Source organism: Xyrauchen texanus, chromosome 10 (genome assembly GCF_025860055.1).
Source record: "Xyrauchen texanus isolate HMW12.3.18 chromosome 10, RBS_HiC_50CHRs, whole genome shotgun sequence".
In the NCBI taxonomy this organism is placed as follows: domain Eukaryota; kingdom Metazoa; phylum Chordata; class Actinopteri; order Cypriniformes; family Catostomidae; genus Xyrauchen; species Xyrauchen texanus.
The window spans coordinates 26,100,073-26,172,161 of record NC_068285.1 but is presented as its reverse complement, the minus strand read 5'-3'; the positions used below and the strand labels follow the sequence as shown (position 1 = coordinate 26,172,161).

At 37.4% G+C, this 72,089-nt stretch overlaps 1 protein-coding gene across 29 annotated transcripts; it reads left to right on the top strand.

Annotated features, from left to right (window-relative positions):
- Positions 1-33,171: 33,171 nt before the first annotated feature.
- LOC127650212 (splicing factor, proline- and glutamine-rich-like) lies at positions 33,172-71,594 on the top strand. Of its 29 annotated transcripts, none has more exons than XM_052135509.1 (12): positions 33,172-33,656; positions 33,765-33,800; positions 33,909-34,321; positions 35,241-35,429; positions 35,505-35,806; positions 35,891-35,986; positions 36,463-36,659; positions 36,764-36,848; positions 41,559-41,673; positions 41,775-41,823; positions 42,005-42,114; positions 50,852-51,367. In XM_052135509.1, the coding sequence occupies exons 1-12, from the start codon at positions 33,317-33,319 to the stop codon at positions 50,960-50,962; spliced, it is 2,043 nt and encodes a 680-aa protein (XP_051991469.1). In that variant the 5' UTR covers positions 33,172-33,316; the 3' UTR covers positions 50,963-51,367. The 29 variants fall into 29 exon arrangements, with proteins under 29 accessions (XP_051991469.1, XP_051991466.1, XP_051991462.1 ...); XM_052135506.1 differs by having other exon boundaries at positions 33,172-33,692; XM_052135502.1 differs by lacking the exon at positions 33,765-33,800 and adding an exon at positions 33,801-33,836 and having other exon boundaries at positions 33,172-33,728.
- The last annotated feature ends 495 nt before the right edge of the window (positions 71,595-72,089 follow it).

Sequence of the window (72,089 nt, the reverse complement as noted above, 5' to 3'; positions counted from 1 at the left end):
CTAAATGTTTGTCTTTCTTCCATGTGCACAACAGTAATTATCCAGTTAAGATCATTGTTAGGGGTTAAACTTAGGAAAATTCGTAATACCATTGTTTGTTGGTTTATTTATTTCTCTCAATAAGAGTAAAAGTTGTTTGCTTTTGTAAGACCCAACTCATACAATTTCCGAGGATTTCGCAGTCTCATAATATTATTAAGAAAGTCAGTTGCAAACATTTTTATGTTTACAATAGCTACCAAGTTGTTGAAGGGTGTTTTTTATTTGGTCACGTATTCTCTTTCCAAGGGCACAAAGTAATCCATAAAAAAAAATATATGAAAAAAATAGTGCATGTTGCCCATGAATGAAGGTATAGACAGAATTAAAAAGACATGTGTGGACAGATATCCACACATGTTCGCTGACAAGCTCTATAAAAATGCAAACATTTTTATATTTACAAAGGTTTTAACTTTTACACCAGCACATTGGTTAAAGATTCACTATGCTTCCTTAAGCTTGAAAATCTAGTTCCATTTTTGTTCATTTACAAATGGCATCAGTGACATTTCATGGATTTCACCAGAAAATCAAAGCGTGAAATGGCAGTTAATTACTCGTGTGTGATGGCTGCCTGTAAATTGCCTCACTAAGCCATTGTTGTTTTCACCCATTTTACTTTCCTTGATGTACATTTCTTTAGAATTTGAAGTATACATCCTGGTCTTTTGTTCTGTTTGCCCAACGACAGCGCAAAACTTTCGAAAAATAGGAACCATGCAGATAATTACACACAAAAAATACTGTACAAATGAAAAGACAACAACACCTTATCCTTAAACATTCCTAGGGAATTTTCAGTCTCGTAATGAAGTTGCAAACAAAAACATTCAGTATATTCTAGCAAAGCCCTTTTAACTTTTTGTCAACATAACTGTTCCTCGTCCCCAATGGGCACTCAAATCTTTATCTCTGCTTCAAAGGCAGAAATTTGCAAATGTAAAGAGTACCTCTCCCTAGGGCACCAATTAAATCTTCCTTTGGCTGAATGACAGCATGAATTCTTTGGTTGTTTTTTTTTTGGGGGGGTTCTCCACAACTTGTATCAATCTCTTGAAATCTTCACAATAGCAGGCAATTAAAACGAGAGCCCTGGTGATAGAGATGGAGGAACATGCCATTAGTCATGCATTATGCTTAAATTATGGAATCATTTTGGAATGTATAATCAAATATCTGGTGCTTGGAAATCATTATCATTTGCTTTGCATGAACTTAGAATTGTAGTGTATCTAATGGACTGAGGCACAGGAATGTAAACTAGATTTCACCCAGTGTAATTTAAATTCCAGAGAACAGTAGCTGTGTCCAGCTGTGCACCGAAAATCAGTTTACAACAGTGGGCCACGTGTATAAATAGAATAAATATGCAGTATTTGCATTCACACTGGACAGGGCGGACCAAGATGTCTCGAGCACAACAAGAGGCTGATGTATGACTCCATTCAAGCTGTTTTGTTTGATTCCATTGCTTGAAATCTGAGGAAACCAAATATTAGATGGCCGCAGGTGGCTCTTGCAACCTTATTTTAGCATTCATTTGAGAGACTAATTCCTGATTTTCTGTCATTCAGAAAAAGATTACTTGTGGCACTGATGATCCTTTAGCATAGCTCTTTCACAGTATCAGTCTGCCCTCTGGATGTCAATCTGTATGTGGCTACAAGAAGTTTGGATTATCAAATGATGAAGTGCTTGAGGGTCAATGCTGCATTCAACATATAACTGCAGACGCAGTGTGTGTAGTGAAATAAAATAATTATACTGTAATCGGTACAGAACTTTTCACTTGCTAACACAGTATTTTTCTTTATAACAGCAATAATTTATATAATTAAATCCTTCAGTTCTAGGCTTGCCAAAGACATGCAAGTCTTGAAATGATGTTGACCACTGGCTGGTAACAATGACAATCTATATATTAGTTACTATCATGGTCTATTTGGCCAGAATATCCTTAAGTTATAAAAACTTTACAACATTTTACCTTATCAGACTAGCAATCATTGTGTCTAATGTTAACAAACTTTTGTAATGTCATTTATTCAAAATCAATGTTTCCAATAAGTCAAAACAACAGCATAATATATGGCACTTACCTGCTCAGATGACATGTTTTCAGATATCTGTCTTTTCCTTTCTTTCATTATTTGTCCATTTGCTCTGATAAGATGTCCTGTATCCATGTGTACACCGATGCCTCGAACCATATTCATCCGCACAGAGGAGCAGAGCCGAAGTACAAAAAAAAAATTTCTACCGCAAGACACATGCAGTTTTATTTTTTCACCACTGAAGGCCAAAAGTTACATAGTGTAGCTTTAAATAATTCCAAGCAGCACACGGAAAATAAAGCATTAGATATATTAATCAAGAACCACTAAAAAATAAGGTGCACATTTAACAACAACAAAACACCATTGTGTTAAATATTCAGAGAACAAAGAAAGATGATTCAGGGACAAAATGTATCACATGCATAAACGTGCATGCTCAAAAATGTACATAAACTATGATGAAACATATTTACAGAATAAACTCCTATTGAATTTGTTAGGAATAAAAGTTTCACAGCAAAAAGGTCATGTGACTGATATGCTGCTTCATTCATGTACTGTTTGCAGTCAAAAGCCATTCACACTTCTGCCCAATGTGAGCCTCAAATCTCCTCACAAAATTATTTTGTCTGTGTTCTGTTGATTGACACCTATCTGGCAGCCTTTTATACACCCATCTTTGCAGTAGTAATAGTGTCATCATAAAATACAATAACAGAGGGTAACCAGTGTATATTATGGTCGCGTATAGCATGTTAATGCCATAGCACCATGCAAGTAAACATGAATTTAAAAATGACGAATTACACATTATCCAGGTATCCACATTTTCACCCAGAGAGAAGAATGAAAAAGAAGTTCACCATGATTTTATCGGAGTCTTTAGAATTAAACAGTCAACCTTCTTTATGAAAAGTAAAGAAAAACATTCTACAAGTGGCTTTTTTACCACAGGGGCTAACTGAACCATGCTAACCAACCAAACCTTGACCCAACTGGAATTTCTCCTTTTTACATCAGTGTAACTTGATGGCTAAGTTTCTGATCACACAGTTGTTGACATGTTAATGTAGACGGTCTTATGTTGATGCATTCCTCTGTGTGACACTTTAGAATGAGTAATTTTTTGCAGCTTCATTTCAATAAATGCTAGCTTTCTCTTTCAATAAACAAAATATTTTGAGTTCTGAAAGTTTGTTTTTTGTTTTTGTTTTGTTTACATAGTGCATAAACCTTTTATCTCAAAAGATCTAGTAACATATTAATCCTCATGATATGACTGCTGTCAGTGTCAGAAACAGAAACCTTGTCCTAGTACGTATACACCTAGAAGTGTTTGTTGTTATGTGCTTTAGAAAACACTAGTGTGTTTGCTTCAATAAAATTCAAGATTTATAGCCCAACAGAGAAGTTGAAAAAAAACTGAAGGTCATCTGTGCATTCAGTGAAGTGGTGAAAAAAAGAGAGAGAACACTTTAAATCCTTTTCGGGTCTTGAAACAGTACATTCTGGCAATTGTTAGAAACAGTAATCTGCTTGCACCAAACACCTTCAGTCTGAAACACACACTGTCCCATGTGAACATTTTTTATGCATTTGTGGTGATGGGGTGTGGCTGAGCGATGTTTGCAGAGAGCGAGGCGGGGAGAAACAGAACAGTAAGGATTGACACCTGTGGGAAATCACCCATACAGCTGTTTTGTGTTTGCAGTGAAAGTGGAGAGGGATAAAAAGGACAAGCCAGACCGCTGGAGGAGAGAGACATGCAGCAGAGTGTTCTGTGTGTTTTGTGATAAAAAAGGTAAACCTTGTTGTGTTTACCTTTTTGTGGAAGTGTGGAAAATAAAAGACTTGTGTTGAACACTTGCCCGGCCCTCCCTTCTTCCTTGAGAAGTCAGAGTCTTTGTGACAGTATACTTGTACTGCAACATCATATCAACTAAAGAAAAACATCTTGTTTCCACCGTGTATACAGTTTATAAAATCTGCAGTGCAAAAAAACGTTTTAGGTTAAGAGAAAGCGAAGAGAAATATTTTACAGCCAGCATGACTGCAATCAATAAATATCAAAGACAAGTTTGCTATTTTTTTTTTCCCCCCTCTTTGTCAAACAGCCTTTAAATATGGTCTGGGAATTGAGCAACAATATCAGATTTTGGCTGATATATAATCCTACTTACAATAGCAGCAGCACAATAGTTGGCCAAAGGAGCATATCACAATGAGATCAGGTGTGGTTTAAGATTTCATCTAAAAGCAATGATGCAGGGTTGCTTATCATTATAAAATAAAGGGATGCAATGCAAAAGTTCATGCCATTAATCTGGTTTCTACACATTTCCCTTTTGAGGATTTATATAGAAAATATGGATTATTATCTAATCTGTGGTCAGTCCTCAAAGAAACTACAGGGGATGTGATATGGTATTTTATCCCATCAAAAAGAAGTAGAATGATAAGAGAGCAGTTATAATCTATGCAGTACAAACAGTAAACCACAGTTTTTATATCTGGCAAATGTACATAAAGCAACTTGTACCTCGGTGCATGATGGATTGAATAGCTTTCCAACAACACCTCAGTAAATAAATTAAAGATTAGCAGAGGGACAAGGCATGATAAAAAAAAAAATATATTAAAGGGCTAATTCACCATTGTTAAATACTCCATCTTTATTGTACGAGAAAAAAAAAATATGTATTTGAAGTGAATGATGACTTTCTGCCTAAAATCTTCTTTTGTGTTCCACAGAAGAAAGTCATATTGGTTTGGAAAAGAATGAGGGTGAGAAACTGATGACTTTTGGGTGATCTATCACCTTAACACTACTGTAGTTCAGCTCTCACCGTTGTTAAGTAATTATGAGTGGAACATGACATAATTTTCATTTCTTTTGAAAAAGAGTCAGATAAAGAAAAGAGTTTAGCTAAGTACTGATCATTGGTGGGCCTTGAACCAAAGACATAAGAATAAGTTATTAACCCAGTGTGTACAGGTAATAATGGGAGATATCAGAAGTGTTGAAAGTAGTCAATCGACTAAAAAAAATTAATCAAATTAATTTCATGATGTCTGAATAATTTATCAAATAAGTTTAAATTAATGCCATTTGTCAATTTTTACTGAGAAATGACCCCAAATGAAGATAATTTAGTATAATGATTTTAATAATTTAAAATAGTCTATAATATATAATAATTCCATATATTGTGGACTACATATTCATATTCCACTTATTTTTAATTGTTGGTCTATGTACATGCGTCTGATGGATGTATTTTGATGTGTTTAACTTTGGTTGTGTCGAGTCTCACAATTTATCTCTAGTCATAAATGCTTTGTTTTTAGAATGATGTTTCAAGTTAAACGGTTTAAACAGTGAAAAAACAAGTTTCGAGATCCCTGCATTCCTGGCACATCCCCATACTGACTGCCCATCACTGCCACAGATCCACTAAAATATCAAGGTGGTACATCAAGCTTGAATTCCTCCTAAATGGAGCATTTCTTATAACAAAATTACTTACAGGTCGGGGGCTTGATTAAATGTGTAAATTATTTTCACACATAATTTTTTTTTATAATTAATCACACTAAATTAACAGGTTAAATCGACAGCCCTAGTTGAAACACTATGCAAGTCAAAACATTTATGAAAATTCACAACATGACCAAAAGTATGTGGAAACCCTGTTCTAATTAACAGGTTTGGCTATTCCATTCCAGTAATTCCAAGACTAATTTTGATGCTGCCGCATACAAAAACATTCTTGAGAATTGTGTGCTTTCAACTTTTTGGCAACAGTTTGGGGAGAGCTCTTTCCTGTTCCAGAATGACAATGCTACTGCTCACAAAATTAGGTCTATAAAAGCAATGATTTATGAAGTCTGGTGTGGAAGAACTTTACAGGCCTGCACAAAGCCAAGATCTGAACTCAACTGGACACCTTTGGGAGAAATTGGAACGCAGTAAGACAGGCCCCATTACCCAACATCATTGCCTGACCTCACTGATGCTCATGTGTCTGAATAGGAGCAAATCCCTGCAGCCATGTTACAACATATAGTGGAAATTCTTCAGACAAGAGAGGAATCTGTTATAGCACCAAATTATTACTACCACTATTAAATACTCATGCTTTTGAAAATAAATGTACAGCTAGCAAATATAGGTTTGGGTAATGAAATACTTTGTAATAATGTATATTGCTTGTGTATTAAATGCATAATTGTAGAATAAAACAATTTTTCATTTTGATAAAAATCTGAGGCATTGTTGAATGTAAAAATGCAGAACCGAATTCAAGGCAAAAGGCAAATGGTTTTTTATTTAAAAAAAAAAAAAGGGAGATCAAGGCAGGTCATTTTGTGTGTGAAGCTCTTGCCTTGATTCCCAAGTAATTTTCCTGTTCTAATCTAATATAAGTCAGAAATATTCCTCACTAGTACAAGTTAATATTCTCTGGTCTAACAAGGCCAGTAGCGGATCCTGACACAGGTAATAGGCAGTACTTGCTCGCCCGCCCCCGCACAGAGCTCACAAGACCACGATGGGAGAAAGGTGCCTCGAATCATCCCACACTTAAAAGCAGCTTTTAATATCTCCGACCTGGTCCCCATGGGCTTTCTCAGATGTTAGTAATATCTTAAATTCTTCCCCCCGGTGACCTCAGACAGAACATTGCCTCCTACATCATTATCCTCTATGCCAATTGCCATGCAGGCAAGGTCAGTCTCAAGGGGAAATGCACAACATTTATATGAGACTACATCTGCATGACTGCCACCATTTATCTTTCCTCAGCACCTTAGAACTAATCCTTACGGTTTGCACCAAATGAGAGACAGTGTGAGCTACAATTTCAAAAAGGAATTCAGTAAATCTGGATGACTGTGACATCAGTGTGACATTCTCCTCACCTGTTGCAGATCACTTGGAAGACAAGGGAATGTTTGGGAAAACTCTTTTGAAAGTAGTCATTATTTTTGCAGTTCTGTTTGGGGATGCTGGTGGGACCGAAATTATACACTACTACACATTTATCTTCAGATTAACAAATTAATTTGTAATTTTGGAACAATCAGTCATTTACATGCACTTTAAAGTGTTAATTTCAGTCACACAATATATATATATATATATATATATATATATATATATATATATATATATATATATATATATATACAGTTGGATTAAAGCATTTAAATAAAAAAATGTATATGTGTGTATATATATATATATATATATATATATATACACACATATACATTTTTTTATTTAAATGCTTTAATCCAACTGAAATCGAAACAGTTTGATTTTTGCAGAGTCTGACTAACAGGCCAAGATAAAGCTTTGCTGCTCAGCTTCATACAGCATGTATACACATTAGCAGCAACAATTTGGCCAGGGCATTGTACACTTTCTCTGAAAATAAACTTCCTCAATAGTTATACTTCCTTAAATATTCGATTATTTGAATTTGAATTTGAATTTATTACAGGATAACCCCTTGAGATGTAACATCTCATTTTCAAGGGGGTCCTGCACCAATCTATACAGACACAAAGGTTAACCACACAGTACAAAAAAAGACACAAACACAAACATATATACAAAACAATAACCCGCACACCTACCCTTGCCCCAAATCAAATATAGCACAAATTTTAAAGTATATTGACAAATATACGGCCGAATGCAGTAAACAACCAATGCGTCATTTATCAATATGCCTTATAACAAAATGTAACATGCAAAATAACATCACATCTCACATAGAAATGTCAAAGAAATTCAAGATAATTTTACAAGAAAAATCATAATTATATAGCCTACATACTACTATATGTATTCTACATAAATCATTTAATACCATTTGTCCCTAATTACAAGAACATGTAGTTTTAAGAAAAGAAAAAAGTGACGATTTAAATAAACCAAATGTAGAAATAGACCTCAAAAAAAGAGGAAGGTTATTCCAGTCATGAGGGGCTTTATATTGAAATGCTCTCCTACCAGCTACAGAAAGTAACCTTGGAACCGTAAAAAATGTTGGGCATTGGAGGTGTCTAAGTGAGTATGCTGAGCAATAGGGTATTAAGTGCTGTTTAAGATATGCAGGACAATTAGAATAAACACATTTAAAAATAAACTTAATCCAGTGATAATCCCTTCGTGGATTAGGTTGCAACCAGTTAGTGGCATGTATATGTGGACGGATAGATGAAGACTGCAGCCTACAGCACAAAAAAAAATGCTGTAGCTTGATAATAGTGCATGTAAACGTACTGAATGACAATAGTAAAGGTCCTTTACTCTAGCTTGCAGGAAATGTAGATACTGCAAATTTCATGCATGCCAGAGTTAGAGGCCATTTGCTATTGACATTCAGTACTTTCTTGTGCAATTATAATCAAGCTAGAGTGGTGTAATATATATATATATATATATATATATATATATATATATATATATATATATATATATATATATATATACATCATCCTAATATTGTAACTCGATCAGGGAGAAGAAAGAAGGGGAGAGAAAAGAGGGAGAGGGAAACAATACTTCGCAGAGAGTAACTGAAAGAACAGTGCATTTATACTCTCAGGGAAACGCATTAGATTGGGCACAGGTGTGGTGAGACTTGATGAGTATCAGAGCAATGAGGACCTCTGGTGTTGAATGGGTGTATCAGCTGATATGGAGGTGAACTAATCTTGTCAAGCACTCCAACAACCCCTGCTTCTGATCATAATTCATCATTCTGTTCAGGATTCAACATACCCTGGAACAGTTTCCACATTTGGAAAATGCATGCTTCCTAATAAAGGGGGCAGGGGGGTTCACTAAAGCATTTAAATCTCAATAAACTCTGTTAACCTTTGAGGAAGATGCTTCATTTTCTCTAGGGGGATGTGGACATTTCATCAAGAAATAAACATGGTGATCAAAAACGCTTTAATCTTTCTGAGTTCTGCATTTCATAAGCAGATTTTTGGAAAAGTGTGCTGCATTAGCATCATGAATCTGTATGCACATTTGTCTGAACAGTGTTCCATAAGTGACGCATTTAAAGTGTTCCTTTGACTAATTTCAGTACAGATGCTCACTAAGGTTGTGTACACACTTGTAGTTCGGTTCTCTTGGTCCTCTTGGTATGGACCAAAAAAGAAAAGGATAAATTTAGTCCCTGTTTGTTTCGCATTCACACTTGCATTTTTAACACAGAACTTAACAATTCAAAACCAAAAGCATCAGGAAAAAGTCACAACCTGATTGGACAGCTTTTATGACATACTGTATATTTTTAGAAGAAAATTGCAGATCATCCAAAACAATGCTGGCTGCTGGGCTAAATGCTCACATTATATTTATATATATGTATACACATATATACACACGGTGGTATTTTTACCAGCTGAGAACAAACAAAGAGCTAATAAAATGTGTAAAGGAGTCAAAACAGCACCATGAATTCCTCTGTTGCACACACAAACGAAGATATGCTGCAAGGACGGCGGTTCCGACGCCTGTACAGAACTATAATGGGCAACATAGCTCCTATGATGAGAACCAGGTATGCTTAAGGTCAGTATTGGGCAAATTACTTCCTTTTTTTGGTCCGTTTAGATGTCTTTGGTCCATGTTGCATTCATATATCAATCGAACCTCACCAGATTTCATTTGGAAGCGGACCGAGACCCACTTTTCAGGCGGTCTCGGTCCACTTGTTGGGTGCACACCAAGGTTCTTGTGATAGTGTTCACAGTTGTTCAAATGAACCGCACTAACAGAGCAATCGCACCTGAGTTAGATTTAATCGAACCAAACCTGCCAAGTGTGAACACACCCTAAGAGAAAACAAAGTCCCATTAGATCACTCGGGCCTTGTTGCCTCCAGTCTGCTATAGTACAACTCTTTTCAGCTGAAAATGGAAAATATTATATGATCAAGATTAAGTTCCAATAACTTGTTTCAACAACAATTATATCTTAGATCGTTTTTCTGTAGCTTAAATCATGCTAAAAAAAACTGTTTTAAGCTGGTCAATGTAATGTGCATGTGCGTTCTATAGTGTTCTAACAGGTGATTGGCGCATTCTGTTGTGCTCAAACAGGTGACTAAAAACTTAAAGGCAGAACATCAGTGCCTGTATTCAAAAGTCGCTCTTTTAACATTAAATTAGGGCTACAGCTGCCATACTTAGCATTGTGATTCATTCATATTTAAACGAGTGACTCGTCTCAGTCCCTCATAATGTCTCTGCTGTAAACCACACAATAACAAAAGTTCACTAGTTTATTATGATTAACATACACTGCTCACAGGATCTTTTAAAATCATAACCTTTAATGTGTAATATAATCATTAAAGGCAACGTTAAAATTATAAGAGGAAACCGTGTAAGGGAAACCCAGCTCTCAGCATTCGTGTGTTCTAGATATCCAAGGTTAGATGGCTCTCGATGTAATGAGTGCTCTGATCTCCGGTTATATTTCTCTGCTCCCTTTTATCCAATAATTGACTCACTTAAGGGCCATGTTGCATTATTCAACTGCAGGAATAAACAGCACTTTGATCCCCAAAAATGAACTCATGATCTTGAGGATAATGCACCCATCATTCAGCTTGAGCATCTGCTCTTTTTCTCTAAATGTACCTACTCGACTATGTGTTCACACTCAAGGACTGTGGGTGGACAAAAGCAAATGGCTTTCATCCAGTGCATTATTATCGACATCTGACTTTATACTTAATAGATCTCTCAATACTCTATTGAATGGTCATCTTTATAATGGGAATGGAGCTGTTCTAAAAGTTTAATTTACAGATTTCACTCGTGGGTGTTCTTTCACACACCAGACATTAATTTAGCATTAGTTTAGCTTTGCTAAATTAGTTTAGTAGAAGATGAAGGTTTGTTGACCTTCATCTTCCTGTTGTCAATCCATTAAGTTTTGTCCACTCCATGTTGTTAAAATTTTAGATAATATTTCACACATAACATACACTACTTATAAAAGAAGGACAATACATTTGTGCTGATGGGCAAACCATGGTGGAAATTTATACCGGCAACAAATGAGACAACAATACATGTTTGCTGTGGAACATCTAACAACACAAATGGGTGCTCTCAAACATGATCAGATAGAAAAAGTTGCTTCTGAAAGTTCCTGCACACTGAAAGCAACCTCACTCAACCGAATGAACAACAACAAAGGTGAGCGCAATCTAGTGGTTACACTTTTGCTCTAAAATAACTAAGGATGTCTGGATTTCATTTATTGGAAAATGAGTACAAGTACAAATTCTCGGCGATTGTTTTGAAATTGTTTTGTTTTGTTTGTTTGATTTTGACGTTTGTTTTTTGTGCTTTTTTTCCATTGTCATAGTTATTCCATATTCATCAGTTTATTTAAATTTTGTCATCAAGGTGGTGTCTTAATAAATAAATTAAAACTTTAATGATCTTTAAATTTAAATAAAAATAAGTGCTTTTATGCAGACCCTCACAGCACAATCCAAAACACAACATTGTTTAGTTTTTTTTGGTCAAATCAAGTGCTGCACAGCAGAGCGTCACAGATGTGAGACATTGCTTAAATATAACTATTATTGATTTATTATTAGTAGTAGTAGTAGTATTACAGTGAATATTACATAACTGTACAGTAGTGATATATACAGTATATATACATTTTTTTACATTTAAACAGAGCTTTTATTTTACAGGAAGCTTTCATTTTAGTGTAAGGCCCTTTCCATTTCTGTCTGTTTTTGATGGTAGCTTCTCACTTTCGGAAAAGTAGGTCGCTACATGACTCTATTACTATTACATGACATGCCCTATTCTCTTCAAAGACTTTATTATCCACTGTGGGAGCTTTGGAGGGATAAAGGTGTGTGGCTCAAAAATTACTTTTATTCAGAACTCACTTTAAAAAAAATTATTTCTTTTTTACCTACAGCATTATCTTCATGATTATTCTTCACTCGAAATGTGCTTCAGAAGCTGATTTATCCCATTTAGGCCACATAAACACTGCAACTAAATTCGGTTGTTAGTTTACCTTTTAGTGCTTAATCCTGTTCTGTACACACACAGTGACAACCGTTGTTAATTATGAGATTAATGGTGCGTGTGAGATGTGTCTGTTTGCTCCTGGTTTAAATCACACTTCCGGAGGTATGTATCTCTATACATTCACATATTGCAAACTGTCTCTCTTCTTCAGTAGTTTCTCTCACCTGCCCTGCAGTCTCGGGGTAACCTGTACATTCCATTTCAGAGCATGTGCACTGATTAACAATAGCTGCTTAGATGCGCATGTCCAAAACACAGTGATTCTGTCGACAACAGTAAATGAAACATTGTCAGATACATCTCTAGTGGATAATCTCTTTACTCAAAAACAGCTAACAACAAATGGGTTAAACTGGTGGCATTCATGTTTCACAGGCACGAGAAGCTGCAGTGTTGCTATGGCTACACTTGTCAGTAATCACAATTGCAGGAGTCAGTCCTGTATTCTGTACACATATAGAATGATAATTTAGGGTATTCACTCCCGCGTTTAAATGCGGTTGTCACTCCCGAAACTTTGTAGTGTGTACGTGGCCTTAGATTGAGAGCCAGTGTGATTATTAAACTGCAAAATTATTTAAATATGTATGTCTGTATGTGTTTCTCATTGCAAAGTGAAAAGGCACTCTTGTTGTTGTCTGCTACAGAGCGCCCCTTATAAAAAATCTTAAGCTCTCACAAACTCACCACAATTTTGCTGCAAACTTGCCGCAAATGTCCCTCTCATTATTTTCACATGCAAATGAGCTTGCAATTCGCAGCAAATATTTACCAGCAGTTTGCAGCTCTTCACCGGTAGTGGTGAACCTGCAGCAAACCTTTGGCGCCAATGAAGAGTTTGCTGCAAAGCTCAATACCATTTGAAAATAATGAGTGGCAAATTTGCTGCAAGTTTGCGACAAATTTGTATGAACTCTTGATTTTTGTAAGGGCAGCAATGCTCATGATTGTGTTTTCTGGATAGATGGCTTTTTGTGTATGAGCAGCTGGCTTTACACATTCACTTTGAAGTGTGCAGCACATGTAAACTATAAATAATGAAATTGCAGCCTTTGCATTTTATAATCACACTAGGACATAATGTGAATTCAAATTGTGTTTTCTGTGTTTACGCAATGACATTTGTACATCAGATGGTATAGGCTTTTTTGGTATCGGAGCATTTTTACGAGCACGAGTATAAGTAATTAAGCTTGGTATCAGACCTGATTACAATAACAGTATCGGTATTGGGACATCTCTAAAATATATATATTTTTACTCCACTGACTGTTTGGGTTTGGGGTTAGATTTGGGGTAGAGTAAATAAAATAAGCATTCCTGTTGGCTGTACAACATCATTTACATCTAACTAATTTTTGCAGACACTATGTGGAAATTTCATCCTTAAACTGAAGCTCACAGATGCCCATACTTTCAACACTTCCAGCTTTGGCCAACGGGGGCAGCGATTTGAATTTATGTAAGCACAGACCAATTTCAACAACAAACTATCTACCTTCTATTTCCGAATTACAATGTGATCAGTGTGATCAGTGCTGTATAACCAGTGGCCCATGCAGCCTTTTACTGTGTTTTAAATTAATTTGAATATTTACCTGCAGCCTCATGTCAGTGTTTCATAACGCTTTCAAGTTTGCAGAGTTAGTTAAAAGGGAGAAAAGGAAAACTGTTATGTAGTTTAAGTTTGAGGAAAAGCTCTGTTAGTTCCATCGTTGCTTTATCAACAAACAATCAGGACGGCAACATTATGATTATAATTATTATAAAGCAACATTAGGTTTGGAAACTATTGTCTATTCAGAACAGCATCAAAACAGCAAACTCTGGTTTGATATTTTCTGCAACACTAAAATTGGGTTTAGATGACCTTGCCTCAGTCTTAGTAATATATATATATATATATATATATATATATATATATATATATATATATATATATATAATTGCAATGCAAATACAAAGTCTAAACATGTTTTACAACTGTTGTAATTATTATTGTGTCAGCAGAGACTGTATTTAAGAGATAGTATAAGGTAAACTATTAACTCATTGTCTCCAAAAGTAAAAAGACATTCATTAACTTATGGCTCTTTTTCCTCTCACCATTACTGGTCAAACTCACTCTGTCTAAAACAGGATAACAACTTTACTACTTTTACATTGTTAAGAACATCAGAATGTTTCTTGTGTCAGCTCAAAATGTTGGGTGTGAAGCAACCTCACTACTGATCTTGGTTCTACTACAACACCAACCAGGACAACCTTTAGCACACAGCTAAAATGGAATCAGGATGTGGTAGATGACCAACTTACCTTCACTGCCCACATCTGACCAACCACTCTGTCTTGCATGTCCATGCTTTACAACAGCAGGAAATTCTGATTTTTCCATTCTGAATATGCTACACAGCTCCTGGTCCAAGCTCTGGTCATTTCAAGACTGGATTCAGTAATGCTCTGTTGGCTGGCCTCCCAACTAGTATGATTAAGCCACTGCAAATAGTCAAGATCGCAGCAGCGTGTTTGGTCTTCAATCAGCCAAAGAGGGCTCACATAACCCCAATCTTGATTTTACAGCCAATTGAACAGGAACCCTTTTACTTCAGTTCCTTCCTTCAGGTCGATGTCCCAATTCACACTCTGCGGTCAATGAACCTGGTGGTCCATTCGCAAAGAGGCACAAAGTCTTTTTCAAGATCATTCACTTTCTCTGTTCCTCTGTGGTGGAATGAGCTTCCAACCTCCACACAATCTGCTGAAACCATCTCAACAGTCAATAACCAGCTGAAAACACATTTGTTCCACGTATATTAATCAGTTCACACTAATTGAACTTAGGCTACTATCCTGTCTCAACTTATTATTATTTTTTTAAATCTTGTCTCTCTCTTTCTTCCACACTAGCTTCTGTACTGCTTCAGCCACTCTGATTTGATATAAGGTGTGCTAACCTTGTCCATCACTGTGTGGTTATGCAACTCAGAGGAAGAAGAAGAAGAAACTGGATAGGTTTGTGCGCTCAGCCTAAAAAATTATTGGCTATGATCATCTCTATCTCAGGCATCTTTGACTCCAACATTCATTGAAAGTTCTCCAAGAATCTCACCAATGTGCCATATAACTCCTACCCTTAGGGACTCAAGACGATTAAAATGACAACCACACATTTTATCAATACTTACTGTCCAAGTACTGAACCAAGGCCTTTTTGGTGTCCAGGCTGCTGAGAAGGTTTTCTCCTGCCCCAGACTATTAGCAATTGTGCTATTGTTGTTATTGTGACATGCTAAGTGTTTCCTCAACTTGTTGTAGTTGAAACCATTTGTTATTGTACAACCTGTTGCTTATTGATGTAACGGTGATAAGTGTTAATTCTTTGTTTCATATTTTAAGATATTGATACTCCTAGAGAATCCTTAGTTCATTGTTTATTTTTGGAAGTCGTAGGGAGGAGGATGCCATTTTTGTTATTGATCATGTTTTCTCCTGTTTTTGGTTTAGAGGGACGTAACTACTGGGGGCTTGTCCGTTCATTTAAAGCAGGGGTGCCCACACTTTTTTGGACTACTGCATGTATCATCTTCTAATTAATAAAAAAATATATAACAATGTTCAATGTTGATATCATTCAGTTTTAAAACTAAACGCAAAACACCTACAGCACAATAGATTACAATAGCCAGGGCATTATTGTAAAACAGAGCGCGAAATTGCGATGCTACTGTCCGGTTTAGCTACTGTCTGATTCCATTCAGTTTTGCCTAATCTGGGCAGTAGCATCGCAATTTCGCGCTCTGTTCTCAGAAATCCTTGGAAGATGCGTATGCGCAAACCTAGTTGTCATGGCAACTGAATAAACAAAACCTTGCCTGGTCAATATTTACTCGTCAAGTGTAAGTCAGACAGAAACTAAAAGAAGGAAAGACATTATATTTATTTTTATAAAAATTTAACGAAAGTACATTTACATTTTGTGCGATCCACCAGCATTGCCTTTGCGATCGACTGGTAGATCGCGATCGACGTATTGGGCACCCCTGGTCTACAACATTGTGCCATGGGTTGTTCTCAGTTGTGTGTTTCTAACCACGGTTTCTCAGGAAGATCCAGTTACTAGACAGTCTGGGCTTTGATCTGACAGGACCGTGACATTATTTGTCCATGTCTGTCTTTGTGTGAGCATGCAGTTTCCATAATATTCCCTGCCGCGCGCTCTTGAGTCTGTTGTGTTTCATGTCTGGAGTGTGGAGTCTGGGTCATGACTTCCTGTCTAGTTTGGTTTCAGTCTGTGTCGGGACCCAGACATTCATACTCCTTGTCTGTCTGTTATTGTCATGGGTGAATCATCTTGGATGCATGCACTTGCATAGATAATTGTTGTCTTTCTTTGTGTCTGTCTCTCGAGACCATGGACGCATATTGCACTCGTGTTGTGCCGTGCGCCTGGGCTGCGATCTGTCTTCATGTTGTGCTGAGGTTCGGTCAATTCGGTAAGGTGTCAGATGTGTGTGTGGCCCAACGCTCACACAAGTGTCCTGTCTCATCTTGTTTGTTGATTGGCATGAGTGTATATCACCTCATTGTCTTGGCGGTGTGCGCTCATGCCATTCGGATGTTTTGCCTTCTTGTGAGAACATGCAGCTTTGTTATTGTTTCTGTATCGCCATGTGCTTCTCTGTCTTTGGTCAAGCCCCACCTGCTTGTTTGCTCATTATTGTTTCATTAGTAACATCTACCCTATATTAACCCACTTGATTTCTCTCCTTATTTTAGTCTCCTAGTGAGTGCTGTCTAGTGCCAGTTTGTCTTGTTCCTGTATGAATTTTCTGTGTTCCAGTCGGTCCAGCATCCCTGTTCCTGGTCTCGGTCTGGTCAGTCCTGATTCCCTATTCCCTTCTGCCCCAGCCTGGATACCCCTTTTGTCCTCTTTGGGGTTGTTTATGTTTCCCCCCTCATGGGAGTTTGTTTTGATAATAAAGTATTTATTGGTTCTTTACTCTGCGTTTGGGTCCTCATCTCTGCAACATACATGACAGATACATTTTGTTTTCCCTTTGACCTGGGGAAAGAAAGGAAAAAATTATAATAAAACTGACTTTGACTTTTGTAAAAAGACTGAGAATTGTAATAAGATCTTACCTATAACTAACCTTATTTGTAAACAGGCCAATCTGTCATGTTTTTGCAAACATGTTTTACCAAAGATTAGCAAGGTAAATTCCTGTTTTTCTCCATATTCTGTGATTTGTGCTGAAATGTTATATACCGTATGTATTTTGTCTTTTTTATTCATTTTATTTATGAGTCAGACTGTCTGTCTGTCTGTCTGTCTGAATAATTGCAATACAATCCTTTAATAGTTGGATTATTAAAAATATATATATTTATAATTCTTTTGATAGAGTTGAAAGTGTAAGCATGTCTCTCTGGAACATTTTATATGCTATGTATATTGAGTGTCTCCTTGAAGCTGCATCTTTAATGTTAGCATGCACTAGTGTCATTGACACATCGGGCCCTCAATCTTTCATCATTGCTGCAACACTAGAGCCATCATGTGGTTGCACAAAAAAAGTAATTGAAAAATCCTCTCCCACAGATTTCTGCTTATCTGCTCTACCTAACATTACTTCCTAAACCTCTCACTATCTCTAAGCACTATTGGCCTTTACATTTGCATAACTTACATTTCTTATTCATTAAGCAGAAGATTTTGTTCAAAGTGATTTAAAAATTAGGTGGAAAAAGAAAAGTAATCATAAAGGAGCCAACAATTGTAGCAGTGAATTTTTTATTTATTTATTTCTTTACTGTAATACTATCACTTAAAAAATGTCACGTCAACAGAAAAGTAAAGCTTTATTATATGTTCAATCAGTTTTCACTGTTTTGTTAAATAATGAAAAGTTACCCATCAGTTGGCCTACATTGTTATTATTATCCAAAGAACTTGTGCACTACATTCCAAGTCTTCAGAAGTCATATCTTTGTGTGAGGAACAGAATGAAATGTAGTCATTGTTAATTTAAAATACCCTCCACCATTCAATGTGGCACATGAATGACACACATTTGAATGTCTTTTTTATTTAAGCAACACACAGTGGATGTGATACCAATTAAGGAAAAGAAGGTAGAGAAAAAGAGACTGTGTGCAAATTTCATTGGTTTCCATGTGTACCATCAATGGCAGATTGTTGGGAGGGTAATAGGTGTAATACCAATTTTGCTAAGTCAGATCTCTCCTTTGTTGTTGAAATACCTGCAATGCCATTGATTGTGTGAATATAATTAACATTTTTCCGATTCATAATGGATGCCTGTTTTTGTTTTCTGGTTTTACAGTGTTTTCACAAGTTTGGAGTAGGGCCCTTGGAGATAATTGGCCCAGCTGATACTTAAGAAAGCCGCATTGAATATATTTTGACAGCCCTTACAAATAATCTAGAGTTCTGGCAAACTAGCCACAAATTTGCCATTTTCACATGCAAATGAGTTTGTTACTCACCACAAATGCTTGCCAGAAGTTCCCTATTTGTCATACACTCGACATTGTGTTGATGTAGTGACACTAGGGGTCAAACTTGGGGGCCCCAATCACCTCTGATATTTGAGAAAAGGCCAATGAGAATTGGCGATTGGAGTTTGCATGCCACTCCCCTGGACATACAGGTATAAAAGGAGATGGCTTGCATCCACTCATTCAGATTTACTCTCCATAGCCAATCAGTGTTGACTAATCCACTGGCATTCCATTCACCTCTAACTGTGTATAAAAAGGCTGTTGGATATATGGTGCATTACAGGGGGTTCTCCAGAGAATGCTCCTGGGTGCTTCAGAAACCACACTAAAAGAGTTTATTTTCTTTATTTAGAGTAAGCCCTGATAGAGAGCATCTTTTTAAAGATTCCTTTCCGGTTACGTGCAGTTCCTGGGTATGGTCGGTATCTCTCTTCCTCTGATGACCACGATCGCTGTCTCACGTGTATGGGTCGTAGTCACACTGAGACAGCTTTTGTGGATGGTTCATGGTTTCACCGCGAGAACATGACCATGGCGATGTTGCGATCATGGCTTTCTCCAGCTGCTCCCTGCCCTTGTCGTTCTGCTTACATGCACAAGGCCACGGCATCTAGCGCTTGGGGTGATTTGGGTGCTTCAATGGGAGCATTTCCGCCAGGTGAATCCCCACGGACATACCATTCCTCAGCACGCTCGTTTCCACCAGTCCAGTTCATGGATGAGTCAGGCAGCTCGCCCCAGGGTGGGCATAATGTCTCATTCAGGGCTCGAGATGAGGATGAGGTATCGATCACCGCATCGGAGAGCGGTTTTTGCAGTCTAACGCTGAGGACTCAAATAGGCTCCCACCATCTGGTGCAGACGCCTGGTCAGAGGCCGATGTGGAGCTGACGGCCATGCTTGACTGGGCTGCCGAAAACGTCGGGCTGGAGTGGAACCCTATACCCTGTCCTGAGCGTACGTGGCTGGACGATTGGTTCCTGGGCACAGAGCGCCACACACATCCGCGCTGCCCCAGTTCCTTTCTTTCCGGAGGTGCATGAGGAGCTCACGAAGATGTGGAGGGGACCTTTTACTGACCAGACCAATTTTGTGAGTTCTTCCACTCTCAAGACCCTTGATGGCAGGGTGGCCAGGGGGTACATGGAGGTTCCTTGGGTGGAGCAGGCGATTGCGATGCAGTCCTGACCCGGGATTGATGCAAGATTTGCACTCGGCGACCGACTTCTCAGGCAGGCGATGTCCACTATGGTGGTCCAGGAGCACCACCTGTGGCTCAATCTTGCAGAGATGAGGAATGCCGTTTAAGGTTCGCTTTCTTGACACCCCCATCTCTCAAGGTGGCCTGTTCAGCGACACTGTCAAGGACTTTGCCCAGCAGGCGATCCAGCACATCCTGCTACAGCGTGATTCCTACGGCACCTACAGGCCATCGAGATCCTGAACCCCATCTGCTCATCGCCAAGGGTGTCCACCTACGGCAGCAACACCTTAGCAGGCCTCAACTTAGTGCCTCCTGAGGAACTTGTTCCTCAGGCTGGCGTCAAGAACCCAAAGAGGGCTTCGAAGCATCCCTGAGACAGTTGACCCAGGGGTGAGGAGACCCGCTGTCAACCAGGAGGTGGTAGACAGACCACTCCATCCCCCGGTGGAGGGCCGGGAGGATAATCTTTTTTATGAGTTCGCCACATGCCCAAGGGGCACTGCCCCTTTCATTTTCCAAAAAAGAGCGGTTTCCTCATTCTCTGGGTCATACACTCGTTGTCACAACAGCCGTACATCAAACACTCACAGCAGGGGCGCTGCGAACATGAGTCCTCCGCCTTTGCAGCTGCAACACACACACATTCCCACGATCAGGCATGTGATGCGCCTGTCCTCCTCGCCCGTCGCAAGTGCTCTAACATCTCTCTCAGTACAGCTACGAATTCGGGACGCCAGGCTTCTCGACGTGCCAGCTCCTGTTCCGCCCTGCCAAGAGGCTCCATCCGCAGATATGTCTACGGTGATTGTTCCCTTGGTGCCCCTTGCACGGAGTCTGGAAGCATGGTTAGCGCTCTCCAAGCCGTCATGCTTTGGGGCGGCTGTGGCTCAGGTGGTAGAACGGGTTGGCGGTAGGGATGGGCATTTTTGTCAATTTCTTATTTCGATCATTGATAGGTCTCAAAAAATGAGTACTCGAATACTCAGGGGATGGGGCGTGTGCGGGCGGCGTGTCCGTCGTGGAGATAATGAAAATATTTTAAGATTGTTACGAAAATTAATGTTGACAAATAATGACATGAAAACATGTCTTTGAAAACATGAACATATGACTATAAAAAATAACACTGCTTATGCAGCATCAATGTTATCGAAAAAGAAACATCTGAAATAGAATAGCTGCATGAGTTGAAGCTGAAGAGTAAATGAACACCAGTAAACTGAAGCCCCTTCTATGACACATCCTATGAGATTAATCAGACTAGATACACAACATAAACATAACATTACAACTTGTATCTGCACAAAAGGATGCAAACACAGTGACGTGCAATAGCCAGAGAGTGTAAATCCCATTGTGGATGCGCTCTTCTAACAGCGCGCTGAAACACGGGCAAGCAAAGCAAAAAGAATTCACAACATTCTATAGTGTTCTCATAATGTTTGCTGATTACATTACAGTATTTTCATCAACTTTATTAAGTGATTGCTTACATCACCTATATATTGGCTAAAATTACGTAATTTTAGTCCGAGTAAAACTGACTTAAATTACTGAACAATACACGATGATTATTGATGAATTATGAATAAAATGTAAAGGATATTTTCATCACAAGATAAAAACTATGACAAAAAAAGTGTTGATTTTCATCGTCTTTCCGAATATAGGCTATTTCTGGAATACTAAACCTTAATTCTACGTTCGTTATTGTAAGTTAAAATAGAGCCGATACATTTGTTTTATTATATATTATTTTATATAGGCTTCTAATTTATTTAATATTACTTGTTTTTATTATCAAATGTGATTTAAAAATGAACACACAGGATTGCTTTTGGGCTACTTTATTCAACTCGTTAATTTTAATAAAAAAAGTTGTCTTCAATATTACTTAAGCAGCATATTTCAACTGTGCTTTTGAAACAACAAGAAAAACGAACATCTTGCTCTCACACAGGTGAGAGGTGTCTGCGGAGTCTATTCACAATTAGGCCGGCCGTGGAAAAAACGCAATCCGCTGGAACAGATGTCGCAGGAACAGCCAAGTACAACTGGGCAAGGATGCTTAGCTTTTTAAACCGATTCTCATTTACCTTTCAGCACAGTAACAGATCCTGGTTTACGGAGATGAATGGCTCACTGAAGTAGCTTTCGATTTCGGTGTCACACGAACAAAAATCACTTGCGCCATAATCATCACCAAAAAGAGTGTCTAGCACCATAATTGCTGCTCAATCAGGCTGAGAGTCTCTTTGTATGGGTGTGACTGTGTCGTAAAGCTGTTTCAAATTCTTCTTTACTCTCTCTCGAAGCTCTGTCTCAAGAAACCTCAGATGTTTGTGTCTTGGGTCCAATGTTGCCGCAATCAGAGGTAGAGCCACTTTCTCAGCATCATCGGCAACAGTGACTATGCGGCGTTTCAGAGATTCTGCCACGGCTGTCTTGAACTCCGGCACTCTTGGAGACTCACCGGTCTGTGTGTTTAGGTGTTTAGTGATGAGTCTATGTGCGATCAGATAGACCATCGAAAAGCAAACATGCGTCTCATTGCACATTGTTTTTGTGGCGCACTTCAGAGACTGGAGAACGGGTATCAGTTATTCTACAATCTGGCAGTGCTCATCTTTCAAGTTAAGCATCTTCGCATCTGCAAGTTTTGTAATATTGCAATCTGACAGAACAGCGCACACAGTCCATCTCTGTTCCAAAAGATGTTCAAACATATCGCACCCAGAATTCCACTGCGTTCGACAGTACTTGGTATGTCTGTGTTCGGGTGCTTTCTGCTGTTGTTGTTTCTGGCGAAGTGCCGCTGTAGCCGCATATCTAGGCTGCTGACAGCTATCACGCTTTTTACAGAAGCAACGCTGAATCCTTCGTTTATGTCTAGCTGCAGGATGTGTGCGAAGCAGGGCACTGATTCCCAAAGATCTCTATTCGCCAAAACCATGTTACTAGCGTTATCATGAACACACGCAATTACTTTATCAGAGCTTGACAGCCACTCTTCTGTTGCATCTTTAAGGTAGTTGGCTATGTTCACAGCGGTGTATCGTTCGCCGAATCTGTGCGTCACTAATACTGAACTATGTATTTCCCATTCAGCAATACAATGGCAAGATAGTGTTATAAAGGATTCCATGGTCAGCGAGGTCCATGAATCTGTTGTGATAGCCATCTTTGCTGTCTTTGACAGTCTGTCTTTCAGTGAAGAAGCAGTCTTTTATAGAGCATCTATTCTTCCCGTGACTGTTTACATTTACATTTATGCATTTGGCAGATGCTTTTATCCAAAGCGACTTATAGAGCCCTTATTACAGGGACAATCCCCCCGGAGCAACCTTTAGTTAAGTGCCTTGCTCAAGGACACAATGGCGTTGGCTGTGGGGTTCAAACTGACAACCTTCTACTTACAAGTTCAGTGCTTCAGTGATTTAGTTATACTGGAGCTCAACGTAATGCATCAAATCTTTAAACCCTTCTCCTTCGATGAAACTAATGGGCAGCAAATCTTTCGCTACCATTTCCGTCATTAGTTGTGTAATCTTTTCAGCTCTGGCTGCGTTGCATTTCTGTCTGATGGTAAAAGATGCAATGCTCGTCTGAGTTCCCTCTCTGGTATCGCAAGACATTTTATGTACAAATACTAGATGATAACGCATTGTACTTGTGGTAGATTTGTGTGACAGCTTGGTGCTGCACATCTTGCATTGAACTGTATTGTCATCTATTTTGTCGAAGTGAAGCCAGACATCGCTACGCAACTTTGAAGCCATGTTTCTCTCTGTTCTTCGGTCTGGACTTTGGACCGCATGCTCTGGCAACGCTAACTAATCAGAGCTCAAGGTTCCGCCCAAAATTTTGCTATAACCAATCAGAAAAAAAGAGAAATATGTCTTTTTTTAAACTCACATGATCATTGTTTTTATGATCGATCGTCGCTTTCACGTTCGAGTATCAGAGGTGATTGGGGCTCCAAAGTTCGACCCCTAGTGTCACTACATCAACACAACATCCCTCCATCAGGGAATTGAGGTTACAACAGTAACCAAAAAGTTTGCAGCTCTTCCCCAGTAGTGGTGAACCTGCAGCAAATCACTGGCAACATTGGACAAATTGCCACAAATTGCAGCAAAGCTCATTAGCGTTGGTTGTTTTTCAGTCTGAAACACCCGTATTGGTCTTTTTTACATTGCTTTTTATGGAGACCGGAACCAGAAAAAAGTCAAGCGGCAATTAGAATCAACATGGCGTCGCCCAGAAGTTAGTCAGGAAAACTTTGGTTATTTTAATTTATGTCCTGGAATTTGTTTGTATTGTAACAACTGGTTGTCTGCCAGCATAACAAGGGCTATCTATGTATTAATGTACTGCATAATGTACTTGGATTGTTCTTGAAATTTCTGCTTTTTTGGAATGTATAAGGAGTGTAGGTTACTTGAAGATGTTTTTTTTTTTTTTTTTTAAGTAATCAATGTATACTTGGAATTTACTTCAATGTAGTGCCTGGGACAAGCACAGGGTGTGTATTGACTGTGGACTGAGATTGTAATCAAATAAAACAGGCAATGTCACATTAAGGGTCAGCAACTAGCAACTAGACACAGTTTAGTTCAGAGTGTGATAGCAAGTTTATAGCTTCAAGGCATGTTTAGCTTCAGGCCAACTATAACTTCGACGTGCTTTCAAAGATGTTTCTGAATTTGTACTGTTGAGGTAATCAGATAAAATAATGGGGTTTTGCTTCGAAGCACCGACAAATTAATGTGTTCTCATCACCTGTGGGATTTACTGAGGGAAAAAACTTAGAATGCAGTGAGCAGAAACATTGGTTCAAAACAGACTAATGGATGTTTAGTCTGGATATATTATGTAATGGATATATTTATTCATCAGTTCCTAATGACAGTAATCATATTTGTTAGTTTTTCCTATGCATATTTAAAGACATTTTTTTAAGTTCCATTAGTTTCTCGTATCTCTTAAGGTAACTTGACATGAGCTTGACATATGTTTTCAAATCACCAGAAGGAAAATGTTCCATGACATTGTAAGTTTTTACAGAAAACACCTCCTGTTATCGTCATTTTGGTAAAACATATGTTGTACAGTTTAAGCATCCTGTTGACCTCATTAAGCATCCTTCAAAATATGAAGGAATACAAATTAAAAATAAATATAAAATGTATGTTGATAATCCAGCAATTATGAATAAATATATCCTCATGGACAACTAGACACAAGGAGAATTGAAATTCCCACATAGGCTGATACTGACCTCTAGTGTAAAAAGAAATGACAGCAGAAGGTTAATCTGCAGTGCTGTAGGGCCTTTGTTGTATGCCCTTGTTAGACAGATAGTGAGTCAGCTTCATGGATGGAGTTGGGAAGGTCATTCCACCAATGTGGTATGATGAAGCCGAAAGTCCGGGAAAGTATTTTGGTGCCTCTGTGTTGGTACAACAAGGTGACGTTCCTTATCCGACTGCAGGCTTCTAGTGGGCACGTAGCTCTGCAGAAATGATTTTAGATATGCTGGAGAAGACCCAGTGAATGTTTTGTATGCCAGCATCAGAGCCTTGAATTTGATACGTGCATCAACTGGCAGCCAGTGAAGAGAGACAAGGAGTGGTGTAACATGTGCTCTCTTTGGTTCATTAAAGACCAGATGTACTGCTGCATTCTGGATCATTTGCAGGGGTCTAACTGCACATGCAGGGAGGCCTGCAATGAGAGCATTACAGTAGTCCAGTCTAGTTATGACAAGTGACTAAACAAGAAGATGTGTGGCATGTTTGGAGAGGAAATTTCTTATCTTCCTGATATTGTAGTGTAAATCTACATGATCTAGCGTTCTTTGAGATGTGGTCTGTGAAATTGAATTTGTTATCGATGGTTACCCCTAGATTTCTGCCCGTTTTGGAAGGTATTACTGTAGTTGCACCCAGCTGCAAGGTGATGTTGTATTCAATATCAGGGTTGGCTGGAAAGACAAGGAGTTCGGTCTTGGCTGGTTTAAGTTGCAGGTGGTATTCCTTCATCCAGTCCGAGATATCTGCCAGGCAGACAGAGATTTGAGCAGTCACTGCAGTGTCATTGGGCTGGAAAGACAAGTAGAGTAGCGTCTCATCAGCATTGCAGTGGTAAGAGAAACTGTGTGCCTGAATGATGGGTCCCAGTGATGTTGTGTATATAGAGAAGAGAAGTGGCCCAAGCACTGAACCATGAGGTATCCCAGTAAGTTGCTGACGTGGCTTGGACACCTCACTTCTCCAGGCTACCTTGAAGGACCAACCTGAGAGATAGGAATTAAACCAGTCAGGCACAGTTCCTGTGATACCCAACGAAGACAGGGTGGAGAGTAAGATCTGATGATTGGTTTCAAAGGCTGCAGAAAGGTCCAGCATAATCAGGATGGATGATCTGGATTCAGCTTTCGCCTGTCTCAGCTACTCAGTGACAGACAACAGGGCAGTCTTGGTGGAGTGTCCACTTTTGAAGCCTGTCAGATGTCATCCATAGACTGTAAAAAAAGATGGACGTCGCCCCTTCGCTCTTTTCCATTGGTGAGAACTGAAGCCGCCAGTGTCCCGATATGACATCTTGGGACTTGAGTCTGCGCAGTTGCGATTTCGGGACCAGACCTGCATAGTAGTGAGCAGGAAGTAAAGCCGCGTAATCAAGGCCCCGCCCTCACTCTCGCTGAATCAATCGCAAAAACACGCCCCTCCACTTTTGACTTTTGACTTATGACGGTGTGAAATAATTATTTATAGAAATTTAGATATTACATTTAAAGCTCCAATCTCTTCAGTCCTCCGAAGATCCCGAAAAAAAGTCAGTTGGTGCTTCAGTGACTACTTTGCTCAGAGAACCTGTCAATCACAGCTGTCAATCATGATGTCACAGCACTGTTTTTATAGCATCAAATAAACTTATTTTGAAAACAATCACTTGAAATTACATCAACGTGATAGAAACTACAGTAAATGACAGAAACTATCTTTGGAAAAAAGATATGTGAAGTGTAATTTAATTGTTTAGTTGGTCTCATGTCCTGTTGAATAACATGGGGAGGAGGGGTTTATGACCTATACTAGGAACAGTCACCGGGGGGCGATCAAGACGTTTTGGCTTCACTTTTGAGGGCTTGTGCGGCACACTTGATGTCATCCAGCAGATTTTTCTGTGAGAGATAGGCAGATATTTGATTAAAAACTGCCCTTTCAAATGTTTTTGCCATGAAAGGGATGAGAGAGACCGGTCTGTAGTGTTCTACTTGTGTGGGGTTAAGTGCGGGTTTCTTCAGCAGCAGGGTTAATCGAGCCTGCTTATATGTAGTGGGAAAAGTGCCTGTAAGTAGAGATGTGTTAAACCTAATTTTGCTAGACTTCCTCCCATCAAAAGGGTAAGGAAGTTATGTTCCAGAAATAGTCCAGATTTAAACCCAAAACAAATATAATTCAAGGGAAGAACGTGTTTATCAATGTTACTTTGCACCTTTGTAACTAATGTTATCTTTCTTTCTTTAATTCTTTCTTTCTTTATTTTTACTTTATGGATGAAAAATCTGTGCTGAGAATAAAAGCACATATTGCAAAACCACCAAGGGGACACATGTTCTCATTGTTGTTCATGAGCTGTGGGTTAAAAACTGGCAAAAGACATGAGGCTTGAGTATCTGCTAGCTAAATACCTTTAAGAAAATTTCTACCATATTTCTGTTTACTAATTTCGCATTTAATTCCTTGTCATATTATTGTCAGGATCCAGCCACTTCTGTTGGTTTAGCTTATAGTTTTTGTGGCTGGATTCTGACATCCATGTTTTGTTCTGTCTTGTATTAACACATGGCTTTGGATACGTTTTCATAGCCATGTGTTCATGTTTCATGTGTCTTGTCTATAGTGTCAGGATCCCTTCACTTGGTTTATATCATTTTATGACTGGATCCTGACACTTCTGATCCTGACACTATACCACCCGATGGCAAAAAGCATGTTTCTCCATACACAACCATTCAAAAGCAGCCAAGTTTTATGACAAAATATAAAAAATCTCCAAGAACTATTTCAGTTAAAATTATTTCATTACATTATAGCACATCGTCGTCCGGTGACGGATTGTTTTTGAAGGGCTCTTAAAGCGTGAATTGTATTTATATTTTTCCCTATCTATTCCCATCGATGAGTAATCAGTCACATGACACCCGATCCCAGAACTGAGCGCCCATGAGCAAAAATGGCAGCCTCCATTTCGCTAGTTTCTGAGAACCCTGCGCTAGCAGAGCACAGTCTTAGAGATGAATGGGGATGCTAACGATAGCTCTCTCCAAGTATTTTATATCTCCATGGTAATACACCGCCCTCTTGTTTGCCTTGTTATTAATTCATTAGTTGCACCTGCCTTCCTGTTACCCTCCTTGTGTTCTACTACATTTAAGCTCCTCTAGTGTAAAAAAAAAGTAAAAATTAAAAATTAAAATTAAAAAAAATATTTACATTTCTTGTTGCACTTAAATCTGTTTTGTATACTATTCTGATGATAGTGAAACTTTGTAATATGGCACTTTTTGTACCACTGTCTCCCTAAGATGATTCGCTGATGTTTTTTCCTCTTTTGTAAGTCGCTTTGGATAAAAGCGTCTGCCAAATGAATAAATGTAAATGTAAATGTAATGTTAATCCAGTGACAGATTATTTTGTAAGTTTGTCAGTGTTGTGTATTCTAGTTTTGTCTCCAGTCGGTTCCAGTAATTCGGTCAGTCTTGTCTTTGTTTATCTTTCAGATAATGTTTGCCCTGCTTTGTTGTTCCTCTTTCTCGTGGGAGTTTTTGTTTGTATTTTGTTTATTTTTAATAAAGCCTTTGTTGAAATTCCCTCTGCTTTTGGGTCCTCGCTCAAATTAACATGACAACAATCCTATATGATTATTAGCTTTCCCTTATACATTACTAACTTTATATTTTAGGAGGAAAAACAACATAACAAAGGAGTTGACAATTGTACTGTAGCAGTGAATTTATACACTGTAAAACATTTTATTGAAAACTGCCACTTGAATAAATGCCATGTTTTTCAGTTGAATAATGAAACCACATTTATTGAATGTTCAGTTGTCCATTTTGATGAAAAATTTAAAGTTAGCTGTCGGTAGGCCCAGGGCTACTGTTACAAAAAATGCCTATACTGAACAAAATATTAATTTAAATCTAAATTATTTCTATTAGCCCTGTTTCCATCAGATACTCATTTGGGTAACTGCATATTCCCCATGAGGTTTCCTATAACGACATTAAGCTTATTTATATATATATATATATATATATATATATATATATATATATATATATATACTGATATTAGTTATTTCATTTGCTCCCCATATCCCCTACATTCTACATGTTGAACAGATTCAGGGTGACCACCAGGGGCGGTGTGTTCATTAGGGCGATATGGGCGACGCACTGCCAAACGGGAAAAGGAAGGATTTTTTTTCTAACCATCACGGCAACAGTCGTTATCAGTGTTCTAATCTAGACGTCTGATCTGCCAATCAGGCTAAAGTCGTGCTTAAAATGGCCCCGCCCCTTTTGGGGCGATTTCAGTCAGGTTGAAAATCGCCCCAGAAGTCTCTCATAGACTCTCATGTAAAAAAAAAAATGTTTTCAAATATCAGAGCATTCAATACAATCTCTATGAGGGCTTGCACTTACGCGCTTTCGTCATACATAACGTAACCATGAACGTAACTAAGAAAAGAGCAGTAAGCAGCGTCAATCAATTCACGTACTACTGTCAAGATGGCTAGCGTTCAGTGAATCTCGATTGTCTCTTTGAAAGACGTTCCTTTTGTCGGCGAACGAATCAAGTTAAATTGTCAACGAAACAATTAGGACCTCCCATACCAAATTTCATCATTCAACAGGTTTCTACTAAAGGGGGAAAGTCCTTCACTCCAGGATTTTCCAAAAATGGGTACGAACGAAAAACCTGGCTAGCAGGCTGCGACGTAGCCAATGCAGTCTCCTGGTACCCCTGCCTCTTTCACCCTGAATGCGGCACGGCAGACAGCACCGCTTTTGACAGCGACAGGTGTAACAGACATGCACCATCTTTCAGAAAAGATAAAGAAACATGAGCTGTCAAAGACCCACATTGATAGCTGTTTGAGATTGTCTGCTTTGGGGAGAGTGAACATTGCCACACGTTTCTACACAGACACTGCTGGTGCTTGTGCTGAGGTACATCGATAGCAACCATAAAGTGCAGGAACGCTTTTTTTTAGTTTCTTCCCATCTCGGAATCAATCTTAATTGCCAGTGTGTTTTAGGAGAGACTGAACGGTCTTTTTGCCGACGACGAGAAATTTAAACTCATTGCGCAAGCTTACGATGGAGCCAGTGTGATGAGGGGAGAGAAGGCTGGTGTGCAGCATAAGGTGCGTGAGCATTTAAAGAATGCCCATTATGTTTATTGCTGTGCGCATCTGCTGAATTTGATCATGCAGTAAGCTACTCTTATCAAAAAAGTTAATATTTTCTTTTCCGATCTGAGCGGGATTGCAACTTTTTTTTCCGGTCACCCAAACGGGACCAGCATTCTTGATCAGACTGTTGCACGAAGACTGCCCAGAACTTCATCCACATGGTGGAACTTTAACAGCAGAGTCGATAACACTGTCTACGAGAATCGAGACGACCTCATACAAAGTTTTGAAGCCATCAGGACGGCTTCATTGGGTTCATTTGACCAGCCCATCGTGTGTGAGAACTGGCATATGGCTACGTGAGGATGCTACATGATGAAGATTTCATTTTTTTCATGTGGCTTTTTCACAAAATCACGTCGATAATCTGTACCAGAAGCTCCAGAAGTAGGACATCAATGCTGTCTTCATCAAACGTGCCCTCGGCAGCTTCACAAACAGCGTGCAGGCCATAAGGTAAGATTAAACAATATAATTTGATCGTTCTCAAAGCAGAGCTTTGTCATTTGAAAATGTATGCATGAAAGGAGACTGCATTTGTGTTAGAAATTACATTATTCTCATTATATATGGCCAGTGGTGTAATCTAGTTTACTTTATAAACTGTATACTGTGCTGAACATCCAGGCTAGGTGAGAATCAAAGGCTAACTTAAACACTAAAGACTTTATGCATCCCTGCCCATTTTAAGTGGAACTGAAATCTTTGTACTATACGTGGATAAATTGCATATACCTGTGCATCACATAGACTACAGTACTGTACATAGCCTAACAAACACATTGGTCTGTTTGCCTTAAGGGACTCCTCTCTACAGCAGCTGCAAGTAGAAACAGGAGCCAAAAGACCCAGAACGGCTTTGAGAGTAGAGAAGGAGAGGCTGCCTGAAGAGGTCTGCAATACCATCCTGGATCACACCAAAGCAAGGTTCTCTTTCACTGGCCACCTTGTGAGTGCTACCTTACTGCAAGCAGATATGTTTGAATGGTACTGCCATTAATTTCCTGATGAGGCTCTGAATGCCACTGTGAATGCATACACCATGCTGAACAAGGCAAAGCTCAAGACAGAACTCTCTCTGATCTATGAGAATCCTGAATTCAAGAGCTGCTGTAGTGCACTGGCACTGTACCAGGTTCTCATGAGCTACAACCTCCAGGAGACATTCTCTGAGACTGTGACTCTGTTGAACATCCTCATAACTACTCCCATGACAACAGCTGAAGCTGAGAGATGTTTCTCAATGTTAAGACATTCCTATGAAATTCAATGGGCCAGTAACATCTGAATGCACTGGCCATGCTTTCAATGGAGAGGGAACTCGTCCTCAACATGCCTGATTTCCTGATTAACACACACACACACCAACCAAATCATTTCAAATTTGATGTTGTTTTAAATATATATTTTTCATTCATTCCAACAAAAAAAAAACAGTAAAAAAGAAAAATCTGTTCATTTTTACAAATCTATACAATTGGCCAGAATGTGGTTGTTCATATTTACAAAGCCATACAAATAGCTGTTTACCTTTCAAGAAATTATTTTCAAATGCTGTTTTCAGGCAAAATGTCTATCACTGTTCATTTTCACAAATCTATACAAGAGGGCAGAATATGGAAGTCTATACAAATTGCTTATTACCAGTAATTTGCATCAATGTTTTCAGTAGTCTCTATTAAAAGCTCTTGCTTGTTGTGAATTATACTCTGGTGCACATATTTCCAATTCAACCATGAGGCCTAAGTAATTAATGTGTATATCAGAATTCTTTAGTTAAACTTGGCAGCACTTCATCATTCTGGTTTGGTCTTCAATGTGTAAAGCCAAGATGCACAGACCATACTAGGTCAAGCTTCAGTTGTTCATTCACTTATTTGGAACAACGTTACTTTGCTTTTATTAAGTAGCACATTGGTGATATCCTAAAATGTAGTTCTAAAGATCCACTTCTCTCAACAATTTGTCTACTTGTATTTTCAGCTGAAATTTCATTTGTTTATGGAAATGCAGATTGTTTATGCAGTGTTGAGGAATGTGAAAGAACACCCTTGATTATTTGTACTGTGATTACTTATTTTGCTTTTGTAAGCCAATACTTTTGAGATCAGTTAATAAATGCTTCTGGTATTGACTTATATGCTGCCCCTGTCTTTATGTTGTTGCTGGACATATCTTTTTGAAAATGTGTCCTGTTTAGCTATTTTACATCACACAAAATTGGATTAATGTAAGTAATGAATAAGTGGAATAATTAATTGTGGAGCCATGTCATTTTTGCTTATGAAGGCTCCTTGATGCTAATTTCTTACATAGCTTTCCACCTGTAACTTATGTAGCTAGAGGGAAAATCGGTACCCATTGAATGGGTCACCTTAATCATTATCAGAAAAATTGCCCCCCCTGATAATTTTTTCACGAGCCGCCACTGGTGACCACAGTGTGCACATCTACCAGTTGGGTGTTTACCTATTTTTTGAAGTGTCTGATTAAGTCCAGTATGTCCAATTCTGAGACGGGTTATGACAGCCTCCTTCCCATTCCAACAGGAATCTGAATATTATAGAGATTTCTGCCTGTATTGTTTATGTCCCAGTTTGAAACTCTCTTCTCCGGAAACTTTCATTATTACAAAACTCACGATCGCCACTAGAGCGCGCCAGTAACCGGTTGGATTGGATTGGATTTTGGGCGGAGGCTAGTGAGCTCATCAGCCCCTCCCATTTCACTCATTTTCCTCTGCGCGTCCTGCGGCCATTTTACAAAGCCGGCGTCGACAGTGTATGTTCCACGTTGTTCTACGGTATCAATCGGTTCTTCTCGAATATTCTTCGTTAAAATCTAATCAGTTACTCGCGAAATATTCTTTACCGTTTTTTCAGCCAGCTTGTGAGTAATAATGTCTCGCGACCGGTACCGTAACCACGGAGGATTCCATTATCGTGGCCGCGGAGGAGTCGGGATGCGCGGTGGAATGGGAAACAACCACAACTTTCGGAATCATGCCCCGCAACCTTATCAGAACCGAGGGCCCCAGATGGGAGGTGGATTTAAGGCGAATCTGGGAAACCAGCCCAATCGGGTGAACCTACCGAGTCAGGCCTCTACGCCACAGAAACCTCAGGAATCCGCCCAGAATAATGCTATGATCCAGTCACCTCCAGCGCAAGGCCCTGGTCTTGCCCAACAGGGCAACAACAAAGGCCCTACGACACCGCAGACTTCAATCGCCAACAAAGGTCCGACGGCACCGCAGACTGCCATCGCCAACAAAGGTCCGACGGCACCGCAGACTGCCACCGTCAACCAAGGTCCGACGGCACCGCAGACTGTCACCGCCAACAAAGGTCCGACGGCACCGCAGACTGCCACCGCCAACAAAGGTCCGACGGCACCGCAGACTGCCACCGCCAACAAAAGTCCGACGGCACCGCAGACTGCCACCGCCAACAAAAGTCCGACGGCATCGCAGACTGCCACCGCCAACAAAGGTCCGACGGCACCGCAGACTGCCACCGCCAACAAAGGTCCGACGGCACCGCAGACTGCCACCGCCAACAAAGGTCCGACGGCACCGCAGACTGCCACCTCCAACAAAGGTCCGACGGCACCGCCGTCTGCCATCGCCAATAAAGGTCCGACGGCATCGCAGACTGCCATCGCCAATAAAGGTCCAACGGCACCGCAGTCTGCAATCGCAACTCCGCCGAAGATCCAGTCTCCACAGCCACAAAATACCTCCACCATGAAGAGACCGGACTTCGGTTCCCCACAGAACCAGCCCAATAAGTATCAACCCAAAGGTGGGATGGGGAATGGTCAGAAACCGCCTTTCCCTTTGAAGAAGGAGTGGGAGCAGACACCGCAACATACCCCAGAGAAAGTAGACGTCTCTCAGACGCAGGTAAATTATCGAATTAAGTGGGTAGTCAGTTTAATGAGAAAATGTGGGATCATTTGAGGGCAAACAGTAGTTCTGTAACACCTGGTTGCTGATCCGCCATTTTGGAAACGCTTAAACAAAAGGGGGGTTCGTAGCACTGCTCCTTTCTGGTGTCTCTCTCCTTGTAAATATTCAATAAAGTTGGCTTGGAATTATTTCGACGTTTCTATAGCCATAATTTGCCTGAAGCAGCCGTGTTTTGTTACTTTTATTGACATTTCAATGGTTTAGCTTGCCAATGTCTCTTTCAAAAGTAGGTAATTTTTGTGTTGTGGACGTAACGTCTTTTTGCATCAGTATGTAATATAAAGTTGGCTATTTGAAACTCATTAGTAACGTTTAATAATTAGCAATTTGTCACCGAGATTTAGTTTTAAAGGCATAGTTCACCCAAAAATGAAAATTCATCACTGTCACATTCATGCCATCCCAGATGTGTATGACCTTCTGCAGAACACAAACGAAGATCTTGGCTCTGTAGCACCATACAATGTAAGTGATTGCTGGCCTGAAATTTTTTTTCAATTTGTATTCTTCCTCCATACCGCCACTTTTTGGGCAGGGAGAAGAATTGAGTAAAAATATTTTTATCTGTATCTCACCCACACCTATAATATCAGTTCTGAAGATATAGATTTAACTAGTCTTATGGATAACTTTTATGCTGCATTTATGGGCTTTTTTTTGGAGTTTCAAGATTTTTTCCACCATTCACTTGCGTATTATGGGCCTTCAGAATGGAGATATTCTTCTAAAAATCTTTGTGTTCAGCAGATGTCATATACCTCTGGGATGGTATGAGGGTGAGGGGGAACTATTTTCCTTCAGTGTAACTTTTTATGGATATAATTGTAAACCCTAAGTGTAACTTTACTTTTAGGAATTTAAAGCAACACTTTCTTTGCTGCGCAAACCTGGAGAGAAGACCTACACTCAACGTTGCCGTCTGTTTATTGGGAACCTGCCTAATGACATCACTGAAACCGAATTCAGGAAACTGTTTGCGAAGTATGGGGAACCCAGTGAGATTTTCATCAATCATGGCAAAGGGTTTGGCTTCATCAGGCTGGTAAGATTAAAGCTCACTTCACTCTAGTAAACTTTCTTGTGAATGTTTACCAATTCAATCTTTTTTTGTCTTTAGGAATCTCGTGCCTTGGCTGAGATTGCAAAAGCTGAGCTGGATGATATTCCAATGAAAGGCAGACCACTCAGAGTTCGCTTTGCCACTCACTCTGCTGCGCTGTCTGTGCGCAACCTTTCTCCCTTTGTCTCCAACGAGCTTCTGGAAGAGGCCTTCTCCCAGTTTGGATTAGTGGAAAGAGCTATCGTGATCGTTGATGACCGCGGGCGCTCAACGGGGAAGGGCATTGTTGAGTTTTCTTCAAGACCCGCTGCACGAAAGGCTATTGATCGTTGTAATGATGGAGTTTTCCTTCTTACGTCGTAAGATGCATTTCTTTTTATTGAAGTAATTTGTTTTAATGGATGGATTTGTAGAATGTTTATTTATGCCACTTTTCTTTTTAGGTCACCCCGGCCAGTTGTTGTTGAATTGTTAGAACAGTATGATACTGAAGATGGTTTGCCAGAGAAGCTTGCGCAGAAGAACCCAAATTATCAGAAGTAAGTTTTGCAGTAAACAAAGGTTTACTACACTCTACCTGTCTAGATTTGCAGGTTTGCCACAGTTTAAAGGAATAGTTTACCCAAAATGAAGTGTCATCTTTTACTCACCCTCATGCCATCCCAGATGTGTATGACTTCTGCGGAACAAAAACAAAAATCTTTAGAAGAATATTTCAGCTCTGTAGGTTCACAATGCCAAAAATTGGAAGCTCAAAATTGCCCAAAGACAGCAAAGCAATTTTGGTCCATGTATTTTGAAGCGGTCTAATCTGGCCAAAAAATCAGGCCGCACGTGCACAATCTATTGATAACTAAGTTTATGTCATGCATCCTGTATGCATAAGCCAAGCATTGGTGCAAATCCAAAGCACACTTTGGTCTTGTCTCTTAAATGAGTGTTATAGGCTTTTTTTAACTGCTACTGCCTGAACATGGTGTTAGACATTTGCTAATGTCTTATGATTTGACCTCAGGGAGCGAGAGCAGCCTCCTCGGTTTGCCCGTCCTGGCACCTTTGAGTTTGAATACTCCCAGCAGTGGAAGTCCCTTGATGAGATGGATAAACAGCAACGGCAGCAAGTGGAAAAGAACATTCATGAGGCCCGTGAGAAGCTGGAGACAGAGATGGAGGATGCCTATCATGAGCATCAAGCAAACTTGATTAGACAAGGTATGTATTATGTCTCAAAATTAGTCTATGTATTATTGTTTGTCTTTGTAGATTACATAATTTACAATAATTACTACATAATGAATGAAAATTTGTTTCAATAGACCTTCTTAGACGTCAAGAGGAACTTCGGCGCATGGAAGAGATGCATAGTCAGGAGATGCAGAAACGTAAAGAGATGCAGCTCAGGTATGTCTGATTATTGTGTTCCTTGGTGCTGGAAAACCTTGTCTGCTGTGTACTAGGGATGCACCAATGTATCGGCCAGCAATGTTTATCGGCCAATTATTGATCAATTTAAAACCATCGGCATATGGATGCAAGCATAAAAACGGAAATGTGATTTTTTTTATGTCCTGTTTTATAATTATGACCACACTTTGTAAAAACTTTGACTTCAATGTACAGTCCAGAAATATTTATAGCCAAAAAATTTAGAATAGTTGGCAGTCCCAAAATATGTAATATTTGCAATGTTTTTCGCAATTTAAGTTGGGTTTTTTAGTGGTTGTTTTTTTTTTTTTTTTCATAATATGAAAGGTCCTGTGAATTAGTCCAAAGCGACTTTTATACGTAATTGATGTTGGCCGTTCAAACGCATGCTAGAGATCGACCAATATATCAGATTTACCGATTAATCTGGGCCGATAGTTTTTTAGCTATCGGCTAACTGAAAAAATCAACTCTGATCGTTATTTTTAGAGTCGTTTCTCAGTGGCTGTTGCTGGAGATTTTTACAGTCTGAACTCCTAATTGTACCATATAACGGCGCCCTCTAAAGTTTAAATAAAAATCACTGACTCGCATGGAGTTTGTTGTGCAACGTGACCAGGCTGTTTATAGAGACGGATGCTACAGCAAGTTTAAAAGATAGACAGAGGTATGTACAGTAAACAATATACATTATTATTTGAATGGTACAATAAATCAGTCTTTTAAGACAATTAAAGGTTTGATCATTAATTTGTTTATAACTATTCAACTATTTCTTTTGACTTTTTTTTTCAAACTTTTCTCAGATATGACTAAATAAACTTCTGTCCAAATGTCCTATATTTATGACATAAACTTGATATTGAGAGGGCAGTAGGGTTGGGAACTAAGAGTCGGTTCTTGTTCAGAGCCGGTTCCATTCTTTAAAATATACCGGAATCGTATGATCTTGAAGAAGATTCCTAAACGTGACTTTCGGTTCCGTTAACGGTTCTAACTTTTTTAACAGAACACTTAAGTTACACATCGGATTTTGATGAACGAAATATATTGTAGATTAAAATCTTTACTCAGTGGAAACCAAAATCACCAAACGATTGACGGCTGGATTCAAACTCACACCAAAAATCAAAGTAAACCAAAATCAAAGGCTGTTCCAATGTTCGTGAATTTCATCACGGCAACTCATGCGACTCAATAGTTTGTATGCACTCTCTACAACATCTGGGCATACTCCTTATGGAACGGCGGATGGTGTCCTGGGGCATCAGTGAGCTCCTGGACAGTCTGTGGTGCTATTTGGTGGCGACGGATGCACTGATACATAACGTCCCAAAGGTTCTCAATTGGATTCAAGTCTAGGAAACGTGAGAGCCAGTCAATGGCATCAATGCCTTCGTCATCCAGGAACTGCCAACACACTCTGGCAATATGAGGTTGGGCATTGTGCTGCACCATGAGGAACCCAGGGCTCACTGCACCAGTGTAAGGTCCGACGTTGGTTCTGAAGATTTCATCCTGTTACCTAACAGCAGTCAGGCTACCGTTGGCTAGCACATGGGCGCGGACCCCAGGTTGGGAACCAATGGTTTATGTATATGTCAATGTATAATTAAAGATACATGAGTTTTGTTGTAATGATTGGAATTTTGTTTTGGTTTAGATTTCTTTATTTAAAATAGACTAAGGATGTATTATTGGATTGTATTTAAAAATTCTGCTAACATACCTTTTACAAGAACTGTGTTAAATTTGTTTCTGATTGGTTATATCTGCTCTGTACAAATCAGAAATTATCTCATTATTTGGTAACAGACAGCAGAGGGTAGTAAATGCTGTAAGAATTGCATTTCTCATTTCTTTTTACTGATTAACAATTTTTATTGATTCACATATTAAACACTGTAAAACAAAACATATACACAGTATCAACAATTAACCCCCACCCTGGTCCCCAACAACATCATTAATCATACATGATTATAGACGCACAAAATAAAAATCTAAGAATCACACATAGACAACTACACCTCTCCCCTCTGACCCTCCCCGAGAGCTATGTGAAATTCCAGATATTCGCTCCATTTCCCCACAAATGAGTCCAATTTTCACAGTCTTCTAAATGACCCTTCTTCAAAAGCTGCCACCCTCCCCATTTCTGAGCACCACTCCTGAAATGAGGGCACTCCAGCCGACTTCCATCCCTGCATTTCTCATTTCTAAATAATTCTTTAAAAAAAAGTACTCAAATAATTATTGGACTAGTTACTGGAACCGGAATTGTAAAATTCCTTATGATTCCCGAACCAAGAAGTCACATTGTTATATAATAAAATGTGTTTATGTGAGGGCATGTATAATATAGACAATGCCATTTTATAGAATTACCTTTATAAAAATAAGACTTGAGTTGATTTAATTTCTATATCCTTTAATCTCTACTTGTACATAATTTATAATTTAATATGACAATAAAACAATCTAATAAATATTGTCTGTAGTGATTAAGCATACAGTCACAATTTGGCTTTAAGGCAGTGTTTTATGTTACTGCTAAACATCAAACACATTTGAATTGTAATATTTCATTCATATTTTCATTACTTTCACATTGCAAAGGCTTTGAAGAAGGTACCTGTGTTGGAGAAATGTATCAATATGAAAAGTACTATTTTAAATTTGAGTGGAAAGTTTTCATATTATACATTTTAATCGGACGATTAATCTGCTATTGGTCTATTTTCCCATCTTAATTATCAGTATCTGCAAAACCCACTATCAACCTCTGACGCACACACCCCAAAACACATTTGATTACACTCAAACAGATGAAAACGTCATAGTGCCGGTAAGAGTGTTTTAATGTGGCCAATTCAGAATGTTTTGCTTTACTAAGTACTTTATGGAACCAGTTAAAATAATCTGTCAAATCATATTACTGTTCTAACAAACTTAGACTGCTGTCAAACACAACTCTTCAGAAGTGACATTTCATACTGTCAGGGAACCAGGTTTATGAATGCACAGCAATGAGGGTAAGGTAATGAAATAGCTGCAGAAAGACAATCGCTAACGTTAATGAATGTATAGAATATACATTCTATACATTCATTAACGTTAGCGATTTGTATAGAATATAATGGGCATACTGTTTTACACAAAGACTAAAAGCTGTTTATGTGTATATAGCATAGTTACAAAGCACAGAGATGAATGTTTCCTGAGGTAATCTTAACATTGCTTATAAAGCAATATAATCAATGATGCCGTCTACACTGGAGAAGCTCTGTCAAAAAAGTGGGTGTTGCATTCCATTCCGCTGCCACTACTACACAAATTAAATGATTAAGAATGTTCTTACCGTCCAGTGTAGAGAGCCTCGAGCTGTTGTTGCATCAACTGACGCGCCCGGTGTATAGAGTTTACTGAAATACAACTTTTTTTGTTTCTCTCTTTCTCAATGTGATTTTGACCTGGTGTGACTATTTCTGAACATATGGAATTGGTACCTCCTGTATTGATACTAAATCGATACTATAATCAACAAATAAAAAGCCTGAGATTTTGGTTAAAATTACACTGAAAATGACTTGATTAACTGCATAGTCTTACAGATACAAATTATGTGTTTTCTGAAGACAATTCTGGATTCCTTGTTAAATATTTTAATGCAATGTTATGATCAGATGGTGTAAAATCAAATTGATACATACAGTTTTAATAAATGAAAAAAAGCTGTGATTTCCTTCTTGCTCACTGCCCCATCTCCCCTACTGCCATCCTGTGCATGAGCACAAACGGCCTCCTGTTGATGACTGGCTGGAATAGTGTTGTGTGGATTGGTCCAATCCTCATTGTTTATATTCACATTTACTGAGCCAGGGCTGTGTACATATACCAGATTTGTTCTTTCAGCGCGCACACAGAACAGACAGCCATCTAGCTACATTTTTATACAGTAGTTATATTTTTCTGTCTCAAATTTCACAAATCCATTTGAATAGAACTTTCATGTTTGCGGGACTTCTGTTTTGACAGACCTTTTGTGTTATTACTGTTTTTACGGGTTCGTTATATCAAGCTTCCCTTTAATGCTGGGATACTCCTATCGCGACTCGAGCTGAAATCTGTGAGCTGCACCTGAGTTAATTTAAGTGTTAACTGCCATTTATACTCTAAACACTGCATGAAAATTAAGCACCAGCAGTGTGTTTGTGTGTGTGCACGTGTGTTTGCATGCATGCACCTGTGTGTGTGGGAAACATGGCAGAGCGGCACCTCTTGTTCATTCTGTGGTGTGCAGCGTACTTGACTGTATGTTATATAATTAAATTACATCCTTCTGCTGTTTATTGATCACACTTAGCCATATCCTGAGGTTTTATTTTATTTTCAAATTGCCATTGATTTCATCTCAAATGTATTATCTCATATAATTTTGCTAATGACAGCATACCAAAATTAGCAACAAGATATTGAACCATTTAAATTTTTTGGGTTTTGCGATACTTTGTTAGTACCGGTAAACCACGCAACCCTGATCCGCATATAGTTTTTTGTTGTTGTTGTTGTTTTTTTAAATCTGTCAAACAAGAAGTTTCACGTCTGTGCATTCCTAGATTGTACAGTTGAAAAGTGTTGTCCTTGGTTAAACTTTTGCGATTACTGACTGATTCTCACCCAAAGGCAAGAGGAGGAACGCCGGAGTAGAGAGGAGGAGTTGATGCGCCAGAGGGAGATGGAGGAACAGATGAGACGCAAGCGTGAGGAGACATACAGAATGGGCAACTTCATGGATAACGTAAATAATGTGGTTCAGAGTTCTTTTAACATTTAAATGTCACATTGATTGAATCCTGTAAAAATAAAGCTCTTAATTGAATTTGTTTTCCCTTTTTACAGAGGGACAGGGAGATGAGAATGAATTCTGGTGGAGGCATGGGATTGGCAGGTAAGATGCATTTTAGATCTGGAAGTTCAGAAAATGATGTGCCTGTAGTCTGTTGGTTTGAATTCAGAAAGGTATATGGATTTTCCGAATCATTGTTGATGTTCCTCTGTTGCTTGCTGAGTGCTTCCTTTACTGTATCCTGTTCATCATACTAACCTCTACTCTGTTAAAAAATAAACAGATATGCCTTTTGGGTCACCTGGCCAGAAGTTCCCATTGTCAGGGATGAATTTCGATACACATCAGGGATTGGGGGGATCAGCATCTGGAGGCATGACACCCAACGAAATGGTAATGTATCCCTGAGTTAAAAGAGTGTGTGTGTATTGTGTGAGTGTTAATTTGTTGGTTGAGCTGTTGTGGTTCATGAGATCTGTGGCCATTCATATCTTAAAAAAATCTGGGTTGAAGTTAGGTGTGGATTACTTGGAGACATGTCAGTAGGCTGCATGTTTTGTTCGCTGGATATGACGACGGTATTGCCACCACCTTGTGGTGGAAGTCGATGTCAGCACTCAAGCTCTGCTCCCCCCACTTTTCTTCTCATGTTTCTTTGTAAGTCTGTCTGTACTAATGCCAAAGTAGTTTTATGCAATTGTATGCTTATAGCGCTTATAAGTCCTTTCTAAATTGCAAATACAGGCAGGCACAGTAACACTGTTTGAGTAGCCCAAGCAATGTGACATCTTTATTTATTTTTTGTAAGACAAACCCTGGACTGTTCCTAATAAGTGGTGAAACAATGTAGGGTTGGGCGATCATCTCCATAATCAGATCATCCTGTTGTCAGCCTGTTAGAATGCCAATACCCGATATGGGGGGGTGCGTCGTTCATGTTCAAACTGCCGAACACCGGTATTACCGCTGGTTAGGTGGTACTATGGGATAATTTTTGTTAAGCAGGGTTAGGGTTAAGCCTACACAATAAATCAAGACACCTTGACTTCAAACTTTAAACATTTTTTATTTATTTTAACAAAAAATTCAAATGAAACTAGAAACAAATTAAGTGCAATTAAAATGTGTGTTGAACATTTTGAAAGATGGCTTTACAAAAGTTGGGAAGGGCAACATCTCTTTGGCAAAGAACCTACTTCATCTGTGCATTCTCTACCAGTCGGGTATTTAGTTGTCTGGGAAAATACATCGTGTGTGTGAATAAATTTGTTTAAGAAAGTGTGAGAACCTTTTAAATGTATGTGTTCCACGAGACTGTTCACCACCGTTCAAACAGCATGTCATATATGCCCATAAACAGCTTTTTTGTCATCTATTCTTTATAATATAATAAAGTGTGTTTCTTCAAGCGCATGTCTGTGTCTCTACAGGCAAATTATTTGTAATATTAATTTGAAAATAATAATAATAACCTAATAATAATTTAATACATTAATGGGAAAACGAGACAAATATCGTCTTGACATAATCAAAGGCATCAGCTATACTCTGATCATAGTCGATCCCTGAGATCATTAGGCACAACCCTAAAACAATGCCTTATGGAATGCTTTGCTTGTTTTTGTTTTGAACTAAATTGTCACATTACTGTTGCAAATCCCCTCAAGTCATGCAAATGCTTTAATGGTGCCCACATGGATATGCTCTTTCCATGCATTAAGACTCTTGTCGGTTATTATTTTTTTATATTGTTGAGAGAATAGGGGCTTTTAGTACAGACTGACTTCAAAGCAACTTGATCACAAAATAAATGTGAAAAGAACTTGCAGTGAAGATTACGTGGCTGAGCTTTTGAGAAGCTGCTGTTGGTTGGCATCTATATTTTTGTATGGTGAGAATTGAGTTGGGCTTGTTCCATATTTGCCATAAACAGGAGTGATTGGCAGTTTTTCTTAGTCCATGCACTAACATAATTTATGGCACATATTTTCTCATAACCAAGAAATACGCTTTTTTTGTGTCTTGGTGCATTTAGGAGCTTTTTGAAATATTACAGTTTTAAAGTGTGTAATGTCTCTTAAGTACAACCTTTATAAATTGTAGTGGGTACACTTACATTGTTTAATCCATTTCAAGAAATGATATTACAGACCAGTGAATTTGATTTGATCTGAACCAGTGGTGGGTGTAAGTTGCAGTGCAAATGTAATCTCAGCAGTAAGGCCTATGCTTTCAAAATCGTTGGAATTTCAGTGTGCTTTTCTCATACAGTATTTTGTTACCTTGTCCTTTGATGCCAGAATTACAGTCAGTGTTATTAGGGAGTATGCTTACAATATGGGATTTGTGTTCTCCATCTCTTAGCAACATGGAATGAAAGATCTGTACATTTTATAAATGGGTATTTAACATTTTAGACTATAAGTGAAACCTCTTTTATGGGCTTTTATGTAGTAGGGATCTTCCATAATATTTAAAATTTTAAAGAGGAACCGACTTCTGGAACTCCAAAATATTTAGTAAACCAAATATTATTCTGCATTGAAGTGGATTATGAATAATTTAAAACGGTTGCACACTGGATGTGTTGGGCGGATAACATGCAGAGTCCTAAAATTTGAAGATATTGTTTTATTTGAAAGTACGTACACCGCCACCATCTGTTGGTGGTGCCCAGCAACGACTTCAGGGACCTAGTGAGTACCAGTTCTTCGATACCAAGTTGATACTAAAATAAAAATATAATGAGACCAGTGTTTCGGTAGTACCGAGCACCGATTCAATTCTGCGCTATCTGACTGACACTTAACTGCCATGTGCTCTTGTACTCTTTCACTGAATGCACTATTAATCAAATTAAAATTGTGATATGTTCTAGTGTAATTATTAAAACAAGTGAAGGCTTGAGCTGTGTGCATTAATTGAATGTGTGAAGCTCACCACTCAAATTGGAAACTACACAGACATTGAGAATAATTCACATTGTTTTAGATGATAAAGCAAAGCACTAACCACCTTGAAGCACATGCAATCATAAATAGTTATGTATAATTCACAGCATTTGTGCTTAAATGATCACACTGGGCCATATAGCACACTGTTTATCTGGAGATATGTAGCTTCCATCAAATACATATAAAAATAAAAGCTAGACCCCTGAAATTGAAGTAATTGCAACATAAATGTGTATTTTTCAGTCAAATTAATTTTGGTTTGACAGTTTGAATAAAGCCTCGGCTACATATAGGGGATTTGCACAATAATCATAGCCCTTTATAATCTTTAAAGGGGTCATGACATGATGAATCAAATTTTCCATTGTACTATAAAAACACTGTAATTTTCAGAACTCCAAACTTCACTGCAAAAAGAGCATTTGTTAAAACAAAGCTGCCAAAACAACTCCCTACTTCCACATTGTGATGTTACAGCGATATACATTTGCATCTGACCACCTCCCCAAAAAAACATCTGCACCTACTTTATTACTTCCGTATCCACACCCGTCAGCGGTGGGCAGTGTGATGGCAATTAAAGAGCAGGTCAGTCAAGAGCAGAAAGCCAACCATAACGGGGGGTGTTTACTGTCCAGTCTTAAAGGAGAAGCAGGTCAGAGTGATTTTGGACAGCTCCATTGCTTTTTTTTTCTTTTTTTTTTCTTTCTTTTCCTGAAAACTCATCGTCACTAGTCTTTCTTGAAATACAAAAACCTTTGGATGTAAACTTTGTGTCCAGTGATCAGATCACTGTTTTTGGACTGCAAATTTTAGTAGTGGTCAACCAATATATCGCAGATGCCAAAAAAATTATAATAATAATTTCTCGTTTTGCCAGTTTGTTTCTTGAAGTTCCAAAAATCGCCTGCTTGTATGTTAAGCGACTGAGACATGAAAATCTAGTGTTTTCTTCCCATCTAGCACTCATCTTGTATCTTCCTCACTGGCTGGTAGAATACATGCTTCAATCTAAATTTTAAGGTCCAGGTCAAATGTTCCTCTCATTCACAAATCATGACGGTCACTTCGTGATAATCCAAGCAGGCGATCCAGGCATATTAAACTGCCAGGAGATTGCTGATCTTGCTGGATCCGCACAAGCACATGAGTGCAACTTCAAAGTAAAAGCGCTTTGCATGTGTGCTATAAGTAGGGATGTGCTGAGACTAATTTCACCGACATTAAACAAAAATGTTTTATGTTGACTAGTCTAAAAATAAACCAACCTTCAGAAAACAGTAAAAAAAATAAGTGTTAAAATAATTTATTTTTTCCAAATCCAACGCTAAATTCCACTGAAAAGAGGCATTTATCTGCAACGTGCTCACCTACATTATAATCGTTGTACATTTTAATGTAGAACATGACGCATTCACTGAATCAATATTAGAGAATATTTACAGTAACAAGCATATTTATTGAAAACAAATGAATAGTGCTGGACAAATAGAGCAACCCAGCCTGTTCTAAATAGAATTCACCAAGTTGAAGTTACTTAACATATTAAAACAATCAGGACATTTATGAAAATAATTATTGGTAGGCTAAGCCAAATCTATGAGAGAGAGGAAAAGATGTGCGTATTTCACGGTGTGAGGTCGTGCACTAGCCATTTATCTAATATGACAAATTTTCGGCATGTGATGTAGCCTACAATAAACCTAATGTATTCTAAACATGACATGCACGCAGAATAGAAGATCGTTTAACCCATTAAGCAGACTGCACCTCAATGAAAATCGCCTTCATCCCTAATCAGCAGATTTAAAAAATGGCATACTTAGCCTAATACCATAATTTTCTAGGCATACATTTTTTGATGAGCAAAATTAACTCGTCGACATGGCCCGGTGAAAGACTGACTCACCCGAGGCAGCTATCCTGTGCTTGAAAAAGCCTGTACAGCAGATAAATAACATACAAGCATGCACAGAAGGACTTTCAAACGTTTGGAAATCCTATTCCCGCACCCCCACCGAAGTGATTTCATAACTACTTTGCTGAGTTTGCTTGTCTAGCGAGAGGACATTTTACTGTGCGTGCCGTGAGTGAGAGAGGGAAGAAGCACGTGCACCCTGAGGTGAAATTAAACTTTGTATCTGCTCCAGATTTTTTTTTTTACATTTTTTTATAATATTATTCTATTATTTTTTTTTATTACATTATTAAGACAGTACTTATTAAGCATCTGTAAAAAAAAAAAATATATAAAGGCAGAGGTAAACGTATCAGAACCGTTTAGTTGCCTAGTCGACCAGTCTTGCTCATCCATAGCTATAATTAAATGTCTTATTCTCTATGCACTGCATTTACAATTAGTTTGATTCAGTATTTTTTTGAGAAAATGCGATTGCTAGCCTGGATTGGCCGTCCATGTTTGCTGGACTACTGTGTGTAATGTTATTTCCTCCTTTCTGATATATTAAAAATGTATTAATGTGCAAATAAATTACAAAAATTTGAAATCAGACTAGACAGAAATCTGAAGAAATTGCTATCTACCATTTTAAAAAATCCAATTTTACTTTTTTTTTTTTTTTTTTTTAACCAATATTATGTTTGTTATTTACTATACTAAATTGTGTGATATAGTGACATTATATCAGCCTGTTGGCCACCCTGCTGTCTGGAAATCGGCATTGGCATCAGAAAATATTGGACGACCACGAACCTTTTTGGCCTATGTGCCACACTGATGCATTTTGTGCGCAGTACCTGTGCTGTCCTACTGCACCGTGCCGTTTCTCGTCTCGTGTGTGAACATCTTTACTTGTAAATTGTGCATTTGTCCACATAAGAAAAGTAGGGGTGTCCCTTTAACTATACTGGTATCGGAATCTCGTCTGATACTTTGCTTAAGTTCTCGTAAAAATACCAAAACAACGATATCGTCTGATGTATGAATGACATTGCATAAGTTTATAGTGCACAAATTAAATTCACGATATGTCCTAGTGTTATTATTAAATGGCAAAGGCTGAAATTTCATGAAATAAAAATTCAATCTGTGTGCACATGCAGTTCGTTGATTAAATTGCTGCCTTTTAGCAGTTTAAATTCACTCTTGGTCACCAGCGAGCTGCGCTGCTTGTCAAAATCAGAGTTCCGTCAAAATAAGATTTACATTTCAATATGACAAACATATAACTACTCTACAGTTATGTACTATTTACTGTAATAATAAAATAATAATTGTTTTATATTAAGCAATACCTCACATCTGTGATGCACTATTGTGCAGCACTTTATTTGACAGTTGTATTTTGATTATCCGTTTAAAAACACGTCATATAATAAAATAATGCAATGGTATGTTGAAAATTAGTGATAATTGTTCGGTTTAATTTTTAATGCATTTTTTTTAAATGAATTTGAATTCATTTGTTCAGAAACCCTTTAATGATAATGTATAATTAAACTGTTAAATGTGGAAATTGTGAAAGGAATTATAATATAGATTTTATAGGGCCATACATGTCAACAAATAATCTTCCCCTTAAATATGCAAAATCATTCTTAGACAGCTTTTACATATTGAATTACAATAGCTGAAACGTTTAATAAAGTTAAGTTATTATATTTATATAGATTTTTTTTTACTGTAACATTATTTAGCATAGTTTAACATAACATAGTTTCGGCAAGTACTGAAAAAGTATCGGTACTCATTGTTCGTTCTCAAAAAATGGTATCTTGATATCCCTAGAAAAATTAGAATCACTTAATCTTGAAAAAGAATCTCTTCTAGACATCATGAAATCAAATAAACCCTATTTAGTTACTTAATACAAGATTCTGGTCTTATTGTGCATGATTTATTAATGCATGTTATTCCAAAGAAAAATAAATGTATTGTTCATCATTGTAATAACATTGATGCCTCTAAGTTTGAACAACTGTGGTTTCTTAGGATGGGAGTAGTCCACCACACTCTCATTCTAGTCTGTCTCCATTCTGATATTGAGACTTTACCTTGAAGATTCATTCAACTCCTGAAGTCCAGGCCTAAGCTTTTTCCACTTGAACATTGATTCATTCTTAAATGTCACATTATGGATGTAAAATGGGATGTGAATGCTCCATGTTGACTATTGTTGATTAACAGTTTTTACAAAAAGATTTAGACTTGTAGTAAGTGCACATGGTGCCTATTCAAATAACAATGCAAATGATTGTGTTATAGCAATGCTTAATCAAATGTTAATTAACATTAACTACAGTATGCTTTCATCTAACAGTTTTCAAATAATAATAATCTGGAAAATGGAAAACACACTACCCACTTCATCACTTGTGGTGTTTTCAATCTGGATAGTTTCAGCCTATATGAATCCTTTTAGATTAGCATATTGATGAAACATGTAAACAGAAGAATGCATTTTTCCAGCTCAGTCTGGAATATTTTTCTCATATGCAGTCATTCCATCTCATCCAAGTGATCTGCATAATGGCTGCATGTTTTGACAAGTGCCTTTGCCTACATGTCAGATGAAAGCCATATAAAAATACTTTAGAAAACCATACATGCCATCTAAATAAACATGTTATGCAAATATAGTCAGCCGAGGAGGATTTTTGTAAGTGAAGAAACCAAATGTACTTGTCTTCCACTGTGACAATATACAATGTGCCAATTTCAAATTAACAAACAAAAATTAAATAACATTTTTAGTAATTACTTATTCAGATCTTTAAATTCTTCATTGGAAAATGTCTACTTTTAAATGCATTAAAATTGATTTCAAGAAATGAATATGCTATAATTCTCATTGATTAGAAACATTTTGTGCTCATAATTTAGAGGGTTGGTATTCTCCCAGATGGCACTTTTTTTTTTTTTTTTTTTTCAAGCAGTAAAATACAAATTAGGGGTGCAACGGTTCTTGTTAAAACCATACCATACAGTTCTCCACCCACAGTTTGGCAATCATTTGCACTGTGGTTGCTGATGCATCTGGAGCATACAGTTTGGTTAAGAAAACACCATCAAATTGGCAGGCACAGTTACAACCTCCCACTTAGGCACCTGCATGGCTCTCCAGATGGATATACTCCATCTGTGGCTCATTTGGGGCAACTTTCTACCGACCGTAGCTGTTCAATTAACTGTTAGTATGTTAAATCAGTTAATGAAATCAGTTTTGCACCCGTTGGGGTGTAGTTGAAAATGGCAAGCCGAGAAGATTAGAAGCCCTCCGCGTCATTCAAGTCTCCTGTCTGGCAACATTTTTTATTTGCTGTCATTTACAACAAAAATGGTCAAAAAATATATATATATTATTTGTTTGCAGATATTATTCAATGAGAGTGCTGTAAACGGCGACATCACTCTGGTATAAATAGGTGCACAGATGACCCCAAAAAGTGCACAATTTTTGTTTTTAAGCATGCATAATTCGGACAGACATAAAACAAATAAAGTGCTTGGCTGTGTTATTTTGACGCACAACTTCAGAATGTTAAATTTATTTTGAGTTGAGTTTAAAATGCACTTTAATTCAAATAATGCAAAGTTAATATGTTGATTTAGGATTTTTTTTTTTTTTTTTTTTAAACAACAAATTAACCGTGGTTAATTATTGTACTGTTGTTGTAATAATGGATTCATTTTTTTTTTGTTTTTTTGTGAGGGCAAACATGAGTTTGTTTCGAAATTAAGTATTCTAACTTTGGATTTAGTATTAGTATTTTTTCTGAACATGGCAAGTATTGTCTAGTCCTGAAACCGTGAAACTTTTATAATGATACAGTCAGAGCCGTGAGAAATTTGAACCGTTACACCCCTAATATAAACCCAACCTCATTGACTTAATCGGAACTCTGGAGCATCTTAGCCTTAATAGTTTCTACTTATCTCTCATGCAAATATGGTTCGTATCTGTGTACTATATAGTATTTTTCATAACTACGCTATTGGAATGCAATGTAATGGGATTTGACTAATGAATACATTACCCTCTCTTCCTTTTCCTATGTCACCTGTGGCACCCATGGATCTGCGTGTTGGAACTGTTTCGTCGATTGTTTTCCTTGGATCCCAATTTTATAATACTTAAAATATGAACTCATGGAACTTATTGCACCTGTTGCTATTTTTCCACACACACTGATACATAACTGAATGGTCCATGTAGCGCAATGAGCGTTTCCCACAAGGTGGCCCAAGGGGCATGGGTGCTGGAAACCCAGGATTTGGCAGGGTCCGTGAGGAATTTGATGGACCTGCTAAGAAGCCACGCTTCTGATCTGGCACTTTAAAGCAGAGTTTGTATGTGGAATTCCAGAAGCTCAGCTCTGGAGTCAGAATTTATGTATTTAAGTTTAAAGTATTTTCTTGCAATTTTAGCCTCATCCCTTTTGTGGCAAGATTTTTTTTCTTCCCAGTTTTATTTTGTATTCTTAATAGGTTTAATAGTAAAACAGCTCACAAAGTCAGCACTGGCTTAGTGCTACCAATATGTAATCTCGTTTCCTACTACTCTATATCTTGTCATGTTACTTGTGTTATACTGGTGAATATTGTAAGTTGTTCTGATCTTTCTATGGCTGTGTTCAATGCCATTCACATTTGAAGTAATACATGTACATTTTCAATAAAGAGTAAAGTTGGTTCTCCCAAATCCAATGCAGGTGTTGTTGGAACAATATTCTTTTGCAAATGGCCTCTAAGCTGGTACTTTTTTCTTCAACTTAAAGGTGCTACCCCCGTATGTTAGAATCAAAAGCTCAGGCCTGTTTCACACTGCACGCATAAGCAGCGCTGTAGTATAACTGCAATAGCAGACATGCACAGAGCTTTCACACTATACGCTTTTCCGCTGCATTATAGAGCTGTGTCTTTATAAAGAAAATAAAGCAATTTCTGGTTTACCATGTTGAGCATTGCCTTAATGGCCATAAATCATTAAATGATAATTGTGAATTGGCCATTGAGAACTATTTCGTACTTGATTCTCTGGGTATTAAGTAATCACAATTATTATATTTTCTTGAATATAAGTATTTTTTTTTATCATCTAAAAGGTCCTGTGACTTATTTACATATTTTATATGTAGTTGATGTTGGCCAGTCAAACGCTGCACAAACAATTACACACAAATACATAAAAATCAGTCATAGAAATGGTAAGTGTTTTAAAGTAGCATATACAAAGTATTTTGTCTTTTGCCAAGTACTTTATGCAAGCAATTTAAATATTCTGCCCCATCAAAACAATGTTTAACAAACTCTAGACTGCTGTCAAATGAAACTCCTCACATGCACACAATGATGTTTCATGGCACTCATAGTAAAATCTTTGTCAGTGACACTGGATAATTTGTGCAAGGCAAACAAGATGGCAAATATCAGAAATGTCCATAGATACAGTTGCTAACATTAATGAATGATTAGAACACAATAAAATAACCTGCCTAATATTGTGTAGGTCCCCCGCATGCCAACAAAAGCATTCTGAGATGATATTCTTCTCCCCACAATTGTACAGAGCAGTTATCTGAGTTACCGTTGACTTTGTCCGTTTAAACCAGTCTGGTCATTATCTGTTGACCTCTCTCATCAAGGCATTTTATTTCCACAGAACTGCCACTAACTTGATGTTTTTTGTTTTTGGCACCATTCAAAGTAAATTCTAGAGACTGTTGTGTGTGAAAATCGCTGGAGATCAGCAGTTACAGAAATACTCAAACCAGCTCATCAAATCATTGATCACATTTACCCATTCTGATGGTTGACATTAACTGAAGCTCCTGACCCATATCTGCATGATTTATGCACTACTGCCACACAATTGGCAGATCAGATAATCGTATGCATGATTGTTGGTGCCAGACAGGCTGATTTGAGTATTTCTGTAACTGCTGATCTCCTGGGATTTTCACACACAACAGTCTCTCAAATTTCCTCTGAATGTAGCCAAAACACACAAAAAAAAAACATTCAGTGAGGGTTAGTTCTGCGAATGGAAATGCCTTGTTGATGAGAGAGGGCAGCAGAGAATGGCCAGACTGGTTCAAACCGACGAAGTCTACTGTAACTCAGATAACCGCTCTGTACAATTGTGGTGAAAAGAATAGCATCTCAGAATGCTGTTCTGAGATGCGGGTGGTGCGATTTTGTTGGCATGAGGGGGACTTAAACAATATTCGGCAGGTAGTTTTAATGTTGTGGCTGATATATAGACAGTTTAAGTCAGAAGTTTACATACACTTAGGTTGAAGTCATTACAACACATTTTTAACCATTCCACAGATTTCATATTAGTAAATATAGTTTTGAGAAATCGTTTGGACATCTACTTTGTGCTTGAAATGAGTACATTTCCAACAATTGTTTACAGACAGATCACAATTCCAGTGGGCCAGATGTTTACATACACTAAGTTAACTGTGCCTTTTAGCAGCTTGGAAAATTCCAGAAAATTGTGTCAAGCCTTCAGACAATTAGTTTCTGATAGTCTAATTCTATCTAATAGGCCTGTCAATCGATTAACATTTTTAATCAAATTAATTACATGGTGTCCCGATTAATTAATTGCACTTACAAATATTTGCTGAGCCCCTCATATAACAATTTATATCAATATATAATTATACATGGTTTAAATATATATTTATATATATAAAATATGTATATAAAATATTCAGATAATTAAAATGCATTACATTCTTGTGGCAGAAGAGTTAATCATTAATAAGACAATCCAAAAAGCGGCTTTAGAATACAATGTATTGTTTACTACCATATTATTGAACATAAGACAATCATTGGCATACAGTTCACAGCAATCCATTTCACAATTGAATTTGTCAATCAGTTGATTTATTATGAGGGCTTGTTTAATGACCCGTCAATGTACTCCCACGTCAGACATGCTTGTGTAGTGTCTTGGGTGCGTTGCGTCATAAACATAAAATGTTTGGGTCACGGTGTCAAGTTAAATATAGTTTAATACTCAATCTTTAAACATCTTGAGATCCCTTAGTTCGCATTTGCTCTCATTCAAGTGTTTTGAACACAAGAACGTAACGCATGTTTGTGTTGTTCTGCCTACTAAAGTGTTTTCTTCACTGTATAAACTGCATGATGCTCATACATCTGACATTTCACTTACTGCCCTCTGGAGTAAACAGGTGGTACTACAAGCTTGCATTTCTCACAAATCTTATGTTCCGGGGGCGTTGCAATAAAGTGTGAATTTTTTTTTTTTTTTAATGCTTTTTTTTTATATAAAAAAATGAAGGCCTACCTTCGAATTCAGTGCCGCTTTGCTTGACATCATGGGGAAGTCAATAGAAATCCGCCAAGACCTCAGAAAAACAAATTGTGGACCTCCACAGTGTGGTTCATCCTTGGGAGCAATTTCCAAATACATGGAGGTACCACGTTCATCTGTACAAACAGCAGTACACAAGTATAAACGCCATGGTAACACGCCGCCATCATACTGCTCAGGAAGGAGACTCATTGTATCTCCTAGCGATAAACGTAATTTGGTGCGAAAAGTGCAGATCAATCCCAGAATATCAGCAATGGGGCTTGTGAAGATGCTGTAGGAAACAGGTAGATAACTATCTATATCCACAGTAATATGTGTTTTATATCGACATGACCTGAAAGGCTGATCAGCAAGTAAGAAGCCACTTCTCCAAAACTGCCATAAAAAAGCCAGAATACAGTTTGCAAGTGCACATGGGGGCAAAGATCTTACTGTTTTTATTAATGTCTGATGAAACAAAAATATAACTGTTTGGCCATAATGACCATTGTTCTGTTTGGAGGAATAAGGGTGAGGCTTGCAAGCCAATAAACACCATCCCAACCGTGAAGAATAGCTGTGGCAGCATCATGTTGTTGGGGTGCTTTGCTGCAGGAGGGACTGGTGCACTTCACAAAATGGATGGCATCACGAGGAAGGAAAATTATGTGGATGTATTGAAGCAGTATCTCAAGACATCAGCCACGAAGTTAAAGCTTGGTCGCAAATGGGTCTTCCAAATGGACAATGACCCCAAGCATACCTCCAAACTTGTGGCAAAATGGATTAAGTTCAACAAAGTCAAGGTATTACAGTGGCCATCACAAAGCCCTGACCTCAATCCGATAGAAACTTTGTGTGCAGAACTGAAAACGTGTGTGCAAGCAAGGAGGCCTACAAACCTGACTCAGAAACACCAGTTCAGTCTGGAGGAATTGGCCAAAATTCCAGCAACTTATTGTGAGAAACTTGTGGAAGTCTACCCAAAATGACCCAAGTTAAACAGTTTAAAGGCAATGCTACCAAATATAAACTGTATTTAAACTTATGACCCAATGGGAATGTGATGATAAAAATAAACGCTGAAATAAATCATATCTTTACTATTATTGTGACATTTCACATTCTTAAAATAAAGTAGTGATCCTAATATATATAAGGGAGGGAATGTTTTCTTCGATTTAAATGTCAGGAATTGTAAAAAACTGTAAATGTAATGTAAACCTCTAACTTCAACTATCTATCTCTATCTATTCATATATGACTTCACACAATATAGTTTATGGGATTGTACATTTTATTTTATATTTCACTATCATTTTAATCCGGTTTTAGCTTTATATATATTAACAAATTTCTTATTTTATCATTTGATTTTTTTTTTAAATAATGAAACAAGCTGTTGCTTCGTTGAATTTCTTGTTTTAACAAAATATAGAATTACACTTAGAACATAGAATTACACTTATTACAATTATGTAGCACATAAATTATAATTTGTATAATATATCAAAACTACTATGAAGAAAAAAACATTGTACCAAACCCTTCCATAGAAGCTGCATGTGTCTATTTGTTTAATTCTTTATTATTTACAGTTTTCTGAGGATAAAATATTTCATGTATGATTGTGACCTAAATATTTGTTGATTTCTTTTTTTTTTTTTTTTTTTTACACATACTACATAACTACATTTTGTAACATGTTTGTTTATATGCAGTTGTGCGATTTACATTGATATTAATAACAAGCACTATGGCTATAAACAATGGAACTGGTCTGTAGCAATGCTGTAAAACGGAGCATGTATTGAATACAGTCTGGAAAAGTGCAGCCAAAAAAGGTCAGTTTCTTTCAGAGTGCGCATTCACGAGACACAACATGCTGTAAAAGTCTAGGCTGGATCCAACTTCTTAATCCCCAGCTTCTTCAGTAAAAGGGTTGCTGTGTGCAAAGCACTTCGCCACTACACATCTCAATCATTGGCATGGGAAGTCATAATATTTGCTCACCAGTGACTAATAACAGACATATTTTAGTCACATAGCATGAAATTTGGTCTCATATGAGAGTGATTTACTAGTTGCATAGCATGAAATTTAGTCTCATGAGAGTGAAATACTCTATTTAGAGGGTTTCAGTACAACTTTATTTCTGGAAAATACGGTGCATTCAAATGTTAATTTACTTGAAATCCAAACCTCAAAGTGTAGACTACAGACTGCTTAATCAACTGGATTCAGTCAGACTTAACTAAATAGAAATAGCGATTTGTTACGTGTGTAATGTTCATCAAGCCTGAAACAGATATTTTCTTAAAACATGGGTAACTAGTTTGCTCTGTATTGTGTTTCATACAAGCCTAAATAGCAAAGGACTGCATTTTAAAGAGTTCATCATGTTGTAATATAGGCTCAACGACAAAACTATGCAGCACTGCGCTGTTTGCCTGACGACCTTTTAAGGAAAAAGTGGTTTACAAGGCACGCTTACACTAGTTTCCTGTTTGTCAAATAAGTTGGGTTTAAATTTATGGCACTTCCATTTTTATTTGTTTATAATTCAGATGATTATTATAACTTGCATTAGTATTTCAAAGTGTTGCATGGTATACCAATACAAACTATACAAAATGTTTAAAACAGTAAAATATCTTCATGTGGCTAATTTCGGTGCTGTCATACAGTATAGTGCTATTAATAAATTTTACAGAATTTGCAATTTTTGGGATAAAATCAATGACAATTAGATGATTAAAATCTAATCTTGAAATGGCCAGGTGTGATCCATAAACCACCAAAGGATATGATTTAATGCTCTGTATATATTAGGGCTGCCCCCTAATTGTCGACCAAACATTAGTCGATGAGAAGAGTCATGTTCAACCAAGTTTTGATTGGTCAGTTGGATGCAGAAAACAACTCCACAGGAAGTGGCGAAGTCACGCATTCAGTGACTGACAGAAATGATCGTTTACACGACTGGTCCATGCGGTAATTATGTCGGACAGGAAATCCAATGTCATGGATCATTTCGAGAGGGTAAATGATGTCCCCAAGAAAGTGACATGCAAACGTTTGCCTATTATTCATCGACCTCAAACATTGCTTATCATTTGAAACCTACAAGTAGCCTATCATTAGCCACTTAGCATGGCCGCTCACTCTAACATTTGATAATCTAGATAAATATTTGCTATTAGGCTTATCCAAGTGTTGGTGGAGAGTGGGGAAGCTAAATTAGTACCTCGCTTACTGCATGTTTAACTTAATTTGCATTTCTCTCTATAAATTAACAAAATGTTCAGACAGTCACCTTGCTGGTTTTTCTGGCACATTCAGAATCTTTTCTGCTATTTCACTTTGTGCGTGCGCACTTTTAAAATGTATGTTTTAAAGGCTCATTATTACGGTTTAGTATTTCTCTGTAATGTAGAACAGTGTTAGCAATATTACTTATACTTTCTCAGCTCTGGATCTCAAACCATTTTCTGATGCCCCCCAAAAAGTATATTTAAGTAATTAAATATATGTGCGACAACTAGTCGACTAATGGCTTAAACTAACAACTACTTGTCAATTAGGAAAATCTTTGGTCAGGGAAGCCCTAATATATATACACTACTTTTCAAATGTTTTGAAACACTTGACTGAAATGTTTCTAATGATCTTAATCTTTTGATCTGAAGGTGTTTGCATAAATGTTTGAAATTAGTTTTGTAGACAAAAATATAATTGTGCCACCATATTAATTAATTTCATTATAAAACTAAAATGTATTTTAAAAAAATCGTTTTTGAAATTGATGACTTGGACCAAATAACAAAGAAAAGCAGCCAAATAAGTGCCCAACATAGACGGGAACTCTTTCAGTACTGTTTAAAAGCATCCCAGGGTGAAACCTCAAGAAGTTGGTTGAGAAAATGTCAAGAGTACATGTCTGCAAATTCTAGGCAAAGGGTGACAACTTTGAAGATGGTAAAATATAAAACACTTTTTGTTTATTTTGGATTTTGTTTAGTCACAACATAATTCCCATAGTTCCATTGGTTATTCCATAGTTTTGATGACTTTACTATTATTCTAAAATGTGTGTGTGTATATGTATGTGTGTGTGTGTATATATATATATATATATATATATATATGCGCTTTAGAATGAAGTGGCTGTGAACTCTCACTCAAACTTCTCCCTTGGTGCAGGAGATTTCAGCTCACAGGCATTTGAGCATTTCATTTGGAATGAGGGTCTTATCATAAACTACCACCAAAAACACAAAGGAAGAACTCAAAGGTCTGACAAGGCTATTCAAAAGCTATTTAACTGGATGCATGAAATTAAAGACTTTAGTATAAGAAGTATAAGAGTAGTGTACATAAACATTTAATATTCTTAGTAGCATGTGAATCTGTTATACAGTGCTTCTTGACCAAAATAGCTGCAATGTTTTCGAAATTACATTTTCATTTGATGTAATGTAGTTTTAAGTTTTATGTATTAATTTGATTAAATACCTTTTTGATGATATAATTTAACTAAAACAAAATATGGCATCCAAAAAAAAATGGAAAAAACAGTATTTTAAACTGTAAAACTTTATGATGTTATTTTAATCAAGTTTTCTGTTATTTCATCTGTAATCAAAGGCTGTTTATTTGTTGCTTAATTATCGATTAAGTAAACGTACCAGGGCAGGTATTGTACCAAAGCCAAAATGTTGGTATTTGAGCGACCCGTGTATTTCACCTATTGCACCTATTTTGGCAGTTTAAAACAACCTTATTAGCAACAGCTGGCTTGTAAAACCATTAAATCATTAGCAACTCTTAAAGTTGTTGGAGGGCTGTTTTTTTACCTTAATCCCATTTGGTTCAAATAAGTATACATGCATAGAACCAAACCCATTTATGTAATTTTTGTTAATGAATTTAAATACAGAGTAAAAAAAAAACCAAAATGTATCTACGCATTTTTCCATTTGTCTCAAATATGTGTAAACTAGTACTATGCATTTCGAGTGATTTGGTAGTACTAAAAAATACAATATCTATATTTGCATTAATGCCAGTGTGTACACAGAAACTAATTTGAAAAGTAGACTACAGAGGCAGCTAAACACAGATACCTGTTCATTAAGCAACTTTAAGTCATACCGATTTAATTATAATCAGATCTTGGCCGATCTAAGCAGAAAGTGGCATAAATGCATTTTAATGTGTTGTACTGTTATGTAACACCTCATGGATTTAGTCTTTTTACATTTGAACCACGCAAAACTGTCAATTTGTGAGATTCAACGTAGTTTTTACTATCCGACTTTTTAGTTACCGAACGAGTGGAATTTATACCTTGTGTATTATGTTATGTAATTTCACACCATTTTCCATGTGTTAATATTGTCTAAATTTATTTATCTTGTCTTTAGTATGTGAGATGTGAGTATAATAGTTTTGTACATGTGTTTGTGAAATTGCTTGATGAAAATCCTGAAAATTTAATTTAGACTAAGGTTGACTGTCAGATAGGGCTGCATGATTGAATAAATTGAGATTGCACTTACAGCAGCCCCAAATAACTAATTGTGAAAAGTGTCAATTTACAGAAGTCTACAAAATGTTCTCATGTAGCGTTAAAATGTTTGATTGAATTTTCTATGTAATATGTTTTTCCAGCAGTTGAGCATTGCAACAAATACAAGTCTGTTGCTCCATGTATAATACAAATTTTGAATGACAGTTTTGTTTGCTTCTAAGAGGTCCAAAGTGAAGTGGATCATTTAGACACAGTCTTCATTTGCTGATTCAACTGATATAAATTAAATCAGAAACAGCTCTGGACTTATTTTGGGCAGATCATCTTTATAGTATTGTTTTTATATAGGTTACGCATTAAAATGAATACAATTTATTTTAAAATGGTTAAATTATTAATAAATTAATTATAAAATACTTATTTACAATATCAAGGGAAATATGTTTTCAAAAACGCCTTTTGTTTTTATTTTGTGTTTTTGTGTTTTTTTATTGCTTTTCCATAAAAATTTGAATCATGATATAGATATCAGCCAAAAATAAGAATGTCATTATTAGGAATCTTTGCTTATCTGCATGTACTACATCACTCTGTATGGTTATTGCCTTAGGAGTTAAGGTACAGCTATTACCGTACAAATTGAGTACAGTTGTTTCGGTTACATGAAACATTTTCAAAAATGTATGCCTTTTTACAAAGTTGTAGCCATAATGAAGGATCTGCATCTCAAACTAATTTTTAGTCTACTTTAAAAGAATTTGAGTTGTCCCCATTTAAATTATGTAGCGTAACTAATAGATGCTATTTGGTTTTCATAATCCCAAATGGCTTGTACTATCAGAATACTTGTAACAACAAAAACAGTGCTGAACATTTCACAGTTTAGCATAAGTCTGTTGTGCTAGTTTTCTATAAAATGTTTTCCTTAACAGGTTTGTTCGACCATTCTGAAGTATCTTCGAATGTGGAACTTGTTTCAGATTGTCACCATTTATCCACCAGTTCTCACTCGCAGTCTTGTAAGGCATGCCACTGGACCGTTCACCAATTATCTGATGCATGTTGCTTACAAAAATGACAAGAGCTTTCTCAAAATTGCAAGCTCCAATCTGATAGGCTGACTTTAGATTCAGGGTTCTCAGATTTTAAGTCCACCAGGAAAATTTGAGAAGTTCTGTGGGTACTTTAATGAGTGCTTCAGAGAAAGAACAAGTGCCTGGATTTTCCAAAGAGGTTTGTGGCAGAACAAGTGCCTGGATTTGCCAAAGAGGTTTGTGGCAGAACAAGTGCCTGGATTTGCCAAAGAGGTTTCTGGCATCGAGAGACAAGAGATTCGATTCTTGAGCACACCCGAATATTCTTTACAGTTAGGCTGATTTTGGATTTACCCATCTAAGCATCACTAACATCCTCTACAGGACTTTGGTCGTTTTGTATGTCAGTTAGATGGTGGTCCCTTTCAGCCCAAGTGGTAGGTTCTTTGGCAAAATAAGCTGCATTGTGGACCAGATATGTTGATTGACAAAATCTGGTAATGTGGGATAAATACACTACCAGATCACGACTTTTGGTGAAACAACCGTTCTTTAACCATTTCTAGATCTTAGTTGGTTTATTTGTCAGAATTGGAACAACTTTTTTTAATTTTTTTTATTAACATTTATTATTGCTTATCAAAGTTTTTGTATCCCATATTTTGGTGAATACCATATAGCCTACATTTGTGTAAGTAAAAGCCTCTTAATGGTCCTTAAGTTTTCTTTTAAGAAGCCTGTTTTAGGAAGTTAAATACTATTTACTAGAGATGCACCGATTGCAATTTTCTTGGCCGATTTCGATTTCCGATTTTTTTAAGTGTGATCTGCCGATCCCGATTTTTTCAAATTTTCTTTCTAAGAACTATTATTGACCACATATACAAACAAAATCTACCTTTCTTCAAGGCTAAATTTTATTTTCATAATAAAATAAATTATTAAACATTACAATTTCCCCCAAACTGCACTAAGTTACAGGATCTTCTCTCACTTAAACAACTCTCAAAATAAAGTGCTCTGTGACTAGAAAGAGGTAGAAATAACAATTAACTGCAAATGAGTTGCTTTATATAACCAATGTCATTTTACACTATTTTTGTAAATGGACCTTTTTTTCTTTATTACTCGTCTAACAAAACAATTCCAAAGATCTGAAAAACTGAAGTGTCCAATACTCTCAATTTACATTAGATGTACAAATATCAGTTGTAAAACTGAGCACTGCTTCGGGAACGGCTTATAACCATATCTGTCAACACTCCCGTTTTTCCAGGGAGTCTCCCGTTTTGTTATATCTCCCAAAAAAAAACTCGCGTAATTTGTATGGCCCAAACCACGTTATATGAATAGTCAAATCAATATATTATTCCAAGGTGGTCCAGTTGCCAGATCTTGAATGAAACGCATCCTACTCACACAATCAACACATCATACACATTACAAATCATTTCTGACCACAATCTGGCACCTACAACCCATTTGCGCTGTTGATATCCGTGCAGGCAGTAGACGCGGGATGTTAAATCAAGCGTCACTGGTAGAGGGGAGGAGAAGACTCAGCTGGTGCTCTGGTGAAAAAAAAACAAAATATACATGTACATTTAATAACAGCTGGATGGAAGAATTGAATTTCATATCCCGAAGCCATATCGACAATACGCACGCCTTTTGCAATTTGTGTCGCACTGATTTTAATATCGGACACGGTGGGAAAAATTACGTTAAATCACAATGGCACAATTTATATGTATTTAGCCTGCCTCTGCCATCCAGCACCCCCCTTCTCCTTTCCCGGATTTGTGTACCCAATGTTGACAGATAACAGGCTGCGTGTGTTACATGACACGAAATTAAACAACTCGGGCAACGTGACGTCGGAAAGTACCTCATACTCTGTATCGAGGAAATGTATCAGATTTCTGATCCCTCTGTCCTCAACTATGGAGAACAGCTGGTCATCCAGGGCTATGAATTCCATAATTTTCCTCGTAATTGCTTTGGTCTTTTCGCTGCTCATACCAAGGGATGATAGGAGAGGCTGCTGACTTGTGACTGGCTCTGATCCGAAAGTTATTGTGGTGGTTCCCCCACGGTTTACTTTGGCCTTACAATTATTACACATTTCGAACTTTATGTATTCTTCACTCACACAGTGAAGATCTCCCACGCCAATGACATGTTTACATGCGGCTGTGACGTTATTGCCTGCGCCGCTTGCAACAAAACAGACCGGCTTGGTATCGGAATGACGTGAGGCTGACTGGCCGGTTACCGGTCCGGGCGGAGCATGCGGAAAATCGGCTAATTCCGGTCCCTGGCCGGTCGATCGGTGCATCTCTACTATTTACTGAATAACATAAGTCTCATCATAGCTGATTTTTTGTCAAAGATAGTTCTATTTGAAGCATGGGTATGTAATAATCAACTTTGTTCTTTGTTCTAGAAGAGAAATAATTTAGGATATTGAGGTTACTGAGTTTTTTTTTTTCCTTTCAGGAATTTATGTAGGATTACTACGGTTTCTCAGGTAATTTAAAATGAATGTAGAATTAAAGGTCCTTTTTAGAGATTTTTAGTAGAGTATTTGTTCTGATTTTGTTATTTATTAATTCGATAAAACCATCCCACCTTCATGGATCTTCAAATGGACTTGAATTGCAGAAGCTTACTTTACAAGAAGCAAATTCTGTTCTGTATTAGAATGGTGGATTGTCCTTGATGTTGGCAACTGGAATTTTTGTTCTGTGGAGTTCATTGAGCAGAGGTGAATACAATTAGTTTGAAGGATACCTGGTTCAAGGATTTATTTATTTTTTTTACTTCAACTTAGGAAGATTGATTGTTTTTCAAGAATTTGACCCCGATTACACCTGGAATTAAGATGTGCCTCGGGTCTGATCTGATCACATGTGGTCATGTGTTTACACCTGGTCCCTTAAATACATCTCCTGTGACCACTTGTGATCAGATTTGGAGGGAAAGTACTTTTGTTTCATGACAACATCAGTCACTATGTCAGTGTGTTACTCTATTACATTAAAGCACAACAAAGACAGAAAAGACTAAAAGCATGAAAAAAAACGCCATTCTATTTTGCCCAGATGTGAAATGCGAAAGCACAAAAGCAATATTTTGAGCAGAATAGTCCTTTGTTTTACTGTATTACTGTATTAACCTTAGCTGCAGATGTTCTTGCTTCTCATAAGTGTCCCTGCATGTTGATATCAGACACACCAAAGAAGAGCTGTGAAGTTCTCATGCTTGTGAATATCGCTTTTTAAAATGTTCTGACCTGACCAGTTTTTTTTCTTTTAAACAGTTTAAACACTTGTTTTAGCGCAGCGGTTGATTTACTGTCGAGGGGTGGCGCTTCACGTCTGATCCTGGCTGATCAAATGATCCTAGCATTTACACCACAAATGTGATGTGTTCTCATGCATTTTTGCCACATTCGGATGTGGGGTTTTTTATCCACCACAAAGCGTTTTAAATCCCATTTAGACCTGTATTCACAGTATTCACACATGCCACATGTGATTGGATCTTCAAAACACATCTTAATACCAGGTGAAAATGGGGTCTTAGATACTTTTTTTTTTCTCCTCCATTTTAGGAAAACTACACTGAACCATCTTGTCAAATATTTCATCCCAAATATACTTCAGTGTGTGAACAAATAAATGTTATGAAACCCCCTTTTTCAACACAGTTGAAAGATTTAAAAGTGCGTAAGAAACAGGGCATGCTGAGTGACTCCAGCCAGGTCTCTTAAGCAAGCAAATTGGCCCGGATGCTAGGGAGGGTAGAGTCACATGGGGTAACCACCTCGTGGTAGTGATTAGTGGTTCTCACTCTCAATGGGGCACGTGGTAAGTTGTACGTGAATCGCGGAGAGTAGCATGAGGCTCCACATGCTGTGAGTCTCTGCGATGTCATGCACAGTGAGCCATGCAATTAGAAGTGCATATTGACTGTCTCAGAAGTGGAGGCAACTGAGACTTGTCCTCCACCACATGGATTGAGGTGAGTAACAGCACCACCTCGAGGACCTACTAAGTGGGAATTGGGCATTCCAAATTGGGGATAAATAAAGGTGAAAAAGTGGTTGTAAGCAGCAGAGTGATATGCGATCAGTTTTTTTTCTTCTCTTATTTACACTATAAAAGTTTCCCACAAATGCACTATAAACCACAATTGCATGCAACAGATATGCACATATATTATACTCCGTTTTGTTAATTCACAACTAAATCTACAAATACGCAATATTTGTAATTTTGGGGGAATTTACACTAGGTCACTTGTGGTTTTTTACTGATCAGATAGCTATCCAAATACAAAAGACCAAGTGTGAATGCCCTTCAAGATGGAACTCGGCAATATGCCATATGGAAATGTTGGCTATATGAAAAATGTAGCACATAAAAGCTGCTACCAAGGATTTCCATTGGGCTTTCATAAACATTAAATAATTGCAAAATAAGAAATGGGGACATGTGGGAAAACTGGACTTTCCCGATTAAGATAGCATGATGAAGAAACTGAAATCAAACATTGACAAGCACACCTGCTATGAATGAACATTTTGCAAGTCAAGCCCTAAAGGAAAATAAATTATGTAAGCAGTTACATACACAAACACACACACAGTGCAAAATGACTTGGAGTAATTATTATTGGATTCAATAATAGATAAACTTTTCTAAAACTTCACTGCCTGATATAAGCATCATCTAAAATTAGTTGAATTTTGTTTGTAATTTTTATATTATATAATATATATATATATATATATATATATATATATATATATATATATATATATATATAATAATTTATTAGGGGGTGATTGTTTAACACACAGTTAGGAAGTATTGTTTTTGATCCCAATCTGCCACATTACATCAGACAGTGTGTCAAAAAAACTCCGGTCAGCCCAACTGTTAATACATCTAGAAACTCCAGTTAAAACAGAAAAATCTCGCAGTTATAGATTAGCAGTTCACTCTGTCAGCTTTGTAGATGAAAACATGCAACCTTCTCGAACATTTGGACCATGCACTTTCATATTCACTACCGATGCGTTTGAATGGCTGAGAAAGCACCCTTCTCATGAATAATATCAAGAGAAACCAAAGTAGTACTCAAATCTAGTGTAAATCTGAGACGTTTTTCCACATCCATGTAATATTCTATCAACATTGATTCCAAATCCAGAAGAAAATAGCCCAAACTTTTCTAAATTAACCACTGTCCCCTTTAAATAAATGTATTCTCTCTTTTTCACACATTATCTGCATCATGTACGAATCTGTTTACAGCTTGAAAAAACAAACATGTTTTAGTGTTTCATGACCCTTTAAAGGCATGGCCTTTTGCTGCCACTCTTATTAAGTGACAAGCTTTACCACAGACAAAAAGCTCTGGATGTTTACAACAGTGAAATGAGCAAGAGGCCAGTTTAGAAACAGCAGAAAATTAAGAATACAATGAGGATTTACTTTGAAAGCCAAATTGATATTCTGAATATTTGAACATTTCACTTGCCTTTTTGTCCTTTCCTCAAATTACATTAGCCATCTTGATGAAAGCCTTAGAACAGAATATGGGAAGGGTGCACTACTAAAAGCCCTTGTAGCTAGCTACTATTTGCTGGAAGGAAAGGCAAAATAAAAATGAACTGACATCTCAGTTTTCAAGGACATAACACATCTCCAGGCTTGGTAAGTGCACAACGCATGATTATTTGACAGTCTGCCAAGTCCTGCAACCAGATAATTCTAATTTTACTTACTTTTCTTTTTTCTCTTCAGCTATAAATGTACTATTATTTTATTTATTTTACCTTTTAAGACACGGGAAGAAGAGAGGTCAGCAGAAGAATCACTGATCAACTTCACCAAATTAGGAAGGAATAGTTCACCTAAAAATGGCATGTACTCACAGGAACAAGTAACTTTTATTTACTTAGTATCTTTTTGATATAACGAAAGCACATAGTGACCATAGACTCTCTTGTGCCAAAAAGCACCACAAAAATGGTCCATTCAGCTTGGGCACTATTTTCCAAGTCTTCTGAACCCAAAGGTTAGTTTTGTGTGATGAAAATACCACAAGCTATCATATGGCTTCAGAGGATCTGGAATACAGTGCACTTTAAATTAAGTACATTTTATTATGCTTTCATGGTGCTATTTGGAGCTTGACTGACCCTGACAACTATATTCTTCACTGTATTGAAAAGAGCTGTGAACACAGATTTGGAAAGACATAAGGTTGAGTAAATGATGAGTTTTAATTTTTGGTGAACAATTCATTCAAACATAGTACATTTCATTTGAACTTGGAGCCATCAGTAATATCCTAAACCGTAAAATTGACCCTTCGCTAAGCCCCGCCTCATATTACTTGCTAATCCCATCTCTGCAAATGTTGCTGTCCGCCATTTTCATCTGACAAGAGTTTGTTCTTTTCTAATTAGAGTATATGGGAGTCGTGTAGTTTAAAGCAAAATTTTACTATTTTCTTTCAAAAAAAAAAATATGAAAAAATTGGTGTTTCTTTTCACTTGTAATAGTGGCACAAGGTACCCAGAGAGAAATCGCACAGTATTTTCTTTTTCTAAATTTTTTTTAAATCTTTAAATCTTAATGCCGTGCTTTGGATGTTCTACATGATATCACTTACTTCAAAATGAGTATGTATTACATCAGCAAAGATGCTGATATTTGCTCCCAAGGTAAATTATAGCAAATAACTTAAATAACTGATTTAGGTCTTCATAAATGGAAATAAATAGTTCACAACTCTATAGTGGGTGTGTTGTTAGACATTATCAGGTGTTTTGATCGTTATCAAATTATGCGTTTCTCTTCAAGTGATTGTGATAATCGTTTTCAGAACAAGAAATAATATCCAAGAGGAGAAGAGCTTGGCGAATGGGTCAATAATAGGCTTATTTTAAATGGTAATATATTATTTAGAGAAAACCACTTGAAGTCAGTAGTCAAAGACTAGTTGTCGTGAACATAAGAGTAAATCTCATAATCAATATTCTGACTACCCATGCATGTAGTACACTGTACAATGGGACCTTGAATTTCAGTATACATTTTATAGGGGTGACCATACTACTTGATTGCTACACATGTTTTGCTCCAGGCAGAATACAGTGGAAACGTGCCTTTTTCAGGCTTTTGAGATTTTCGTAAATATGGCAAGAGCTTGTCTCCGTGTCTGTAATGTTTATTGAGTGAATGGTGGTGCTATAGTTGAGCAGTAGGGGCCAGTGTCCAGCTCACCCACTACACCACAGTTGAGACTCCAGCAGTTGGTTACATTGAGGATGAGTAGTTCTACAGATCAATGGACAGTTGAGCCTGGACTTGTTTGCATCAAGAGGTTTGCTTGCATATCACCAGAAAAGGTAAGTGATCTCGTCTTTTGTTCCATGAAAACAAACAAAACACTCATTCTCTTTCCTCAGTCGTGTTGAAATACTTCTGAGGTTCTGGCATCACACTTCTGAAAATGGATTCACAGTGCAGAACTAGTTTCTTTTGTTGTTTTTTGTAAACATTTTCAATATTACTGAATATTTCAAATGTGATTGGTACTTTGGCTCACTTTGTGTGCATTCTCAGGTGCTTTAATGTCTTCCTCACAGCAGCAGCATTGCTTCACCAGGCGTTATGTATTTAAGGACTGCACTGCACACTTGTGAAATATGATCAAGGACCTTGTGACTGGGAGGTGGTGGCATTCTGATGACCTGATGTATATATATTGTCCTCCTGGAGGGAAACATAAAACAAATATGGTCAGAAATTGCTTCAGTATTGTATGTAGTGAAGGTTTTGGTGCATGTTCAGATCATGCTCAAAGATGTTATAACTGGTGCATTAGGATTGGTTGTCATTGCTGATAAGAATATAGACTAAGTTTCTCTTATTCATAATTTCTGATTCATTGCTCTACGGACATGTCTGCATGTATAAACAGAAAAATTATACCAATGTTACATGCATTATAGTTTTGATATGCATAAAGGTTAACATAATGACTTGTTACAAAGACACTAACAGATGGTATGTAAGCCGTGGAATTAGCGTAATCGATTCGCATGTATCATTAAAATGTATTGCACCAAAAATTACAAATAAAATTTTATGTTCAGACATATAAGGCCCATGTTTAAATTAAGCAGGGACATAGAATTAAAAGCTATCTATTAGTAGCATATTAAGCCAGTTTTATGTGATATGTTGTACACCTACATATTACCTATTTATTTTCAATGAAAGATACAGAAGAATGGAGGTGGCCATTGATCAAACAAAGGTAACTTTGTCAACAGGCATTTAGCTTTTAAGTGGTTAGCTCCTTTCAGGACTGTCTGAAATCACTTCCTATTCCCTATGTAGTGCACTGTTAGGTATTCACTGTAAAGAGTGTGAAATTAGTGAGTGATGCATTTGCTCATTTAAATTTATTTATGCTGTGTTCTATTCGTGGTTAACCTATTTTATTGAGAAATAACGCATTTTATGGAGATTTAAAGCAATACATTTATCGAATTGGAAAAGAAAGGGATGACAATTAAATTAATTTGGTAAAATTAATGCAAACGGTTATTAATAATGAAACAGAAATCCGAATTCTGCATCCATCCATCCCAACCCGCTTATCCTATGTGCGTTCAAAGGGGTGAACTGGACAGCATGAATTTTCTTCATTTTGAAGTGAGCGTTTTTTTTTTGTTGTTGTTGTTTTTTTTTTTTTTCAATCTGCATCTATTGTGAGAAGGTTTGTGCAATCTGAGACAGTATCCGTATCACATTGGGTATTAATAGAGTAATGATAATTGATTCTGAAATACAGTAATCAATGCAGCGAAATGTATTTGTCAGATCGAAGCAACAATGCATTTTAAACCCCTAGTTAGTATACTCGGCCACTGCAAAAAGTCCCTGCAAAAATAAAGATGCAACAGGAGTAGATTTAAATGGAATTCTGTAATCTGTTTTCACAATTAGTTAAGTCTTCGCAGAAGTCTTATTACCGTAGTAATTTCATGTATTTTTAAGTCTTATGATGGACTCTCATTAAAACAATAAATGGAAGCAAGCACAACACTCAATGTGGTTTTGCTGATAAGCTTTTTTAGTTTTTTTTAAAGATGTGGACTGAGTTTGTAAGTCTTGCTACGCTTATTTTTGATTTACCAAAAATAGAGAAGGATGGTAGTATGCCATTCTGAACTCAGCCATTGTCTTTATCGATAACTCTAGAATGTGCATATCATTTAGGTTTTATTGCCATTTGTATATGTTATTTACATGTAATGTTGAAAATCAGGCTTTGAAAATTCAGCATTGATCCATTTATGCTGGAAGAACCTGTGCGTGCATGTCTATTGCCTAGACACAATATAGCCCTCCAGGGTTGCCAAGATGGCTACCAAGTGGACTGACATACCTAAAGAACTTTTACAGTCTTGTCTTTTTACTTACCATATAAACATAAAACAATCGATTGTGTATTCAGCTGTTGCCTTACATTTCTGATCTTTTTTATCAAATTATTTGGCACACAAGTTAGGGCTAGTGCTTTTTCTGCTGCTAAAGTTCCAAAGCATATTAGATTGACAACAGTTATGCTATGTACACAATGAGTCTTGTAGTGCAGAGTTCTTCATTAGACCTTGCCACTCGTTTTCTCCAATCTCTTGAGTGCTTAACTTGTCTCTCAACATTGATCTGTTGTCTGCGACGAGTCAGTATATTGGTTTTATTTTTTTAAATGCATTTTTTACAGCAGTGCAAGGGATTGGTGTTTTTTCCCTGAATTAATTTCTCAAACCTTGCATTCTAACCAGTCTGTTTGCTTCATGTCTATTTGGATATCACAGTAACACTGCCTCCACTCTTTCAAAACTCTTATGTGGACTGGGGTGGGAAGTACTCTGTATAAGTAAACAACACTTTACTTAGTACATCTTTAGACGACTGTTATTTGGTGCCTTTATATATATATATATATATATATATATATATATATATATATATATATATACCTTTGACCTTTATTCTTCACATAATATTGCACTCATGCCTGTGACTCAACTTGCATATCCCTGCAGTGTATTGCCACCATGTTACCAAACAGGCTGTATTGACTGTGCCTTAAATTCACTCCAGTGTGTTTTTGGTATGCCTGCTCCAACTGAATTATAAGAATTGTTCTTTACAATATTTGAAGAGTTCTGGATCAGCATTTGGACTGTCTGGGTGTGTACATGTATACAAATATTTTAATCTGCACTGTGATTCATTCACCTTGGACCAATTTGTTTATTTTGATAACCCCAATATGGGCCATTATGAGCTTTTAGCCTTTATGGAGTGTGATGCCAGAACACCTTTGTGGCCTAATGGCTGCCCCACGAGAGGCAGACCATAACTCAACATTCACTTTGTAACTACACTGAAAACACTTTAGAAATCCTGCTTTGTGTTTGAGGTGGTGTTGTCTGTATGGGGATATTGTCTAACTGTCATTACCTGGTCAGTTAGTGGACTGTACAGCAACCATAATAGACATAAAGGTTCTGCATGAGTTGAGTTGAGTTGAAAAAGCAGTTGTTTTGCCCTTTGGCCTCAATCAACAGTATAGCTATAAAATGTGACTTAGGTTTATATTTAAACATTAATATGAAGCCTTTACATGATGCAATTTATGTGCTTGTGATCTTCACATCATTTTAAGAAGAGTAGTTTCCATTTTTGGGTGGAAAGGAAAAGTAGTTTCTCTATTTCCTTTAAAAAAAAAGAATAGTTTGAGTTAATCAAACCTTTCATCCTTTTTTAATTGCCCAGTTGTTTCCATTCATATATGTAAAATTAGATATTGTTCTTTTAACGATAATAGCCTGCATTAACTAAGGACTTTGTACATTTATTTGCTACAAATATACTCACTATTTTTCTCTCACTGCAGGGGCCTCGGGTGATTGAAGGAGGCTGAAAGCCATCATATATCTAAAGACAAGGTAAGCATTCAGTTGAAGAGTTAACAATAAGTGTGTCTACGTGCACAGCAATACAATATCAAAAGTCAACTTGTTATAAAACAACGACAATGTAAGAAACCCTTAAGAAATCTTGAATGAGATTTGAAATCATCAGGTTATTCTCTGCTTTTAAAATCAAAATGTGTACTATTATATGCAAATTGGATATGCCAGTAAAGGTGATTCTATGCAATGCAAAGTCATGGTAATGGGCAAACATCTGTATTTGACGATTATATTTACTTAAACTACTTTCCTACTTTAAAGGGATTGTTCACCCAAAAATGAAATTTCTATCATTGTTTACTCGCCCTCATGTCATCCCAGATGTGTATGACTTTCTACTGTAAAACACAAAGATTTTAAGAATATCTCAGCTCTGTAGGTCCATACAATGCAAGTGAATGGTGACAGAAACTTCATAGGTCCAAAAAGCTCAAAGGCAGCGTAAAAGTAAATAAAAGGTTTAATCCT

Coding starts and splice junctions, on each gene's coding strand:
- LOC127650212 (XM_052135479.1), top strand. CDS start 33,317: ATGTCTCGCGACCGGTACCGTAACCACGGAGGATTCCATTATCGTGGC. Junction 41,674..41,774: donor TGGGCAACTTCATGGATAAC/GTAAATAATGTG, acceptor CCCTTTTTACAG/AGGGACAGGGAGATGAGAAT. Junction 41,824..42,004: donor TGGAGGCATGGGATTGGCAG/GTAAGATGCATT, acceptor AAAAATAAACAG/ATATGCCTTTTGGGTCACCT.